Genomic DNA, 72,089 nt, shown 5'->3' on the forward strand with positions numbered 1-72,089 from the left:
TAAAAGAAAAGATAAAAATTCAAATAGGAGTCTCAATATTAACACATTAAATGCGTGTATGTGTCTTTGAAACGAAGTGTATGTACAGATGTCTATACAATTCTTTTTTTATACCCAATTCTATTTTTTTTTGCCACTTCTCATACAGTCATAATAGTTGCCACTCATGCATTTTCATGCTAAAAATTATACATATTTAAAGTTCATCTTACTTGTATCACATGGCATAAGAAGTGTAATGAAATCCATTTTACAGACTTTACCCAAACTCGTAGTTTAGTTGTGAAGATTAATCCAAATCCATGTTTTTGTTAAATCAACATGAATGATAAACCAAATATAATTATGTTCCCCATGAAAAATCTTACATCAAGGGATAAAAAAACATACACTGTATATAAACTGTACATAAACTGTATATGCAAATGAAGTAAAACAAAAATTTACGGTAATTGGTAGATAACAACTAATTACATATTAGTATATACTCGGTAAGTTTCCAGAAAAAAAAAAAAATTGAAATGTTCAATTGCATCGATAATTGTGCAAGCTACTGTGTTTTACTATTCTTATATATTTAAAAACATATGACGGGACTTTTATCATCCAGTTAACAAATTGTCAAAGTAAATAAATGATAGAGATTGTTGCCATTGAGTCGGGATACGTCATTCTGCCTAATTAAATTGATGAAAGGGTTGAGGCGCAGATATTTGTAAGTCAAGATACGTTCTTTTGGCATACTGAAGTGGCTTCGCGGGAGAATGCTTACGCGCCGTAAGTCAGGATACGTTCTTTTGCCTAATTGATATGTTGCCGCGTGAGGATTCTCGCACAACGTAAGTAAGGATACGCTCTTTTGGCAAACTAGAATTACTCATCAGCACAGTGTTGCGATTCGGTAAAGTGCTGTATCTATTCTAAACATGGCAATTACTCTAAAACGGGAAGTCCTATTTTACTGAAATTTTCCCGAGATATTCTTTATTAATGCCTAAGAAACTTCGCTGCTTCAGAAGTGTTTTACTCGTATGACGGAAAAATGGGAACCAATTGAATTTTCAAACTCGTTTTTCTCAGAACATGATATTCTGAGTTACGTTGTTTTGCCTTATTACGGAGTGCTTCCTTTATTTTTCTTTTTAACCAGTTGCTTTCAAACTTGTCGATGATACGCGCCTCATCCCATTCAATGTTGTGTCCTGTATTGTAAGCGTGCTCAGCTATCGCCGAGTGTGATGGATTGTTATAGTCTCAGTGCCCTTTTGTGTTCCTTAAGTCTCTCGTTCAAGGTTCTGCTAGTTTCTCCGATGTAGCAATCATGGCAATCAGCACAAGTGATCTTGTATACATTGCCTGACATTATTTGCCTTGGGACTTTGTCTTTAGCATGAACTAGTCTACTTCTTAGGGTATTAGAGCTCTTGAATACAATATCAACGTCCTTGTTGTGGAATGCTCTTTTCAGACGGGAGGATATTGTGTTTACGAAGGGGAGGACTACCCTATTTCTAGTCTCCTTCCTTTCCTTTGTGGGTGACTTAATTCTTGTTTTATCCTTGGCTTCATGTCTCATCCAAGCTGAGTATCCACATGCTGTAAGAGCCTTGTCAATATGGTGGAATTCACTCTGTAGTGCATCATCGTCAGAGGTTACATTTCGAGCTCTCAAATACAAAGATCTAGCAACTCCCTCTTTTGTGTTGAGTGGATGATCCGAATCGAAGTTCAAATAGGAGCTTGCCCTCTACAATTAAAGGTTTGGTTGAAGCTCAAACATTTAAATTTATCGTCATCCCCTGCCGATGAAAGTATTTAGTATCATTCATGAACTATATGGCCAAGATGGCCTCCATCTAGCGAGGGAATACGAACAAACCTATCTCACTCTCGCCAATTACCGCAACCATCTTCGGTATACACAGCGTTGTCTTGACTTGGATTTAACACCTCCCAGTTTGAAACTACGTTGTCCCATCAAGAACGCATCGTGTAAACTACTTATCAAGAACACTGAACGTAAACTTCTTCACCAGCGTATCCAGGAAATACACAACAAGATCCGTGGATTAAATCAAAGCATTGAAGTCCTTTCCTCATCACTTAAAAACACCATCACACAAGACCTCTTCAAGGAATTGGAGATCCAGTGCAAAGCAAGACAGGAGCGTACCTTTCTGAGGACCAAGGAACGCCACATCAAGAAACTACATCTTCTGGAAACAAGATCGCGGAAGTTGAAGTCGACTGCCCACGAAACTAACACCAGGGATCAGCGACTTGTCGTGAACCTATCTAAGGCACTAAGTGAAGAGCAATCCCGTGTCCTTGAAAAGGGATTGAACTTTGCTATCGCTCACCCGTCCATTTCATACGATGACATTATTGCAAGTACTGAACAGGTATGTCACAAATTACCGGTAAATCAGGCTAATGACCTTCCTTCTGAGGTTGCCAGCATTTTGAAATCTGCTAAACCCCCTAGATCTAATGTCTCTAGATCTGAAAACGCAGCACTCGACAGTTTGGCAAAAGATAAAGACCTAATTATTCTTCCAGCCGACAAAGCAAGAGCTACAATTATTTTGGACAAGACTAACTATCAAGAGAAAGTGGAACAATTACTTTCGGACACCAATATCTACTCCAGTCTCAAGAGAGACCCCACAAGTAAGTTGAAATCCTCCTTATCAAAAACTTTGAGGGAACTCGAGGAGAAAGGTCATATCGAAGAGAAAACTTATCATCGTGTCTCTCCTTCTGTTTCGTGCCCGTGTACTGTCCCTAGATTTTATGGTCCTCCTAAGATTCACAAAGTCAACGTTCCACTGCGGCCTATTGTCTCCTCTGCTGACTCAGCCACATATAACCTTGCCAAACACCTTGCTGAGATAATTCAACCAATTGTTGGCCGCACGGATAGACATATCGTGAACACAACAGATTTTGTTGAGAAGGTGAAATCATGCAAAGTTACAGCCAATGAGAAACTGGTGAGCTATGATGTCAGTTCACTTTTCACAAGTGTTCCGGTAAAACGGGCTGTGGAAATTGTGATAGAGCATCTACAAGAAGACCAAACACTTGATGATAGAACAGAATTAAGCCCTAATGAAATTGGTCAGATGTTGCGTATTTGTCTTGAAAACACCTACTTCACTTACAATGGCAAGTTATACCAACAAACTCATGGAACACCTATGGGATCACCTATCTCACCGGTCGTTTGTAACTTGTAACTTGTAACTTTTCGAATGCTCACCACCCCCCTAGAATCTGGTGGAGATACGTGGATGATACTTTTGTTATCATTGACCGAGACCATACCGACGAATTCACTGAGTACAACAATAGTATAGACCAACACATTAAATTCACTGTTGAGCAAGAAGTTCAAAGGTCACTGAATTTCCTAGACACAAAGGTCTCTGTAAACCACGACCTTTCAGTTTCTATCACTGTGTACAGAAAACCAACCCACACTCACTCCTAGTCCTTCCCTTCGTAAACACAATATCCTCCCCTCTGAGAAGAGCATTCCACAACAAGGACGTTGATATTGCATTCAAGAGCTCTAATACCCTGAGAAGTAAACTAGTTCATGCTAAAGACAAAGTCCCAAGGCAAATAAGGTCAGGCATTGTAATCAAGATCACTTGTGCTGATTGCCATGATTGTTACATCGGAGAAACTAGCAGAACCTTGAACGAGAGACTTAAGGAACACAAAAGGGCACGGAGACTAAACAATCCGTCACACTCGGCGATAGCTGAGAACGCTTACAATACAGGACACAACATTGAATGGGATGAGGCGCGTATCATTGACTTTGAAAGCAACTGGTTAAAAAGAAAAATAAAGGAAGCACTTTGGATCAGAAGGGTCAATCCAGCTCTCGAGACTCGGGCTATCTATGGTCCAGTAATCAACAAAGACAGACAACGGCAGCAAGACAACACTTCACTGCATAAGGCTTGAGAAAGTCCTCAGGAGTAGGACGAAAGCTTGCCCAGTACAATTAAAGGTTGGTTGAAGCTCGAACATTTAAAATTTAGGTTATCTATTGTTTCGAGGGAATAAGACTTAAATTTCCGTTTGGTATCTCTACATGTCTTACAGCTGTTGGAAATACATTTCTTATAGATATCGTTTATTGGCCACTGTTGCATAATGTCAGCACTATGTGTAGTATCATTCGAAGAGTTTGTTTGCAAAAAGTGATAAGTCCATTTTTGTCAAATGGAGATATTTGCGATTGAAGTTCAAGAAAAATACCGAGATCGAATAATAACATTTTTGCTTCTTTTGACCATAACTTCAAAAATGTACCTTTATATGTAGTGACCAATATATCATTTAAAAGGTATTATGTTGTACTTCATGACAGAGACCGTACTTCAAAATCTTTTAAAAAATGGACTTATCGGTTTTTGCAAACAAACTCTTCATTTCGCTCTTTGACAAACACAAATCAGAAGATATGAAGAAAGTATAGTATATGGCAGGAGAGTAGTTTTGTATAAAATATGTATTTATTATGTTCTGCAATAAGCACATTTAACCACATTATACCATGATAAAAAAAGAATCCTATCAAATTAATCATAACATGTGTAGAATATGTGAATAAAACTATTGCTGTGTATATTGATACAACCAGCGGTGATGGGACTTCGATCATTAGCTTATCCTAAACGGAAGACAAAAGTCTAAAAAGACAAAATAAAGCAGCTATTCATGATATAGTGGTTCAAGAGGAGAACACGTATTTACATTGTAACAGCACGCATTGCACGAAATACATGTATATGAGATATTGTATACCAACGTTCATTTATGAATGAAATAATTACGAAATAAAAAAGAGACATATTATTGTTGTTTATATTAGTTGACAAATCAGCAAATTCTGGCCAGTAGGAATAGATACGCTTACATTATTAATTATTCAACATACAAAATATTACAAAGGAAAACATTGCTTCAAGGGCAAAACAAGGAGAGAAACGGCAATCATAAAACTCTTTCGTTTGCACCAAATTATTACATGGCAGAAGTGTTAGGATTTCTATAAAAAAAGACTGCATATTTTATTTTTATTTTTTTCATATAATGTCAGAACACGTAAATTCGCAGCCATTCATACATCTAAAGAACAGAAACCCAAAACAAAAGCAAGAACAACACTGAAAACAAAGAAATTTACACACAAAAGCGCCATTTCAATCATTGAAAATTGCAGTGTTACCAAAGAGAAGTTGAGAAATGAACAGACAAATACAAAAGCAATACTCCTTTTCAGGCTCTATTTCTACACCACTTTTACTAAATAAGTTCACTCTAGATAATTAAAATAATGCTGTAAAAACAGTCAGATTTTTTTTTTTCATTTCATACAATCGTAATGATTTCCGATGTTTCTAGCTGTACCTGTTTCCAACGACATCAAGTCAACTCAATCTCCCATTGGTACAAATTATTAAAAAAAAAGAAGTTTGCAATTCAAAAAAAAAATGTTGTTGCATTGGATAGTGAATGAAGTGATATGTAGAAATTAATTGCTACGTAATTATTGTTGGCAATATAACGCTAAATGCTTAATAAAAAAAAACAACAATTGGAATTTGATAGAACGGAACTAGCATATTCAACTTTACAGACAGTGGTAGCAGATCAAACTAAATGTAGATTCTGATCGCAATTTTTTTTTGATCGTGAATTTGATTGTCAATTTGAGCTAATTGAAATAAAAACGAGTTAAAAAAAACAAAGAAAATAATGATAAAACAAGATCTAAGCATCACACTTTTAGGAATATTCCTCGTTACGCAACACGTGAAGTATAATTTGAAAGATTTTATTTTGCTGTATCTGATGATGAAGTAACCTTAAAATGTCTGAAAATGACGTTAAACCAGTTTTTCAGTCAAACTCTTTAATCAGAGAATTGTATCTGAACAGGATGAAAGTGACTATACAATTTGCAATGCCTTTGTATGCATTTTTTTTTCCTTTTTATCCCTCTGAGCATCTATAAACGGCTCTGAAAAAAAAATGGTTTATTTTTTCCAATGTTTAAACAATATATTATTCATTGTAGTGCTTTGGTCACGTTTTTATATTTATTTAGTCTGACAAAGCTTTTTCCCAAGCATTATAACACGACACGTAACTAATGGTTAAGTTGTGTGTATATGTGTGCGCATGTGTGAGTATGTAATTTAGAGTATCTTAGCTAAAGAGGAACAGCATACCAACAACATGATTCCTATAAGTATAAATCAGAATGAACGAACACAATACAATATCACTTAAAGCCTACATGCCGTTGTTGTCATGTTTTCTCCTATATCATACAATAAAGCAATGCAGCAATTTTTCAACATCCAACATGTCGTGAATTCATATGTGTTTCTTTCTTTCTTTGACGCATGAATGAGATTAAAAGTCATGAGAATCTCTCATCATTACAGCATCCCTCACTATATTATAACGCCAAAAAACAACAACACTGTTTTATGTTCTTAACGATGAATATATGAAGAGTTTGTTATCAAAAACCGATAAGTCCATTTTTGAAGATTTTGAAGTACGGTCTCTGTCATAAAGTACAAAATAATACCTTTTAAATGATATAGTGGTCACTACATATAAACGTACATTTTTGAAGTTATGGTCAAAAGAAGCAGAAATTTTCTAATTATTCTCTTTATTTTTCTTGACCTTTAATCGCAAATATCTCCATTTGACAAATATGGACTTATCGGTTTTTGCAAACAAACTCTTCATAGGCCTATGTCTTGGAACCGTACCCAGAGAACTGTACAAAGACAAAATGAAAATAATTATGTAATATCCATTCGGAGGAAAATCGCTTTCACAGTTCGAATTCAGTCGGTGATATTCCCCTTTTAGTTTACTGTCCAATATTGAAAAGGGCACTGGTATAATGATAAGCTATCCGTATCGTGTACACTGTATGGTTAGTTTTTCCTTCAGTAATAAGCCAGTTTGGAGTTAGCTCATGTGCACATGGGTACAAACGACCTTTCTTTTTTCTCAGTTGGTTGGTTGGGCACTTCCCTCGTTTACAAAGCAAACTAAATAAATAAATAAATAGATAAATAAATAAATAAATGCAGCTACTTGTACCTTGCCCGACATAACAATACATGGATTTCTTCAATCATGTTCAAACATAGGCTGAATTTGTGAAGACCAAGTGGCCAGAAATGTCCATGATCAACAAAGTCATGTGAAAGCATCCATTCCATTATTTTGCATTGAATATTTTCGTATTGATATTACCAAATACCACTTTTGCTGTCAGGTGGACATGATGGAAAGCACCATTTAGAAGGATACTTGAATAATCATTACATCACAGATGCTTATCTCAGTGAATTTCAAAAACCAACTTGCCCTGTTGGTACAAATGACCTTTTTCTGCTCATGCGCAAAGTGGAACTCCGAACTGGCTTATTCAGTGCTTATGGCAACTGGGGGCGCCATAGTGAGTATGTTTACGACCACTTGTAGCGTGGGGAATCGATGGCTGTCCCGAGTTATTTGCTGACCATCCGAGTACATTCGAAAAGTACGAATCGCACGGGGTCAGCGAACATATTTATGCATGAAAGTGTATAAACTCATCGTGTGTATGGTCGAGCTACAAGTGGAGATACGAATCGGTTGTTTGTACTAATACATAGAGATGGTGTGCTGCATAGTTCGTTACGGGGATTTCAGAACTTAAGGCATATATCCGAACCGGGACAGCCTTCCCGCTGCATGGATCCCCACGCTACAGGGCATATGGGAAGATGGCATTATCTGTAGGGAACTCGGGGTTTTGATAGCACAGGGGAAGAAACGGACCTTATCTGAGTTGAGATCTCTTTGGGATTTTATATAACTATAGAAATACTTAAGGCATCACCTGATGTCATGGGAATTTGAATTGCACACCTTCCAAGTACTGCATATTGATTAATAAAACCAAAAGAAATACGAGAGACGTATCATGCAGCACATCTACTGGTTTTAATGCCATTTACCAAGAAGCATTTCCCGACTGTACTTTGTCATTGTGAGGTTGAAGCCGTTGATTTCTAGATAGTGCAAGATTCCCCTATAGACTTGATATGTCACACAATGAGTTCCCGCAAGCAGTAGCTTAAATCAAACTTCTGACGCTTTTTACCGTTTGTATGAAACTTGAGACACAGCTTTGAGATACTAGGACCACATCGTGATCTGGAGGTTTAACCACACTCCAATGATGACCGTACGTAAACCTGGACCCCTGATAGTTCGATGCTAATGGTGCCAAAGGTCATTGCCCTTTCACATGCACTTCAAACACCAACCATGCCAACTGTAACTTAAAGTGGAATTTTTACAGTAATCACGTACGTTGGAAGAGACCGTTATGCTTTTGTCAAGAGTGGTATAATTATCAAGGCTCATCGGTTGACTACTATGAACCCTACCTGTTCATATACATGTATATCCAGCCAGCGTTAGACTATACCGTCTTTTCCGGACGTGTAATGACGCAATGTACAGTCCCTCAACAGCAATGTAGATTCAAGTCACTTATACAATATTCACTCTCCACTTACACGTACGGTGTACTGTCTGGTGATATCATTATGTAGTCAAAAAATGCGTTTTGGGCAGATGTTTAGGACTAGGCCTCGAATCTAGCCCGTCCTCTCCGTCCCGTTCTCTCACTGATGGCGGAGGCACCGCGGGAGGCGGGGCGACAGTATTTCGCGCGCAACATCTTCTCCTCCAATTTGTTGGCGCGTCGGCGCGTGGCCTCGCTTACGTAGGAATTTGCGTCAATTTCGGCATCCCCCTGGGTATTCATGTAGCCCATGATGATGTACGGTACGGAATCTGTGGAGAATCGAACAAAATACCAATCAAAGGTCAATCAACACAAGAATATCCAGACAGTATAAAAAGTTTCGTAGTTTTATGCGTAATTGCACAGTCGTATTCTATCAATCCATCTTTTGCCTAATATATATTTGTATCTATTTTTCTTCCCTCCGCCCCCCCCCCCCCTCTCTCTCTCTCTCTCTCCCTCTCTCTCTTTCTCTTTCTTTCTCCTTGGTCCCACTCAGAAAATACATTACTCTGAATTCCAGCTGAAAAGTTAACATCTCAAAGTTTCAGACACGAGCGGTTACATTTGTTGGCAAAGCCTTTGTGGACATCTAGTCTTCCAGAAATTAAACACAAAGATTAAAACCAGACCCAGTCTGCAGGCATTCTATGTTCGTCATTGTCTAATTTTTTTTTCATGTTTGCTTTATAGTACAAGTCTGAGTTTGTCAAATATGACTTTATATTTCTTTTTCCAAACAGACCCCAAGAGGGAAACTAATGGTGTTTTTCGTAATAGTATTGTGAAAGTTGCGCTTGGCATGCGCATTTTTGCATAATCATTTTTTTCACACATTTACCTAGATATTAAAAAAGAAAACAACTTTTTGGCTGAAAACTAACAACACATTGAATTAAACAAACTTCAACAATCAACTAAAGTGTAATTGTCTTAGTAGGCGTGTGCACCAACGTCTGTTTGCGCGTTTAATGAGTTATTTTGTACGACGTAGCCCGTTGAATGCTTGTGATTAGACTGAACTTAATAGTCTGGTGTAACAATTCCTATCACTATGGATCTGATCACATGATTTCAATGTACTCACAGATAATCTCTAGTAGGAAGTATCTGGATATTTCATGGGCCACTCGTTTTGAAGCCACCAGGCCGCCATCCTACGACGAACTTCGCCAAATCATGTATGCACAAAGCTCACGACATTACATGATCTTGGTGACAGTCGTGAGCCTGGTGTAATGGCGGCGCTGTGGCTTCACTTTTTAATAGAATCGACCAATGGGATATCCAGGTACCTCTTATACAGATCAGTGGTAGGCCTACTCACTGGGTTCCAGGGTGTGGCACTGGCAGTTCCGACCACGCTGCGACATGTCCCTGATAATCGTGACATTGTTGGACAGAGTTCTCGTTTCCCGCAGAGAGAGGGCGCCCTGTTTGAAGACGTTCTGCACCTCAATCACCAAGATGTCGCCATTCAGCGAATTATGTTTCTGCAGGACCGTGCCCTCAATGGCTGCAGGAGGGGTGAACAGAACGAAGACCCAAAAAAACAAAACAACAACAACATTTAGAGAGAAAGAAATCTCAGAGTGAGATATATGATTCTTGAAATGCTATATTTCTATTTGCCATTTTATTTGTTTTTTCCTTCTTCTGATTAAGTCTGCCTTTTTACTTAGCTGGAGATTATTGCATACTGTGCGTGTAATTTAGGTGTTTTTTTTTTAATCGCCATTTACGTCGATCCTAGTGCCGTTTAGATTGTAATACAGCTATTTCTTAAAAAAAATACAAGCTCATGCATAATAATAGAGGAATAACGAATCCCCGACTGCTACTCTCAGTCAGTTCAAAAGGTTTGTAAAACTCTATGCATGTTTCTATTTGTTTGATGGAAGTGAAGTATAATTGGAGTAAAAAAAAAAAAAAAATAAAGGTCCCACAGATGGCGCTTATAACAACTTCTAAGGGAATATGGAATTCTCGTTCCCCATCGTTTTCTCACTCTGATGCTTCTTTTTTCTTTCACTTCACTCTGCATTATCAAACAATAACTATTGTCATCGTTGTTCCTATTATTATTACCGGTATTTTCTGCAAAAATTTTGGAGGTTTGTCTCACCAAACTCCGAATCGCAGAAACAGTTTTTCAATCTCTGTCGAACGCAGCGACACTCGGCAAGCCGCGGGTTCATCTCCACGGGTGGGCTGGCTAGTTGGCTTCCTTGCCGCTGAACTAAGGGGAAAAAGGAAAGGAAGGAAGAAAGAAAGAAAGAAAGTAAGTAAGTAAGTAAGAAAGAAAATGATAAAACATTATATCATTCAGGTAACTTTCACTTCACCATCCATTACCGGTTCATAGTTTTGGACTACTTGCGACTTGCGGTTGTGGTAGAGCTCCACGATGCAACATTCATTGCAGTACTGAAGTTTTGTCACTCAATGTCTGCCAAGAGGGCGAGGGATTTTTATAATCTACGTTCGTTTGGAACTTTAAATCGAGAGCGTTGTTTGAACTTGTTAAATAATAAAATCGTATTTCCAAGGGTTTTGCCAATGATACAAATTTACTGTACGATATTTTGTCGTTAAACTTAATCGATAGAACAAATGAAGCAAATGATTTTGGTTTACAGTTCGTACTGACTTTCCTAAAAAGAGAAAAAAGACAGAAGGCTTCTCGCAGGACATTGTCATGCTGCACATGATTTTGTTTCTTTTTGTTTGGGGGCTTTTTTTTTTTTAAGCATGTATCAAGTCTACAAAGAGAAAGTGATGTTTTTCATACCAAATCGCTAATTTTGTGCGAATAACAGAACAATGGAGACTTTTCTTTTCAAGGTGCATAAAGTTGCCAGCTCATAAACGTAATTCTTCCAAAAATAATAGCAAACATATAAGAACCTAAAGATGTGTGAAATTTCCTCTTCCTTGGAATATTATTTATTCAAGCAGAGTACTCACGGACGCACTGAGCCGTACACTCGTCACGCGTGTGAAAATTATTGCCGTTCATTCTGCAGCCTCCGTACACAAAATTAACGCACTCCCCTCTCTCACTGTCGTACGCCCATCTGATGAATCTAGCTCGGCAGGGTCCCGTGAAAATCGGTTGCTCGCACGCTGGCTGAGACGTGTACGGACAGGTACGGTTGCATTCCTCGTACGAGTAGAAATTGTTGAGATTCCCGTTGCATCCACTGTATGTAAACGGCTCGCACTTTCCTTTTAGCGAATTAAAGTACCTGAACATTCAATGCAGACGGGAACAAGAAATTGCAGCATTGGTTATTGGTCATGCATAGTGGCAGCTTGTTTCATCAAAGATTCATCAAACAGTTTCCTTGATTTATGGATTATGGTTTTAATCGGAGATGGCAGCCATCGTAATCATGATCACATCATTCACGATTTAAAGGTTCACAGACACGTGCTTCTTGAGGGGGCTGTTGCAGTGAGCCATTCTTCGTAGGTCTAGTATGTTTTAAACGTTCGGAGGTAGATAAGATTCTTACAGTGGGTATGTCATACTCGAAGAGCGTCAATCTCAGCTAGTCCCTTGATTCGGCCATTGCTCCTGGCTGGTTCTGCCTAACACACACGGTTCCCTCAAAGTATGCTTGTTACGACACCCGGATATCGTGATCTAGTTGACCAATTTAGTGTGTTACCAATCGTCATGTTTAAAGTAAGCCCTCTGTGAGAAGAAAACATGATATAACTATAATGTAAATGGTTTGTCGGGATAAAGAGGGTGATGGTAATCTCGATGGCAATAGCGCCCTCTTGATGTCCGTGTTTGTGTGCCTTTAATGTAGCAGACCGTACGTCTTGTGTGATATGATCAGCTTAAGACGACCGGAAAGAGAAAGGGGGAAAAGATGGCTTAATTGCATGGGGGGATAAAATACATGAAGAATTTCATCGCAAACTTTGTTAAGCGCCATTTTTATACATTTTCAAGTAAGTCCCCCATGAGAACAAAACATTAGATTATAGTGAAGAATATTCTTGTAATAATTATTTTTTTAAAAAAAAGACTTTTTATTAAAGTGTCCAAGAGAGGGTGGAAGACGAAAGGTGAAAGAGTGGGAGAGTTTATGCCAGCTCGGTAGTGAATGTTGTCTCCATCTGGAGATTAAAGATGACGGTTGAGATTTGCAAGCTTAAATGAGAAAGCTATGCATTCCTCAAGTCATGTGATTCCATGGTGTCACCTGATACTTACCATCTGTCTTCCTCTCTGTTACATGTGCCTTTGTTTCGTGGTTGGTAGCATACTGGATTGGTCAATGGACCAGCAATCGCCGTCTCGTCATCAACAATAGGGGGCGCACTTGTGGTAGGTAGTTGATGTTGGATTGGCGACATCGTGGTGGTGATGCGTTGTGAGACGTCTGGCAGGTAGCTTGCCATCAGCTGCTGCCAGTTTTCAGACTGCGCCTCGGAGTCGCCGGTGGATTCGGCAGCTTGGGAGTCGGCCACTACAGAATCGGGAACCACCTCTGTCTGAGTCGCCCCCGGAGGTGGCATGGTTGCTGTCAACGCAACAAGTACAATACTGCAATGACTGCATGAGAATCTAAATTCGAGCTCGAAAAGAGATTATCATGCAAATTTTCATAGCTCAGGGGAGCATTTCATGAAGCATTTTGTCCGACAAAGTTGTCGGACAAATTGCTCCCAGCCAATCGGATATGAGGATTTCAGTAGCATGTAACAGTTTGTCGGAAACATATCGGACCAAACTGCTTCATGAAATGATCCAAGGTATTTTTCACGCAAATCATGGATTCAACTTTGTTAGCAAATACTATAGTTATAATTTAGAAAATGTTATGATTGCTTTACAAAAAGCCATACTGAATGCATACATACACGCCCAGAGACAAACACAAAACAAACAAACAAATGGCTAGATAAAAATTCAAACCACGGTTACCAGGCAACGTCGGATGCATGTTAGTCAGCACAAACATGTCTTACCGTTGACGTACAGCTGGTACGACTTTGTGACGTATCCTAGGAGAGACGCTGCCACGCATGCGTAGTTTGCTGTATCCTGAACCCTTGCTCCCAGCACAGTCAACCGCCTACCATCACTCGATACTAAAAAGCAAACAATTTCACTTTGTGGGTTAAAAAAAGTCTGTCATTACCGGGAGGACAAAACAAGTCGCACATTAAGTCAATGATCTTACAAAGTAAGGATTGGGAAAGGGACAATCAATCACTAACTGTTCTAATTGTCACAGTGAGTTCTCAACTAGAATCAGCTTATCTATTAATTAATTTTACAAATAAAAGTGAACGTCGACTGCCGACGTACATTGTAGGCATATTGATTGGTAGATAAACTTCTTCATTTGTTCTGAAATTTTCCATGTAATTGCCTAATCCATTTAATCAGGGAGGCGGGTTCTCATACCTGTACACAATCATGCTCATTGTGCGTTTATACATGCTGATCATAGATTCTAATTACTTTTATCTGAAAATAGAAGAGATATATTTAGGAAATTGCCCAGAGATTTTGTAATATATATACGTTTCAGCATTTTAAAAGGTGCTACTCACCCCTCTTATTTCCAATGGTAGATCCCGGAGGGAAGACGTCTATTGTAGGGAAATCCTGCGCCGGCTGCACCAAGATCCAACCATAGGACGTCGGGATTCGCGAAGAAGCGTTGCAATACAACACCGCCGTCTCACCCTCGTTTACTGTCAGCAGCTTTGATTGGCTGTCCACTTCCGAGACGACTAAAAGCAACCAATAGGAAAGGACAATACTTAGATCAGCGCAGTTAGGAGGCGTCTTGAAAACTTCCTTGACCAGTAACACCACTTCCTTGAGTGCGCTTGTGCCATCTATATATCTTTTTTTCTCTCTCTCTGAAAGTTTAAAAGGTCGTGTCCTCATAGTTCAGTATATTTTCACATTACACAGAAAATCCCCAGTTGAAGTTGCAGTCACGAAGTATCCGCCATTAGCAGAGAAATTACATTTCTAGCATTAAAGGATGCACCGGACATAATTTGTCGCAGTGAAAATCTTTGAATTCAAATGGAAAAGGACTTGAAAAGAAAGATTGGACATAGTTATATGTTTGACTCGAATTCAAAGACTCGAGTGCCATCAACTCGTATCGCAATTCATAAGATTTCTTTCTGCCTCTAAATGGCGTCATCCTTTTCTAGTCATAATATTTCTCGTTTACTTATAAAATGTGCGCGACTAATATCCTCTGTTATGTTTATGATGAAGCGCTGAACAGTTATTGGAACGTAATCATTTCCTTACCAGGAACTCTGGACAGTCAGTGTGAAAACTGCAGCACTGCACACGAAGGTTTGATAATGAGCCTCGAGGGACTTACGACCTTTTTACTGTAATCATGGTTCTCCCCCGTAGACAGACTCGAGGAACTCTTGCTATAGGTCGCTAAAAGCATATCATGGAAACTAAAAAAAAAGAAAAGATAGGCCTATATATATATATATATATATATATATATATACATACATATATATATTCTTTATAGAGAAGGTTGAGGTGCGATTTTTCTTCAATTTGTCTCCCTTTACCAATGGAAAGCAATATAGATGACAGGTTCGAGTCCCGTGGTTCCTTTTTCCGACATGTTTGTTAAATTACAGATCAGCAGGTGCGATCATACGAATTGAATGAATTTTGTATAGAGGGAGACAAATTGAAGAAAATTCACACCTCACGCTAATCATTTTCCTGTTGTATTTGTTTCATTTCAGATTTGTTGTTTTTCTTTGGTTGTTGTTGTTATTATTATTGTTGCTGTTTAATTCCTCGCGAGCATTATAACATGTAAGCAGAAAGATGAAGAACACTATACGCACCTATGTGATCTCTTGGAACATCCAGCCGCACTGTATCTGAGAATGAGGAAGGTAAGAAAAGGAGAGTCAATAAGACGCGTGACATTAATGAGAGTCGTCACAGCGAATCGAAGTGAAGCACAGCTCATGACGGGCTGTCTCTACGCTGTAAAAAAGGCTTCCACTATGCAAACCTCAACCTTCAAAGCCTTCCGCTAATGAAGTGGGCTTATAAGAGTCTACAAATGAAGAGTTTGTTTGCAAAAACCGATAAGTCCATTTTTGAAGATTTTAAAGTACGGTCTCTGTCATAAAGCACAAAATAATACCTTTTAAATGATATATCGGTCAATACATATAAAGGTAAATTTTTGAAGTTATGGTCAAAAGAAGCAAAAATTTTCTTATTATGCTCTTTGTTTTTCTTGACCTTTAATCGCAAATATCTCCATTTGGCAAATATGGACTTATCGGTTTTTGCGAACAAACTCTTCAAATCTACTGACGCGACTGAAAAATCATGCTGCATGGGTATAGAGTAATTTCGATTGCGTCGACACCGTTTCTGGAAGAGTCTGACTAGGCAGTGACTATGCATGAAGGATTACCACGGGACTGACTAAGCATTTCGCATGCGTTAACTCAGCAATTGTCTGCGCAAGGCAGAGACTTCGAACATGTCTACATTGAGTTGACACTTTTGATATATTGCAGATCCCATAGTGCAGGAACCTTGGTAATACTTCCATTTGACTATGAGTTTACAATGCGCTGACTCTTGAGACATAATGGTTTCCTCATGCATCGATTAAAACGAAAAAAAAAATGTTTCACTATGGCTTGACTATGCGTTTTGTATGCTTTGACTCTCTTGACTTAATAGTCTCACAAAGCACAAACTATGCAAATACTATAGGTACCACAGCGGCTAACCAAGCTTTATTATTGTTTTTTTTTTTTTTTTTTTTTTTTTTTACTGTACTGGCCACAAAACAAAAGTGACATTGAAACGAAGATCAAAGTGGATATAACTGTCATTATAATTATTACAATGCAGAGACTGTGTGTGAAGAGGAATTTGCGATGGAATAAAGGAAATAGAGTCCCTCAGTGCAGAGGAGTTTTTGGTAGGTTGCCGTATGCGTATAAGATACCTAACACACGCTGATTTCAAGGGTCTTTAAGGTGTCGAAATGAGTTGACTCTTTATGTGGAATCTGAAAATGCGTTGACACTCTACTTTGGAGAGCCCAACTATAGGAATACGACTCAGTGTTTAGCACTTGTATAATCAGGTAACTCTTCAAAATTCATGATATATATGTTGTTCCCATCAGCGCTGTCCCATAGTCACCAACTTCAACTTGATTGGCAACAGCACCCACTTCTCATTCCAGTGAAAGGGGAAGAAAAAAACAGAAGCATGTTCCCTCATTATTCCAAAACGGACATGTTGTTGATGTGGCATGCAAGTGTTGGACTCAATCTCTCCACAAATAAAAGCACTTGGTAAACCAAACATTCTCTGAAATGAAATACACATGAATTATGAAATATACGAAATACTTATTTTCAAAAAAAAAAAGGAAAAGATTTTTCTGATCCGGTGCTCGTATCCTATGGGTTCTTTTCTGCCCCCTGATTAGATAGTATTGCTAGAAACATTACGTTGTGTTTGACATAGAGTTGTGTCGAACGTTTACATATCGACATGATTCCGGCATAAAACAATCAGCCTGGAGCTTGTCGCCGATATGATCCTATTCTAATTAGTCCAAACGTGGGTCTGTTTCAACTCCATAATTACATGACGAATCTTTGAAAGAGAAAAGATCGACGCTACTAATATTGTCTAGTAAAATTTCAATCGTGAGTTCAGACGACTGACTGTTTGATCGCAAAGAGCAGGGTGTTTAACCCGGTGAAGTGGTCCCGCCTCACATCCAACTGGACACCATGGAAGACCAGCTTAGCATAGCTGAATATGGGCTATCCATCCATCTTCTCAGATGGAAATGAACAAACAAACAAACAAACAAACAAACCTTACCCAACGGGAAGACGCAGGATTTTCCCCCGCAGTTGTTGTAGCAGCATTTCTTGGGTCCTTCACAGTCGCTGTCCGTGTCACATAGGTTCTGGTCACACACCCTGTTGGTCAGTCGATTAACAACCTCCACTGCTGGACATCGGCCCGACTTCTCGTAGGGCAGATCTGAAATTGTTACAAAGTATATAGGATAAGAGATTACAGACCACAGACCAAGAGGGGGTGCACGTCACGAGATCGACACCCACGAGTCATAACAGCCCATGAGTCATACAGCCCACGAGTCATACAGACCATGAGTTCCACACGAAGCAAACAAGGTCCACGAGACCACCAGTCCTTTAAACCTGTATCGAACTTATTGGCTGTGTGATTCCTGGGCTGTATGGCTCATGGACATTTTTTTTTTTTAATTTCGAACTCCTGGGGTGTATGACTCGTAGGGGTCGGTCTCGTGGGATGGCCCAAAAGGACGCAGACGTTTTGCAGTTCTTTATTTTTCTTTTGTACATCTCATTATACGGAGTACATCATAACAACTGGGTCAAAGAAGAATCAAGGAATTCTCCATGTATCCTACAAAACGTGAAACTGAGGTGCCTACAAGAGGGGAACAACAAACTAAAGTAAAGGAATAGATATTTTTGCGTCCCTATATCTTCCTCAACGCTATATACTTTAAAAACTAGACCCAAAAAGTTTAATTATTCTTTCATTTCGAATGATTATGCTCCCTACGTTTTTTCTACGTCTACGTTCCCAAATTCTCTAAGAAATGTTATATATTTCTCTCTGTATTGTTGTTACTATGTATTATTTTTGTTGTAACCGTGAACATTATCACTGGAATGAATGTAAAAGTGATTCCTTTTTCTGCAGGATACTTCACTGAAAGACTTCCTGTTTGTTCATTTGTTTTAGAGACAGTTATAACAACCAAAGCCAATACAGCGCACATTGATCATAATCACAGGTATGACTGAAAATTGTGAAAGAGGATGATACATGTGCTTGAAAGTAATATTCTCTTATGTTCACAGTGTGAAACACAAGACAAGTTTTGTGACATCAACAGGAAATGCAAAAGAAAAAAAAAACATAGAAGAGAGAAGAAATGAAACGGACAATACCAGACCTTAATTTACGCATGGCAGTCTCTTGAATTACATATATCTAATTCATTTACATAGATGTTGATAAACTCAAACCATTTTTTCATTTTTTTGGTCGAAAGTACTCTTCGTGCAGAGTTTGTTAAAATTGGTAAAATGCTGTTGTTGTTTTTTCTAATTTATTTTGGGTTTCAAAAAGTCTGATTAGCCTGAACGGGAAACGAAAAGCGGACATTTAAAAAGTTTCATTTGTTGAAATGTAGTTTGCGGTCGAACGGCAGGAAATACTTTATCACTTGTCGACTTAGCTAGCTTATCCGTTTAGGATGATCTCCCCGCAGTTTTTCTTTTCAAGGTAACTTGCTTTTCACCACAACACTGACAAATTCCCGTTCCCACTGTGATAACTCAACCATTATCATGGAGCAAAAGGTAAATCAATGGAGAAGAAAACTTTGCAACATTACTGAGAAATTGCGAAATTATACATTATTATATAGCGTTGAGAGAAAATGACGAGTTTTCTGTCATCCCCAGCCCCCCCCCCCCCACCCACACACACACAAAACACACACACACACACACACACACACACACACACACACACACACCTGCAGCAGGATTACACAAACGCATCTTTCTGGCAATATTCTGGATATAGTACTTTGAACTTTGGGAAGTATAGGCATCGGAACTGCATTATCTCCGTTTCCTCTTAAGTTGTCATTAATTGACCAATGGGTGTGATTCTGTAACAAGCAACGTACACACAAACACATCTAACACACATGCATAAACACACACAAACAGACAGAAACACAAGGACAAGCACATGCACCACGTATACTTGGCTTGTGTGAATTAACCTAGAGCTCGTAGCCTTGGTTCCGCGCGAAAACGATAGTAGAAAATAAGGGTTGCGATACCTGAAGGCTGCAAATTAAACTTAGAATCTTTTAATTACAAAGAAAAAGAGCGATGAAAAATACAGGTGCTTTTGTACGGGAAATTCTGTTCCTTATGTTCACTGTAATAATGTTTCTGATGTTCTCACATACTTCGCCGTTGTGTCTTTAGTTAATTAGATACAATGGAATTTGACTTCCTTCGAAAAGCAATAAGTTTTTGTTTGCTTGTTTGTTTGTTTGTTTGTTTGTTTTCTGTGTGTGTTTGTTTCTGTGAATGTGTGTCTTTTGTGCTTAGGTTTATGGGGCATATTTGTAATGAATGTGTAAATCTACTGGCTTCTCCCTCTCTGATTTTCGATTACTATGAATGGGGGAAGTGATCGTTGAAAGGCAACTGTCTTTTTTTTTTTTTGCTATTTTTGCTCCAGTTTCCTTTTTGACAATTTCCATATATACCAGCCTTCCTTTTCCAACAATGCCAACAATATCCGTTCACTGTTTTTATCTTCCCAAAAGATGCATTGAATAATTTTCCTCAAAACTCAACCTTTATGAAAAAAAACGAACTAAATGAGACAGTTCAAATGAGACCATTCGTCCACCCACGAAAGCGAAAGAAATGCATGGGTAATTTCCCTTCGTTTGTATGTTTAAGTTATATTTGCTTTCCTACTTTTGCTAAACGAAACATTGTTTTGTTTATATTTCCCCCTTTTCAAGACATGAGAAAGCAAATTCTATTTCAGTGTCATGTAGATTCTACGCATTTTCTTCCTATTCTCTTCCTATGTGTGTATGAGTGTGTTTCTTTTCTGTTGTTTTGCCTTTTTGTTTGAAGGGAGCTTGGAATATATGACGAGAAGACCGACATTTTGCAAGCAATACATGCTTTCACAGTCTCTATTAAATAGAATAAACCTTAGCAGAAATTAATCCCTAGGCAACCATTTTGATGATATTTCCACCCCCATAACAAGGCCAAAGACAATTATTCAGAGGTATTTTACAGCACTGAATGATGGTTTGAGTTCGTTTCTTTGGATGTTCTGCGAATAGGTTGTTCTACATAGTCATTCTCTCACGATATGAATACACATTCTCACAACAATGAACGTTGTGTGCGATTGTTGCTATAGTTATGTGTCGGTGTATACGTGCAACATTATGGTTCCACTTCTCCAGTCGAAGAAAAAGAGCTAAACTCATCCTGCGGTAAAGTGATCGAAACACATCGGTTGAATGATATCAGGGATCGAATCTGTTTCCTGCTACAGTCGCCATCTCTGATGGTCTCTACAGTATGCCCCCCCCCCCAAAAAAAAGAACAAGAATATAAAGAGTTTGTTCGCAAAAACCGATGAGTCCATTTTTTAAGATTTTGAAGTACAGTCTCTGTCATAAAGGACAAAATAATACCTTTTAAATGATATATTGGTCACTACATATAAAGGTACATTTTTGAAGTTACGGTCAAAAGAAGCAAAACTTTTCTTATTATTCTCTTTATTTCTCTTGACCGTTAATCACAAATATCTCCATTTGGCAAATATGGACTTATCGGTTTTTGCGAACAAACTCTTCATATATACATATATAGATAATCAGATTTTTGCATTGATAACTTCCAATACAATTAGACTGTCTAAATGCTATTTCAGGGTCTTAAGATATAACATCGGAGCTATAATTTGCAGAAAAAAAAACACTCAATTTGGTTATGTTGTCACAGAAAGATTTTAATATTTGTAAAGCATGTCATGGGTTTGATTCTTCGAAATTTAGCCCTCATGGATGCTATTGATAGTGCATAAAGTGTGGGAAAATGCAATGAACAGAAGGAGGAAAAGGATTTCTGACTCTACAAAACTCCTCATTTCTCTTTGTCGTGATCAGATCAGATGGGGTTTTCAGTAAGAGGTGGGAAATAAGTTATAGTTTTATACCCTTATTTATTTGTTTTGTGATTGATTCACTATTTCTAAAGTTAAAATTGCGGAGGGTCCCGTTGTATTTTTTTTGGGGGGGGGGGAGCATAGGGTATAGTCAGAGCAGCATTGAAAAAAAAAAAGAATGCCGTTGGTATAAGAGCGAAACCAGAGCAAAGGAAAGATATAACTGGCCCAGGGTATGCACCACAGGTCAGAGATGAACACCTCTTTCCCTCTTTGGGATGCTGCGCTCCCGCGGGAGGGGAAATCCGGCGGATAGCAACCCGAGCGTTTCACTGCCAACTGCTACCAGCCTGTTTAAAGGTCTACTACTTCACACGCGGTGTCAATTCTCGATGGTGTCAGAAACTAATCGTTTATGCTGGAGAAACAGGAAAATCGTGGCATTTCTATGATTAAATGCAAAAACAGCTACATTCATTCCAATTAATACTTACCCTCAAGTGGAGGTTATGTTTTCATCGGTTCTGGTTTGTCTGTTTGCAAAATAACTGAAACAGCTTTAAATAGATTAGGGTGACACTTGCAGGAAGACGTGATAATGATATAAGAAATACATGATTAAATTTGGGCAGTGATCCGGGATAGAATATATATATATATATCAGTTTTTCAAGATTTTTTTCTTTAACGCTTTTGGCAGATTGTGTCAATGTAGTTGGGAGTTAAGTTGCGTGTATTTAAGATTGGCATACGCGTTAAAGCGCGTGCTCTGCTCAAGGCGCCGCGCAGCATGCTGTCAGCAGGGAAGCTGATGATGTAAAACAAAAGGCTTCTACTGGGAAATTAGGCAATTAGGTGGTGGAAATGAGCTGCTTGGCGGAGGATTGCGCTCTCCGAGTGTTTTTTTTACTATGACACATATTTGGCATTTTTTTCTGATAAAAACAGAGACAACTATTAAAATATGTGATAATTTTACAAATGTATTAAAAAAAAAATCACGTTATGTAGCAGCTGCAATATCATTAATTTTTCTCTCTATCTGATGATGACCTTAGTTGGTATTCTGAAATCCTTCCTAGGAAGATATAATTTTCTTCGTAAGTCAGGATTTTTTCCCACTAAAGTGGTATTCTGAAAATCTTCCTAAGTTTCTTCGTAAGTAAATTTAGGAAGAAACTTAGGAAGGGGGCGGGAATATGCACATTTCTGACTTAGGAAGAACTTGTTATTCTAGGGTGGTATTTTGAAATCCTTCCTAGGAAGAAATTTCTTTCTAAGTCAGGATTTTTTCCAAGTGGTTTTCTGCAAATCTTCCCAAGTTTCTTCCTAGGTAAACTTTGGAAGAAACTTAGGAAGGGGGCGGGAATATGCAAATTTCTGACTTAGGAAGAAGTTGGCATTCTAGGGTGGTATTCTGAAATCCTTCCTAGGAAGAAATTTCTTCCTATTAAAGTCAGGAGCTTTTCCTAAGTGGTATTTTGAAAATCTTCCTAAGTCTCTTCCTAAGTAAACTTAGGAAGAAACTTAGGAAGGGGGCGGGAATATGCAAATTTCTGACGTAGTCGGTATTCTAGAATGCACTTAGGAAAGAAACTTAGGAAGATATGTAGGAAAGATCCACCCCTGTCCTATAAGTACGTTGTTAAGAATAGCATTGCATAAGCAAACTGCAATTATCGTGAAAGGCGCGCTTGTCAGTCACTGCGCGCACTATGTACTTTGGTGCCCTAAATGAACGTGAGAAAGGGGACATGCCGAGCACACGAATTGTATTTGACCCTACGTCATAGTTATATGCGATTGTCATTGGTTAGTTCCTTATGATACGGCATTTCGTATTGGCTTAAGAAAGGATGTGGACGGGGATAAGGATGGCCTAATTTGCATTAAGAAGTGCCTAGGACAAAATTTCAGAATACCATTTTTTTTTCTTTCCTAATAGGCACTTCCTAAGTTTCTGACTTAGGAAGAAACTTAGGGAGAAACTTAAGAAGATTTTCGGAATACCACCCCTTATGTCCAACCCCCCCCCCCCCCCAAAAAAAAAAAAAATGAAAGAGAAATGAAAATGCCGTTTATCTGTTTCGTATTTCACCTGCTCAAATATTTGTATATCTATTAGGATAGGAAAGAAATGAAGAAATTCAAAATTAAGTGATAAAGAAGAAAGTCATGAAAATGAAAACGAGGACGTCGAGGACCCGGACCTGGGAAAAACGAAGACATAAGGAGCCATTGCAAAGGAGTAAGAGGAAAGTGAAAAGAAGAAAGTAGAAGGAAAAAATAATGCCATGCTTTTTTTTCATTATGTTATTCTGTTATGATAATAAATAATGATTAGGTCTCCTTTATCCAGTGCAGCCACTGCAGCTCTGTCAGAGGGTCCTGTTATTACTATTACCCTTGTCTTGCAATGTACCCATTTTTACACTTTGTCGAGAGGGACATGGGGGATAAACAAAATCTTGTCCGTGGACGTAGACACTCGTTGGGATTCGAACTCGGGTCTTCCGATTAGGAGTCGGGAAACTTATCCACTATGCCACAGTGTCCCCACAATAGAAGGGAAGATGGGTTTTTCTAAGGGTGATGTTGCAGTTTGTTTTTTTCCGAAGGTTTGTTAATCCGAAAATGAAATAAGATTCGTTATTCAGAATGTTCTATATTCCGAAAACGAGAGAGGGTTCGTTAGCATGGGGGTTAGTTAATCCAAAAATGAAAGGGGAGAACAGTTTGTTACTCCGAAGGTTAAAGTGCGCACTTCCTTTCCATCTTCGGATTAACGAATTTTATTTCATTTTTGGATTAATGAATCATTGCAATAATGAACCTTCGGAATACTCGTATTGCAAAAAGAAAATATTCATATTAACGATATCTATTTCATTTTCTGATTATCGAACATCAAAGTACATAGGTAATTGCCATTAGTGTGTTTCGGAACAGCGAACCTTCGGAATAAAGAACCTTATTTCATTTTCGAGTTAACGAACCTCCGGAATAACGCACATTAGCCATCCTGACAAAATGATGCTACCTTCATGAGAAACGGACGGAGGTCCAAACGTCGGAAGCACTATGAACGGAAACCTAGTTTATTTCAGTCGTATACATCGTATGCATACCCTTCATTTGTGTACTGCGGGTTTTCATGTCATCAGTCTGCTGTATTGGTCATTCTGAAACGATCCTAAAATGTGCGCTTGAATTTTTCTTTCAGATTATAGCATTAAAAAAATACATTAAAGAAATCAGCATTAATTGTACGTTCTTTTATTCGCTGGACCGCCAACGGAACAAAGTAAGAGACACATCCATGATATTAAAGTTGTCACACAACGTTCAAAAGAATTTAAGAATAGTCAGTACCACTTGAAATGTTATTTCTTCGTCTAGGAAAACAAGATCTTTGCCCCCCAAAAAACAAAAAGTTTAGATGTGAGTCGTCTTAAACGTTTAAAATTTAGCAAAGTTGCGTTGAACGAAATGAACGAAAAATTATGGTCACAGCTGTCGTTATTAAGCACGTCTCCAGGAAGAACAAGAAGTAAAAAAAAAAATGCAATGTAATATCTTAGTTCACATTATTCACATAAGGAGGCCGAACAATTAAAAAGAAAGGGTTTTTTTCTCTCTCTCTCTCTCCCTCGATCAATTTTTTTTCTCTCTCTCTCTCTCTCTCTTTCTTTCTTTCTCTGTTTGTGTGTTGGAGAAATATTTGTCAGGAAGGATACCAGAAAGCTGTTTTTGTTGATGGAAATAATAAACTGACAACAATCAGAGCACTCTTCAAAAACAAATGAAAAGTGCTGTGAATGCTGAAATACATTTCCACAAATCTCATCTTATCTAGTCATGTAACCATTATCATTGCTTTAAAGTAACAAGTGCAAATCATCAATCCAAAGTCTGCTTGTTTAGGCGGATAAATTCACATTCTAATCTATGTTTATCTATTTCTGATAGTCGCTCTTTACTCGACACACTTGGTGAACTTTCATTTTGTTTTTAATTCTTAATCTGGCTGTTCTCACTATTCTTTGTTGAATGAAGGATTCTGTGACATCATTACAAATTTAGGGATCATGCAAACAAATGTATACCATTTTATTACCCTATGGCAGACATTCCTTTTTATTTAATATGATTTGCATACACGTAAATGGATTCCAGACGTAATAATTCAGACGAATCTAAAAAGGGCCCTGTGATGTGGCTCGATTGGTGACGGATGTATACCTTGCAATTAAAGGGACATTCGAGACGATTTTCAAAATTTCACGTCATGTAGTAAATAGAGCGACAGCTCCACGTATCGATTTGTGGAATTATTGTGGTCCTTGGGCAGAGAAACCAATACTCTGAAAATTTTTAACAACTTATACTGAACAGTGTTGATGACATAGGAGCCTCACATATGTCAGAAATGTAGCAGTGTAATTCCATGACACTGCTTGCTTTATTTTACCTGTGTATAATCTATGCATGCCTTCTTCTTTTGTTCTGCCTCCTTGAGCCCCAACTCATGCATTCTTATGGTGAGGCTGCCATGTCATAATTCTTGTTCATTGCAATTTGTTATAAATATTGAAAACATTCTTCTTCCTCATCCAAATCACTGTGAATTCTGAAACTCTGTACTCAGTACAATTAATTTATAGTTGTTCAAAAAAAAATTTAAATAAATCAGCTGGAGTTCTCCTTTAAATGACCCGGGTTCGATTCGAATTGGGTCTAGCTGAGCAATGTTGTGTGTAATTTTGCTATTCCCTCTAGTGCAAGAGGCAAAAAAGCACCCTGTCCCTCGGATAGGACATTAAATCGAGATGTTAGAGTTAGCCCCGACTAAAACACGTAAAGGATACCATTTCATTCATCCACGGGAGAGAGCAGGGTGCTGAGCCGGTAAAGTGGTGCCTACTACTCGTGGTTCTCCCCTAAGTGACCAGCTATCGTCAGCAACATTATAAAATAGACAAATTGTGTCACAAATGAAGGCTATTTTTGAATGTTGCCAGGCATTATTAGGAATTTATCCATCGAACCAAGAGGGAAAATGCGAAATGGCGGTCTTTCAGTGCCTTCACATTGTACTTATCACTCGTCAAGCTGAATCGCAGGCAGAAAACCATGAGAACAATAACTAGTAGGTCTAGATACGTTCGTCTCCCATTAATGTGGAAATGTCTTTCTTATTGTTTCTGTCCCTATTATCAATTATTTCGTGAGTGAAGAGGTGGAAGGGTTATGAGTATGCAGTACTCTCTAAAAAAAATCGAGTGAAAATATTCAGGAGTGAATACAAAAAAGAATGAATTTAGAGTGAAAATGGAGTGAATTTTGAGTGAAAATGTTCATTTTCACTCATTTTGGAATGACCTCAGGGATCACTCGAAGATTTTGGAGTGATCCCTGAGGTCACTCTAAAACGAGTGAAAATGAACATTTTCACTCAAAATCCACTCTATTTTCACTCTAAATTCACTCTTTTTTTGCATTCACTAATTTAAGAGTGAATATTTTCACTCGATTTTTTTAGAGAGTAAGAGAGGAGCAACACGATAGATCTTTATCCCATTTCGTGTTCTCATTTGAAAACAGGTTTTGGATGCAAGGTGGCACAAAAGCCACGGCACAGCTATCAAGCACCCAGAACAGCCTATTCTCCATACATAACAACCAAGGGAACCACACGAACCGGATGCGCAGACCAGTAGCGCGGAAACACAACTCTTGCGTTTTCGGAAGCGCTGGTCGTTCAATGCACTCCACTGAGGTCATAGCGCATGTGCATATTCCAGAGAAGATTATAACGGTGGAAGCCTAGCTGCTGCTGCATTGTTCACATTACTATACAAATACTACGCCTGGGTTCTGCTAACAAAACAAACGTACTCGCTCATGGAGATCTAATTTAGTGAAGGCGAGCCAAGCTTATTTCCTAGATACCGAGTCAACGATATATATATATATATATATATATATATATATATATATATATATATCAGGAGAGAATTTCCTGCGGTTATAAAAAAACACAACAAACACACATGCCCATACACACGCAGACACAAACACGAACAATTTTCTGTTACAAAGGTAAAACAAAATAACTAATCTTTAAAAACCTTCAAGAGTTATTGCACAAAGGTGATTAAGGGTTGTTAAGACTATGGAGTTATTGAACAGTCGATTTAACAAAACAATGAAATACCCGCTTTTGAGTTGTTTTCCCGCAGGTCTAACGGTTTATTTCCATAGATTTGAATTATATATCCGTCAAAGCTTCAAGTAAACAATCTTAATCAATACTGTCACCTCTTCATGATCTCGTGATAAAAAAAGAGAACCCAACTAATCATATGGAAAAAAAAATACAAAGAACAATAGTTGGATCAATAAGATTGGTATGCAATAATATACGGAAGGAAATATATGATTTGCGAATTCGATTTCATTCAATAGGAAATAATATAGTTCTCTTAGAGGACGATTTTTTCTTTATAGTCAGCAGAGGTAATATGTATAAGCTTATGTCTTCTTCTTTTTTTTTTCGTGGAAAATTGAGCAAAGAAATGAGATTCCATGCCAGCCCGGTGCTCTACCGACTGAGTTATAGAAAGCCCTAGTTCAGTGTCCGTCCCAGAAACCCTAAATTCTCAATGCTCGAATGGTCAGAAGCTATAGCAGTGTGTTTGTGTGTGACACACACGTACACACTTGAACCTGGCAAAAACCCGAAGAATAATTCAACTTGGGGATATAAATGCGAGGGATCACCGAAGTGATGCAGCTTTTTGAGTATGTAACAAACGCAAACAGAAAAACTGACCAGAATGAATATTATTTATCAGTGGAAAATTGAGCAAAGAAAATGGGATTTTATCGGGATCTTTTTTTTAAATAAAACTCTATGTAAGAGAAAGAGGGGATCACGCAATGGGAAGAAACTTGTGAGGAATGACAGACAACACGCAAGTATACGACCAGCTCACAACAGGGTATCAACACCTACGCGAGTGCGTCTATACGTCCTTGATGCAAGATGAAAATGCGTGCACGTCCCTGCCGAATTCAACATGTCAGTATACAGGCTTAACTTTTTGAACCGTCCCCTGGCACCCAGTTCACGTCTGGCCGAGGGAGTGCCGATCTACGCCCTGATCAATGTTTTCACTAGGACTGTACATAGTGAAGGCACTGAAAAGTTTAAAGGGCATGTTTCACTGAAATGTGAAATTGCTAAGAACATTGCAGAAATACGAAGTTTATAATATATAACATAAAATGTGCTCAAAAAATGTGAGCTTGGTCCCAATAACATTTGAAGATTAGACGAAGCGGTGACGTCATCTAACCATACCTATTGCTGCCCCCTTGATGCCTATATCAACAAACAAACAAAAAATGTCCTAAAATCATCTCTACGCATTTTCTTGTCTTCGGCCCACCGGCTATAATCACTTCGCTACTATTCTGCTACTATATTATAGTCAAAGGAATAGTTCCATGCGCTTCTTCTTCTTCTTCTTCTTCTTTTTCTCTTTCTTTCTTTCTTTCTTCTTCTTCTTCTTCTTCTTCTTCTTCTTCACTATCATTATCATAATCATCATGGTCTAAGGAAAGGAAACTTGTATAGGAGGGAATATTTTGTGTGAAAGCAAATGATAGCGTATAATGAGACAAAATGGCGTAATTTTTATACCCAACAATATGCAAAATTTGTTATTGAATTTTCTGATCCGCTCATTCTTCGGTTTCGGTCCTGAAATAAGAAAGTCAACTAAAACACCGAGTAGATTTTAACGTTACACACTGCTACATTCATCTAGGGTGTATCTTCTTGCCTTTTTTTTTTTTTACACAAATCACATGTAGACAGAACATAACCGACACTCTGTTTGTATTTCCTTTGATGTAAAATCATTATCCTTATTATTCCATAATCATTATGATAGGTTTCCGAGAGATTTCGCCTTCTATGGACAGAGACAATTGCTACATTTCACATAAATAAGTCAATTCCATCATACTATTATTTTCTCGGATACTAGTATCCTGTTTGGTGTTATACTAGAGTTGGACATAAAAAAATGAAGCATACAATTGCGGCAGTTCCAGTATACGGTTTGAAATCTGTGAAAATAGTTCCGTTTCCCTGAGGTTCTTACCACATGTTTTTCGGAGCAAGAGGTAAACTTTCGGGGCTATTTAGGTATAACCCATTGTTAGTTTGCTTTTCATCTAAATTAATAAGTGAAATCAAACACACCCATAAGTATTTTCTGTTTGTTATTGATTTTGTTTGCATTTATTTGTGTTACCGATTTGCAACCTTCCCATTTCTAAGAAAACCAGCTTGGGATGTTGTTGGATAGATTGATCTGTATCTTACTCGGTCAATCAAAAACATGGTTCAAAATGTGTGTGTGTCTGTCTGTCTGTCTGTCTGTCTGTTTTACTTCAATAATTTATGTCTAAACTATAAGCCAAGATGACTGCTTCAATATGGTGCTTTATTGAGATTTCAAAGAAAATATAAGTTGCCATGCGATGTCTTTCACTAGACGTTACCTTGCACATGAGTTAATATAATAATGAAAAGCAAAATAGAGGAACTTTTCGACGTTGAAAAAAAAGGAGAAAAAAAGGAGAAGCATCACATTATCAGGCACGTTCCAATAGTATTTACAATATTCATTTTATTTGCGTATTTACAAAATACTTGATACCAGACAGTAACATGAAAGATATCTGAATAATCCTGTTATTCTTTCTCATTTATGGCAAAATTAACTCAATACCTATAAAGCTAAATTCTGATGACTTTCGCAGAGATTAAAGCCAATGTCATCACATTTCCTGAATTTCACCGTCATAAAAAAAAAAATATAATGATGACAATCATGATAATGATAATAATAATAATAATAATAATAATAATAATGATAATAATAATAATAATAATAATAATGATAATAATAATAATAATAATAATAATGATAATAATAATAATAAGCCCCAACCTTACTGCTGCCAAATATTGGGATGTGTATCTATACAGGCAATGATAGTGGCGGATCAAGAAATGTTGTAAAGGGGGGGGGGGGCGAATAGAATATTTGTATTGTCTCCATTATAGTCACCATGACAAAGATGTGTCACTGCACTTGCGTTTTATAGGTTTACAAGGAAAAAGAGGTGGTTTAGACAGAAGGAAAGTACGCATAAAACTCTATACAACTCTTCATATTCGACAACAGTCACCCGACAAATAGAAGTGATTAGCTGTACCCGTCTGTGGGTGTTTTTTTTTTTCTTTTAAAGGAGGTATTCCCTCAAGTCATGCTCGCAAATGTAATAAACAGGTACAATTTATGGATATGAAGAAACAAGGCGCAAGGTTATCATAAAAAACATTTTTTTTTCGAATAAGAATTTCTAAATGCGATCCAAATCGTAATATTGATTTCTGTGGAAATAAACTCAGAAAAGCGCAGTCATGACCACACAACACTGTAAACTTCACCTGTGCACTTTCTCATTTGTTTTGTACTAAATTGTTATTCATTATCACTTCCTCTCTTACCAAAACAACAAAAAGCTAAACAAAGAAAAAACAAGCAAACATTTTGCATACCTCGTGTCAAGGTCGTATGTGTTTCAGTCCTCTAATAGACTTCCGTTTCCTTTCGAACGATCAATTATAAATCGTTTAAATAAAATGCCCCATGGCAGTATCATTAACGCTGGTCAAAGCAAAATTCTATTACATGACGTCGGTTGCGTAATTAAGAAAGTAACAACGGCTTTGCTTGTATAGGGCCTACGTAACGGATTTCGGTGGGGGGTCAAATAACTGTTAAACCGTAAAGTTTACGTAGTATTGATTTTATTCAATTTCCTGCCATTCAATTTGTCTGATTATTATACAGCATTTTTTTAAGACACCGATATTTCACTGATACGAACCAACATAACATTGGTGCTTCATTCAACGCCAAATTTTACTTTAACGAGAAGTTGTTGTCATGAAGAGGTACCAGAATGGTGAAAATATCATTATCGTTGCTGTAGTCTGAAAGTCATGGTTTCACAAGTTGTCTGATTTTTGCGACGGAGGTTCTTGCCACATAGGCCTACTGAAGTGACCAAAATCGTTAATGTTAATTGATGGTACCAATAAATTCATAGGCCCTAACGCTAGACATGTCAAAGATGTCGGCATGAAAATGTCTTCTGAATTATATGGAGGGTTTTTATGCAAAATTGGATATAGCTATTTTTTCAATAGATATTTTAAAGTTCATGGTATAATCACTAAAAGGAGGATCGTTTCAATGTCGATTCCATGGGTTATTTCTAGAAAGTTGAAGTTAATGGCGGATTTGAGAGGTTAAATAATGATCGGATGCTGGAAGAGTAGACGGGTTGCATCTTCCTTCCTAATTACGTCATTTCCGACCATTTTGTATACATTGTGTGCAAATTAGCAAAACCATTGACGCGGCTTTAACATATTACATCCGGTTCAATGCCGCTTTCTCTTCCGGGTCTACCTGCATTCCACTTCCCATTTTGTTAAATCGGTTAACCGCTGATCTACCACTATCACTTCAGCGACTTCCTTTCTTTTTTTAATCACATATGACAGAGATTTTGAGGTTTCGGCCCTCAAATACCGTATAGCCTTCTTCAATAAACCTCTTGCTAATGTCAGAGGGGAGAAATCCGTTTCCGGGTAATTACCCCAAGAGGGTAATAATTACCCCCACCCCCAACCCCACCACCACCCACCCCGGCTAAATACTGATGAGATTAAGGATATTTGTGAGGAAATCGATAAGAAATTAATGGTTGAGGGGTTAGAGAAAATGGTAACTGTTAATCATGTTAGAGAGGGTATAGCAAAATTGAAAAGTGGTAAAAGTGGGGGCGATGAGGGTATGTATTCTGATCATGTCATAAATGGAACAAACTTTCTGATTGTTTGGTTGACATGTTTATTTAATTGTATGGTAGTTCATGGAGACTGCCCTACCAGCATGTCATGGAAGGACCGAAGGATACCGAAGGATAAAAGGATACCGAAGGATAAAAGAAAATCTTTGGTTTGTTCAGATAATTATAGAGCCATTACTCTCAGCAGTATTATTGGAAAGGTATTTGATTGGGTGATTTTATTTTTGGAAAAAGATCATTTGAGTACTTCTGATATGCAATTTGGATTTAAAGGGCACTCATCAACAACTCAGTGCACATTTGTTATGTCTGAGGTTATTTCTTATTATAATTACAACAGAAGTGATGTATATGTCATGTTATTAGATGCATCTAAGGCATTTGATAGGGTGAATTATTCAGTACTTTTTAGAAAGCTGTTGCAAAGGAATATATCTCCGGCAATTTTGAGGGTGTTGGTGAGTTTATATATTAATCAAATGTTACATGTAAGATGGGGTTTAAAATGTTCAGATAGATTTTCTGTGCAGAATGGAGTAAAACAGGGTGGGGTACTATCCCCTGTATTGTTTTTGGTATATGTTGATGATTTGTTTTTAAGACTTCAGGAGAGTGGAATTGGATGTACAATGGGTGACAGTTATGCAGGCTGTCTGGGCTATGCAGATGATTTGTCACTATTAGCTCCAACAAAAAGGGGTTTACAAAAGTTGATAGATATATGTGAAAATTATGCTCAAGAACATAATACATTATTTAATGGTAAGAAGAGTCAGTTTTTGATTTTTAAGGGAAGAGGCAACCCATCCATAGATTGCCAAGTTATAGTTAATGGTACTTCTGTCTCAAATATTCAAAAGGCTACTCATTTGGGACATTGTTTGAGTACTGTTGATCAGGAAAGTTGTGTACATGAAGCCATTGCTCAGTTTTGGAGAAGTTTTAAAATTTTCAGATCTGATTTTGGACATATTTACTCATCTTTACAGTGTCAGATTTTTAAGCAATACTGCTGTAGCTTTTATGGTTCACCTATTTGGTCTGTCTTGAGTAAGGGATTTAGTGATATTTGTATTGCATGGAGAAAGGCTCTGAGAAAGATATGGAAGATAAGTAATAGAACTCATTGTGATTTTGTGGCTGAATTATCTAATAGTGTTCCCCTTGAGCAAAAGCTCGTACAGATTTTCATGAGATTTCATAGCAAAGCACTTCACTTTGGTTCCAATCTGCTGAAATCTACCATTAGGGTTGCATGCCTAAATCCGAATTCTATTTTTTGTAGTAATGTGAAGGAGGCTGAGCGCCTTAATGTTGGGTATAATAATACTAGTTTAAATATAGACAGTGAGTTACAGTGTAAAGCCCAGTCAGTGAGGGATTTAGTAGACATTAGGGATGGGGTCAAACATTGTGATCTTTTTAATCGAACTGAATTATGTGAAATTATTGATTCTTTGTGTTTTGACTTGAAATGTGATTTTTAAATCTGTCAACATTTTTTTTGTCATGTTTATTTATTGTATATGTGATTTCTATGTTATTAATTGATTGCCTTTAATTGTGCGAATAAAAGATATATATATATATATATATATATATATATATATATATATATATCTGATCAGTGGTAAGGTTAGAGTAAAGGGTTAGGGGTTTGCGTTAGGGTTAGGATTAGGTTCAGGATTAGGATTAGGATTAGGGCCAGAGGAAGGGTCCGGGGTAATTGCACATGGGGTAATTGCCCTAGACCCGAAAAATCAAGTATGAAACGTTAGCAAGCCAGCGGATTATGTTTGCTGAGTGTAACAAGACGGCTAACTAGTATAACCCGTGCTCGCTCAGCTCGTTTTCACAGCAGGCGGCTGTGAGAAAGACTACAAGCGCTGCTCGTCAAGGATATAGCAGGAAAGGGAGTTGCTTGTTGCAATCCATAACGTTTCTACTTTACACCATTTCTGAGTATGACAATTTTGCAATGGAGAATGGAATATACAAAGTATCCAGGAAACGGGATATTGACTTGAAGAGTTTTATTGCAAAATGGGCTAAGCGCCATTTTTAAACATTTCAAAGTAAGTTTAGCATCAGATAGAGCAAAATTAAACATTTCACCCTTAACAACTTAACATTATACAAAGAATATTCTAGAAGTTTAATGACTAAAATATCCTGTCTTTTCTCATTATTTTCTTTGTTTGTAGCACCTATAATCACAAATATCTCAACTTAATAACAATGGACTTAGCTCGTTTTGCGATAAAACGCTTCACTTTATCTTTATCCCCCCCCCCCAAAAAAAAAGGAAAGAAGAAGAATCGATAAATACCTCGTAAACAAAAAAATAGGGGGAAAGGTTGAGGATACAACAAATGAGTTTTCCACAGCAGACAGATGCCGACGATTACTAGTAATTCATTTCACTTATCACGTGGTTAGGATTCTACTAAATACAAATGGCAATGAAGGTACGGGCTGTTAGGAGATGGTCTACTCTCAGCACTATGAATGTTCATAACGCCTTGAGCAGGTTATGTCTCTGACGAGTGGAAACATTGAGAAAGAATGGGGAAGGAGATGTGTTCTACAGGAATAGTGAGATTAAAGCTAAAATGAAACTTTCTTCCTACTATTTTGTTTTGATTGTTTTTTCTTTTTCTTTCGTATAACGGCAGCCAAATGAAATGATAGAGTATTTTACAAGGGTTCCAGAGAATTTAATTCAATTCAATTCACTGTATTGATCATCATAAACACAGAAGTATATCAGTATGTACCGTGTCAAATGTGATCCCCTTTATAGAGTTGAATCTATGCAGGCCTACAACGCGGAGATTCAGGGTCAAATTCAGTATACTCAAAGTAAAGCATCAGATTAAATACACAAATGCAATGAAACTTGGAAACATTCTATACATACAGCCTAACTATAATGAAGCACACCAACATGATGTGTGTCAATGTTTCTATAGCTAAAAGGAAATCTATTTTCAGATAAACACTAATTCTGTGTAGTTTAACCAATCAAATTTTCCCTGTTTCACTGTACATTTTTTTTACTTCACTGATTTCTTTTTTGATATGTAGAATATGAAACATTGGCTAAGGACAGCAAAGGAATAAGACAGAAAAGGGGAAAACACCAAGGATTTTAAAGACTGATGATACCAAATTGTCGTATGATGAACTTTTGTCTAAAGAGTAAATGCATTTCCCCGCAAAATTTTCGTAATTTAAAGAGAATATGAAAATATGGTTAACAGAATGGTTGAAAAATGCAAACGACTTAATATTCAACCTGTTTTATTTAAATATAGTGTAGAAGAATGTATAACGTGAATTGCGCATGCGTAAAGTGCCACGCTTTCGACAGCGCATGTTGATGGCAAAAACCTGTCAGCTGAGACGGTTTCGCGCGCTACACTCCTGACACTCTACATTGGAGTAAAGAAGAAAACACACACACACAAACACACACACACACACACACACACACACACACACACATGTTATTTGAAACATTCGGTGTGTTTTCCTGTCCCTATTCTCGGGCTACTTCTCTCCTTTTCTTGAGGAAAGTTTTGACAGACAAATCGGTGTCAGTGGCTGGATTTCCTGTCTATAGAATGATTTGGAAACCAGACCGACACTCTCTTCATATGATGTAGGTATAATCATAGGATTAGACTTTACAACGCATGTGTATGTGTATGTGTGTGTGTGTGTTTGTGTGTGTATATGTGTGTGATATGTGCTGTGTGTGTGTGTGTGTGTGTGTGTGTGTGTGTGTGTGTGTAAAGGAAAGAAATATATATCCATTCCTATCAACTCGAGGTATTTGATATTGAAGTTGCTGAAAAACAAATAATATCATTGATATATATGACGATTTTGTTTTGTAACGAATGCCGGCCGTATCATTAAAAAGATTTTATTGTTCTCTATTTTATAAAGGCCTTACTTGAAACTATCTGTAATGTGTTTTTTTTTTCTTTTTGGTTTCAAACTCTTCATTTGTAAAATTCCATATGTAAAGTCATTTATCTTTGTAGACATATCAGCTCTAAAGGCTGCGATTTTTATGAGATTATATCTATGTATATACATAATAATATATGTCATTAAAAAGTTTTACGAGATATATGAAAAATTTGGATTTGAATTTGAATTTGAACTTCTGACTTTGATATACTGTACTAAAACCCTATGTTATATTTTTGGAACCCACATCCTACAAGCTCTGCTTTTTAGTGGGTTCCTCATATTACACGTTGATTATATGTCCTTATACATTTGTGCATTATTGGTTCAAACTGACCATTGTGTGAAAAACATTTCTGCTTCAAATCAAATGGAATATAAAACTTGTACGAAATGTGGAATATGGAACGTGAATAAAAAAAAAAAAATCCATTTTTTTGGTGATTTCCAGACAATTTTCTCTTAAAGGCATATATATATATATATATATATGCTCATGTAACGATGTGTTTTTTTATTTTTATTGTCAAATTGTTTTAGTTATTGTTGGCGTTAGGTGAGTCCACACGTTTGATTAAAAAGCTACAGGAAATTTGGCCATTTCAGAAAGAGCTGCAATGTCCGAGCTTTCTCCGTCCGTCCGACAATGTCCGAGGGGGATTCAGACCTGTGGCGACTATAGAGCTACCAGTGAACGAAAACAAAACACCTCCTTCCTTCCACTTCCCGATCGCTCCACCACCCTTCTTCACAAAGGAGCGGAAAGACCCGAATGGAACCTTGAGAATCACTAAAATAGGCGTTGCAGCTTCCGCTTTTGCCCCGAGATTCTTATCATCTGTCATATACCAAGTATCCCAGCCAAGCTGCAGCAGCCGAGGGGAGGTATACTAACCGAAGTATACCCGGTATCTCCAGTTGAAGAGTTCAATGTGTAGCTGTCTGTTTGTCAGTAGAATAATGTCGGTTTATAAACTTTATTAACTTTTTTACACACACATACACACAAACAATCAATGGCTTTGAGTGCGACAGAGTCAGACAAAAAAAAAGCTACTATTTGGAAACTTAATAATTAGTCATTAAACTTTCTTCACAATTCGTCCGTCAACTTTTCTGTGACGTTGAATCAAACTGTGTTCATTGACACAGAGCTCTTCAATTATCACGTACAAAGCACGAACGATGAATGGTCATGAGATCAACACGCCGTAATGTAAATTACGGTTTAATGTTCATTTCACTTCATAATGTTCATTTCACTTCATTTCATTTCATTTCATTTCATTTCATTTTAGACATTCCTAGCTTTCATCACTCAACTATTATGATTAGAATTAGGTGATCCGAGTATCCTCTCGGATCACCTTCTGTATCTGTACTGATTCTTTATTCTTCTTTCTTTGTTTCTTTCTTTATTTCTCCTCAAAAGTTGTGCAGAGGTTAGCTCAGAAAGTGCTATGCCTATCAAGTTCAAACTTATACCATGTATGTATCGTGTCCCAAAGACGACAGATCAAGTAAAATCATTGTGATCAGTTGACCGTGACGTCACTATGACGTCATTATATGAAAACACATTCTCAATCATATCTCATTAATGGGATGGAATTTTTAAATGAAATTTACGTCACATATATTTCAAGTCAAGCGAATTCTATTCATATTGTCAAAATTTATATTTTCTCTTAAAACGTGCGCGTACGCGCGCGTTGAAATATTTGTATGCTCCAATCAAGCCCAAAATTTTTTTGCACACGTTTCAGACCATTTAGAGCATTTTTTGAAAAAATGAAAAAATCGGACGGACGCGTACGCGCGCGCGCATATACGCACGCACAGCTCATATGCAATCGAAATTTCCCATTTTTTTCACTGTGATCAGATGTCTGAAATGTGAAGGAATATTTCTACCAAGTTTCAAGTCAATCCGACTCAATATGACGTCATACGGGCCCGTCAAAGTTGAAATTCCGCGCGCGCGTCAATGGCGATAGACAGTGCAACTATGCCAAAAAACCGCAAATCTTAAATCCGATTTTACTCGTCAGGATGGACGGTGACCCCCCATTTCCTTTACATATTCTGAAAGCTGATGAGTTGTATATGTCATTTCATGGGTTGGCGATGCTGAAAAAATGATTAAAAGATATCAAATTTCTTAATAAAGTAAAAAAAGTAAATTTTCAAAATGACGTCATCAAATTTCAAGTTTACTCGAGCGTATCTCACTTATCCTTTGCCAATTTTCACCCAAATTTCAATATGTTGTAGCTTATGAAATGCTCTTTCATAAATTAAATACACAATTTTCATTAGATGACGACATCACCTCGAAAAAATGGATTGAAGGTAACCTTGTCAAATTTGACCAGTTTACGTGTAATCTCTATGGGAGTGCAATTTTTATGGAAATGAAAATTGACATGACTATCTTTATCGAGCACTAGCTCACTTATGCTTTAGTGAATTTCTCTAAGGTTTTAATATGTTGTAGCTGAGACGTAGGGCTATCGTAAGTGTGCCCTTTGTTTTTTCATACGTTGTCGGGATCACGTGAAAAAACTTGGTTGAAATTAAAGTTTATCTTCGATGTATTGAGATATTCCTTTCTTTTTGCAACTTTATGTGCAATAACTCAAGAAAAACATACCCTATCACCACCATATTTTGCACATGTTTAGTTCATGTCACGAACATTATTTCATAAAATAACAACTACTTGATCAGACGCCATCTTGGGTATGTAAATTAGGGTCAAAGGTCATAAATGTTTCATCCTGTATCTTGGTGAATACATGACCTATCTTTCCCATATTTTGCACACGTAAAATCCATGTTACAGGGATCATTTCATAAAATAACCACTTTTTGCTCAGATGCCATCTTGTCTGTGCAAAGTGGGGTCAAAGGTCATATGTACTTCTTTTTCTATGTTCGCTATGACGTGTTATCTCTATGGGAGGGAATTTTTTAGATGTGAAAATTGACATGACTCTCTTTATCGAGCACTATCTTACTTATGCTTCGGTGAATTTCTCTCAGATTTTGATATGTTGTAGCTGAGACTTTGCAGTATCAGGACTCGAATCATTGATAAAAAAAATCGGATCACCTTAATTTGTCAGTGATGACAAATTACAATCTCTAGTTTCGACTTGAGTTTACCTCGTAACCCCGCCATCCCCTCTTCCATAGTGTGTGTAGTGTATATTTGATTTACTCTGTCCCACCCAAGATCTTTGAGCGCCTTTGTCATTGCACGGACAAGAGTTATCACTGGCACTGAAGGAGTTAATCACTATGGTCAATGTTGGGACGAGTAGGCCTATAAGAAAGTAAGGGAAACATTCACTGCACATGTCACATTCCAGCTGCCAGAGATTCTCACAATTCTGTCTAGTTTACAGAGAGTTTCAGGAAAATTTCAGACATGCATTCAAACGTTTATTCATCTTTTTTTTCACAGAAAATAGTAGGCAAAAACAATGACAAAAAATGGATTGCTTGAAAAAGAGGTTGTCTCCTGTGATAATTCATTCACCACTTATTCTAATAGAAAACTTTTTTTAATGTAAAGATATAATGATGTCGCCCTTGTGTTCTTGGATAGTTGGTAGAGATAAGATACCTTATTTTTGTTTGTTTCTGGGTTTTGTTGTTGTTGTTGTTGATAGGCCTACAATAACTTGTTGAATATGAATTACGTACCAGTATTCACTGTAATTCGATGTGAATGAGGCAGCTTGAATTAAGCCCATAATTATTTCCGCAATGCCAAGAAAGAAAGAAAAAAGTGGCAATTTCGTTGCAATTCAAAGTAAATTGAATACTACTGCTGATATTAGGGAGGGGAAATTACCCATTGTAAGCCGAGCTTGACTTACATTGTATATGTCATTGCAGGTGTTGTTGAAAGGAAAGAAAATTGATACTTGCGGAAATAAACATAACGTACAGGAAAATGAGCAACAGGTAATATTCTTTATTCACGTGCACGAGGTGTTCATATAATGTCCTTTCGATGGTACGTGACCTGTCTAGAGTGTTCGAGTTCGTGTGCGTGTGATCCTAAGCGTAATTTGTTTCCGTTGTCTGATTATTAATCATGCCTGTCTGAAGTCCGCCCTCACTCGTTAAAAAAAGAACAAGAACAAAAACAAGGATGTGTTAAGGTAGCCGTGTGTGTAAAATATCTGTGCTACCATCAAATGCATTTTATGATGCGCACCATTGGAAAGTATCCCTCATGATGCGATTTTTGGCGGCTTCGTAAATATGCGGGATTGCATTGATGCAAGTACGTATAACACGAGCCTCCGCTTGTCGTACCCTCACACCCAAACATCTATCCATCGATCTAGCCTTTCTTTCTCTCTTTCTCTCTCTCTCTGTCTATTTCCACCGAGATTGATTACAAGTCTCTTTCTTGTTTTCTTTTCCATTAATTTTTGTTTTCCACTTTAGCTTCTTTTCCTTTCCCGGTTTAGTCTTTCTAGTTTTGATCTTCTTTTGTTCCTCTTTCTCTTTCTTTTTTTCCGTTTCTCTTTTACTACATCATCTCTGTATTCTTCATTTTTTTTTTGTTCTCTATCATTAGGTTGTCTTATTTCTTTTCATATAAAGCCACACTTTGCAACGCTGGTACCTGTTTTTTTAACTGATGAGCATTCAAACAAAAGTTCATAGAAATCATTCATAAGAATAGCTGTTGAAATTAAAAGATTTGTCTGTTCAGTAGAATATGCCATCAAAAAGGTTTGAAACAAATCACGCTTATTTCATAGCGGATACTCACGTGACTCGTCGATGCGACCACGTGACCTCGCCCCTTCCAGTACCGGTGGACTTAAGAAGACGATGAGGCAGGACAGAAACGTGACGTCACAACAAAGGTTACGCAGTGCCATTCTAATGAGGCGCTCCTTACTGACTGATGCCGTAGATAATTCCCAAGACAGTAAAGGTGTAGTGTTCCTGATGAAATGCGTCCCGATATCTCACAAATCTGAAAATTTATTCAGAACCCTAAATACTCTCCCTCTCTAACAAATATTGATATGAATCTCAAGACTCGTGTTGTACTCCTTTAAGATGACTACATAAACATCCGGAGACGGGCGTTGGAATATTGTGTTTTTGCTTTCGTCGATATGGCTGTCCTTTTTTCTGTTAAGGGGGGAAACTTCGAAGTTCAAAGTCCTTTCGAATTTCACCTTAGAAAGTATTCGCAACCCACGGCCCCTTTCTCCACGGGAGATGGGTTTCACAATATGCCAGGAGCAATCAGACGAGAGACTGTGTACAGTCAACCATCCACTAGCCTCTCAACAAACCTAAGACTCCTTCCAGCTGCATATACATACGCACCAACTGACATACATCAATATAGACTCACACACACGATGACTATCATAAACTCGTCTCGTGGTGTGATAAGACCAGCCGTTATTAAATCGAGCGTCGTTCACGCGGTTTTAGTGTTCTCTCTGATCAGATCCGCCAAACACACTTACAGAAATCTTTCTTCTTTCTTTCTCCTTGTCTGTTGTTGTTGTCTCTCATGGAGTTCAGATAAGAGATCTGAGAAATTAAATCTTTGTCAGAATGGTGATATTTTAAGGAGAAAATGACATTCAATCCAAGCTATCCAAAGTCGTCTGACAGAAACACTGGCAGGGCTGACACAAACATACAGCCAACGGTGGACTTAAGCAGGTGGAATAAATGCTGACAGTTTCGGAGCGAAGAAAAGACCAAATATACCGTAGAAGTTAATCGGCAGCGTCCACTTTATCTTTGTCTGAACAAGCGGGCTTGTACAGGAACAGAACGTATGTCTACCACTCCGGAGAACACCATTAGCGTCCCGTGCACCATTTGACAAAACTTTGCAATCGATGCTGCGAACGTTGAACGATGTTGAGATAGCCAATCAGTAAGGAAGGCAATACTCCATTAAGATTGCTGAATCTCCAAGACTGCCTCTCAAGTTGGAGAAATTCCCAAGAAGTCCACAGATGTTCAATTTCTGTTGATGATACCGCGAATTCATAGATTTTCGTCATTCGCCACGGCCAATGTACATGTCTGTAGTTACGCCACACCGCGCTATGGTCATAAGGCACAAAAAAAAAGAAAAAAGAGACGAAAATATTACGCGTTAGTCGCTAAGATATCCTTTGAAACGAACGCGATATTTCTTCCAGTTCACTCATTGAAACTGAGGAAACCGGGATGACAAATTCTTATTCCACCGATTTTCCAAAGATGGCGAAATTGGCCTCCCTTAAGCCAAGCCTCCAAAATGCAACAAGCAGAACGAACAGAATAACGTGGCTGGTTACACACACCTTAGCTACCAGTATAGGTCCAGTCATAGTTGTGCTAAACAATGCCATTTGTTCTCCACTTGGATATACCTCGCTTAGGGGATAGGTCTACCTCTATCGGATGTAAGTTTCCCGTATCCTCTGGTAGCTTCCGATAGCGAGCGGTAGCCCACTCGCAATTATACCATTAGACTGTCACCCTACGTTGACGTGTCCAACAGTTCGCTTTTGACACACGTCAAAAGGTTAACCCTTGGACTTTCTCACCCAAGATAGATCACACATCGTCCTGTTAATGCCAAACGGCGTACGCGCGTCAGTTCTGATGGTATCCTTTCCTGTGGGATTCGATTGGTTAATCAAGTATGCAAATTTGTCACACAGTATTAACCTTCGATGACTCCCACAATAGGACTGCCTATATCTTTAATATCTCTCTTTTAATACTCAGAAGCACACATAGATATATCAATTATCCATGAATACTCATAACGATTACATAATATAGTCCTGTGTATTAGATATAGGTATAGATATACTATATGCATAACAAACATAGTAGTATGTATGTACGTATCTATGTGTTAGGATATAGAACATGTGATTACAGCCATGTAGAATATTGTACATGCCAATCCATCCACTCATTTTGTACACAACCATCTGTAATATCCGTGAAGGCATTCTACGATATGACTTCCTAGTTATGTAGATGTTGGAGATTATTTGGGGGTTACAAGATACACATTTATAATATGTTCAAAACATCACTTATGTACAAAAAGAAAGTAGACATACCGACTTCTTGAGTTGTCACTGACATATTATGTTAAGGGTAATATTATTCCCCTTGCCTTCTGAAAGAGGCAAGTCCAGCGTTCTTTTACAATGCGAGAAAATGGAAATAAGTTTAATTTTCTTTATATTTCTTTCCACCGTTCTACACATGTTACATCACAATCTGTAGTAATCTTCTCAGCAGCAGCAGGAACTAAGTACATGTATAAACTTCAGAAATTCATAACTTTTGAACGGAATATCCGCATTTCCTCAAACTCTCACTGATGTGTTCTGCTAGTATTGCTGCATTCACTCATTCCGCATGTCCATAAAAGGTAGACTTGCCCTTTAATGCGGCACATTTGCAGCGCACCGTTTTCTTTTGTTCTTAGTTTTATTTTTGTCTTTGTTTTTTATAAGAAGAAAGTGTTGATTACTTTGTTTTTAGGACTTTTTTTACTTTTGGGGGATGCAACATGCAAAATAAGATTTTAAACAGTCCTCTTCACTTCCAACGGCCTATATACATCGTTTAATACAACTTGAATTTATTCTATAGTTACGGCTTTGTTTAAAGTTTACTTACTTATTTCATAACAATATAAGCGCATATCTAAACATTTCAAAAGCTTTGTATTTCAGGGGCGGATCCAGCGGGAGAGCACCGGGCATACGCCCCTTCTTTATTTTTTGTTAAAACAAAAGAAACAAAAAGAAAAATAGAGGAGGCACTGCGCCCCCCCCCCCTTTAATTTTGTAAAGGCGCCTCCCCTTTACCGAATTCCTGGGTCCGCCCCATGCCTGCAATTTAAAACCCTGTGTCTGTGATTTCGCATAATTATAGTTCTAAATGGAAAAATGAGTCATGAAATGAAAATGTAAAAGAAAGATGAACAAAAAATATTTTAAAAAATGATTCAGAATCGGAAAAAACCCGACAAACCCGACCACTTGTCTTAAAAGGAGGTGCGACCAATACTCACAGCACAGAAATAATTTCAAAGAAGTGATGTTTGATTGTCTAGGAAATATGATTATATTTTCTCATCATTATCAACATTTTACTTGACCTCTTTATAACAAAAAGAACAAAAGGATATTTACAGCAAGCAGTCACATATTGAATCAAAATTAATCAATTTCAATTTCTGAATCTTAAATACTTAGTACTGGATTTAGACGTATCATGTTACTTTTTTTTTTAATTGGTATACATCACAATCGATTTTGCCTTGATTTCAGATTTCTCGTGCAAGGATACAAGGGTGAAAATAATGACCGAAATCAATAAGTCATTTCGATTTCTGTGCAAATTTGCATTATACTTATGGCATTCAAAGTTAACAGCAGTGGGTTTAAAGCAATTAAAGTGTGTGAGAGAGAGAGAGAGAGAGAGAGAGAGAGAAAGAAAGAAAGAAAGAAAGAAAGGGAGAGATTGGCTTCACTCAGAGTAATTCATAGTCTGGATTCCAGACCCTCTGCTTGTACTATTTTGCAATACAGGACATTGACGCCCTCAACGTCGAAAACTGGAGCAGGTTTACGTGGATTTGTCGTTTCCTTCGGCAAAGGCGGTGAATTTTATAACAGGAGTCCAGGTGGCAAACCTAGGGTCTGGCAACCGGACTAAGTAATTCAAGGTAATGGTAAGGCCTAGGAACTAATACAAGACGTCTCTTCCCTTACAAAATTCAGGCACTTAGCCCATTCTGCCCTACTTTGGCAAAATGAAGCTTTTTATGGATATTGACTTTTTTATTGATTTGGTATATTAAGGCATGCTCTATTTAAAGTAACAATTTTGGCCCATTTCTGGGATATTCGGGTGGGAAAAGGAAGCAAGTGCACAAAATTGCATGAAAAAATGGCAAAAGGAAGCAAGTTACAACCTTATGATATAATTGTCACCTGCTTCCCTTTGCCAAATCATTTATATTTACACACAATCTAAAATACTTTGGCAAAAGGGAGCAAGTAACATCCTAATGATATGATTGTCCCTTGCTTCCTTTTCCCGATTTTTTTTTATGTTTGCTACAAATCTATAATACTTTGACAAAAAGGAATTAAACAAATTTATCATGATATGATTGTCACTTGCTTCCTTTTGCCAGATTTTTCATGTTTGCTAAAAATCTGAAATACTTTCGCAAAAGGAAGTAAGTTACAACCTCATGATATGATTGTCAATTGCTTCTTTTTGCCAAATTATTTATATTTGCCCACAATCTAAAATACTTCGGCAAAAGGAAGCAAGTGACATCCTTATGATATAACAGTCACTTGCTTCCTTTTGCCAATTTTTTATGTTTGCTACAAATCTGTAATGTTTTGGCAAAAGGAAGCAAGTAACATACTCATGATATGATTGTCACATGCTTCCTTTTGCCAGATTTTTCATGTTTGCTACAAATCTATAATACTTTGGCAAAAGGAAGCAAGTTACATAATAATGAGTTTCTATGGGAATATCAAAATTCTTCTAATTGTCATAAATGCATCACTATATGACTTACACGAATACCGACATTATTTCTCATCACAAATTTCCATGTTGAAGGGCCTACCCCCCCCCCCCAAAAAAAAAAACATATTTCTTTCATTTGTAGCATGTGTATTCGATGTCACTTGCTTCCTTGTGCCAAAGTAGGGCAGCATTGTCTATAGTGTTATCGTGACAAAGTCACTGATAAATTCTTTAAAACCTCAGAGAATTCCATAATTTGCACATATTTTTTTAATGATCGTAACCAATTTCCCAGCATTGAGGAAGCATCTCACCAAACTTGAGTTACATTCCTTCAGTTTATTATTCCTTTCCTAATTACTCTTCCAGTTGGAGTTATCCTGGGGCACGTTTCATAAAACTTGTCATCAGTGACAACCGCCACATTTCTACGACAAATTTGCTCTCAGCCAATTAGATGCAAGGATTTCAGTAGCTTGTCACATCTATGACAACTTGTCACTGATGACAAGTTTTATGAAACGGGCCCCTGGACATTATAAGGTAGACTTTCCTTGACGTCTGCAGTCAGTCGTCACGGCGTGCGAATCTCGCACAGAGCGGGGAGGACTTATGCACGCTCGGAGCGGTCATGAATGCATAATTAGCTGTGCAGTGTTCTTTTTAAACTATCGTTGTGCAGACCCAGCACAACATTTACAGCTCATTTTTACATTAAATAAAAGTAGAAAGCTCAAGGTCTAATTTAATGACAATGATTTGATAATACTGGAAAGGGAATTAGGGTAAAAATACGAGTACTTTCACGCGTTGAAAATATAAAATTTAAACCCGAAAGAAGTGGGTCAAATACGTTCTTAACCACCTTGCATCTCTTTCAAACTAAATAAGTAGGATACTTGATTATCTTATTTTCAAAATATGGAAAAATCAAGTCACTCTATCCTTTATATCTCATGGGATCCAGCAAATTACAACAGTATGTCACATCGCCCTACGATGCTGGATCGTGATTGGTCAGAAACGACGGTCGCATGACGTCATCACATCGTCTGCTACTGTGGTTTTTTGACTTCCTGTGTCGGGTCTTGCAAACTGAAACTCGGCTTAAACGTGTATATATAATAGGTTTATTCTGTCATATTCTGTCAAAATTTCGTAGATAATTATTTAAGGATTCGTTATCACCACTTTGTATTCGTATGGATTTGTCATTTATTTGACTACTTGCAGATACGAGCACGTCAGCAATTTCACACGTTGTAAAAAAATAACAACAACACTTGGGTTAAGTCCCGTATACTAATATTTGTGTTACGATGTTTCTCATGCCTTTTCTATTCTGAAATGTTCCATTGTGATTTTCTTTTTATGTTTAGTTTTACATCAAGTTGTCTTGCAAGTTACGGTTTAATAAATAAAATAACCTTGTGTCTGTTTTTTTTTTCCTTGGACATTCTCACTCCTTCAAATTATATTTCTGGTTTTGATGATTTTGTCCGCTAGATTATGATTTATCCATTTTTAATTGTTATCTTTTTTTTTACTGGAACTTGGAAGCTGCAGCTGGGGACTAGTGGTGATTTGCATGAATGTTAATCTTAAATAATCTGATGAACTATTTATCATGTTTTTATTATTATTATTATTATTATATTATTATTATTATTATTATTATTATTATTATTATTATTATTATATATTTATTATTATTATTATTATTACATTATTATTATTATTATTATTATTATTATTATTATTATTATCATCATCATTCTAGAGCCCGATGGCCTGGATTCATGAAGCAAGCAGTTTCGTTTTCTTTTCAGGGTGATTATTTAACATGTTAATTTCCCCCTTTTTCTTTTTTTTTTTTTTTTTGGAGGGGGGGGGGGGGGGACTCCCGATTCCACAGAAGACTCTCTGGAAATGAACAATTATGAACCAGCATAGAATCAGAAGCATGTCATTGAACAATCTCCCTGATAATTGCTTTTCAATGTTGGCAGCTCTATGTTATGAATGCAAACAAAATACTTTCAAGGACACGCCAAGCTTCGCGCCATACCTGGTATGTAGGAAAAATCTTGACTTCTGCGATCGCAACTTCCGGTGCAAGTCTCTTTTTAGTCAGTTTTTGAACGAATTTTTAAGTAACTTACAGATATTGCATCTTTTCGACTTTTAAAACAAGCATTGGTACATGCTTCCTCTGCCGAATTAAAAAAAAAAAAAAAATAGAGTATGAAAAGTTTTATACCAGCCAGGATCCAGCAAAATAGAGGTTTATGTTTCGAATACATCAAAACTACGAGCAAAATATAAGGTAAATTTAACGAGAGATTAAACAGTGAAAATATTCTTAAGTATGGACAAATTTTATATCAAAATGAAGAGTACGAAACAGGTAATTGGACTCACCCCACCATGTCGAAATCGTATACACTAGCGCTAAGTGCATGGCAACTGTTGGAGCTTGTACAGAGTCTCGCAAAATCACGTGAAACCTCAAATTCGCGAGACGGTCATGCGCATCGAGCAAACACTGGCACACGGAACCTCATTATGTCTAATTTGCATACGACGTGACGACTGACTGTCTGTCATCACACAATGTTTTGTGAGAGCTGTTATACACAAAATTATCTCCTTTTTGAAGGATCGCTTTTCTATGCAAAATATGGCTCACAGTCTGTGGCTTCCATTAGTGACACATTAAAACTATTAACACTTTCTGTTCTAGGGACTTTGGACAGTGTGCACAATGCTATGGGGTTCTCTGTGCCGATCGGCACTCAAGGCACAACGGCCCGAATTCACCAAGGTGGTACAATAATAATGAAACCATGGTTTATACCATGGACAAAGACCGTAGATCTGTATGGGGCGCCAAGTATCGCATGGCCTATTTCGTTAAGAAATCAGTAATTTCTTTACGACATGTTGACATTACGCCGACGAAATGGTCATTTTGTGGACGAAATGACTGATTTCGTAATGAAATGGCACCCCATAAAAAAATACGGTCTCTGTCCAAGGTTTAGACCATGGTTTCAAGTGTACCACCTTCGTGAATTCGGGCCAAATGGTTAAACTCATGGATGTGGGTTGTAAACCTCGCATGAGTTATGAGAAAAGAGCAAAGTGCATGTGCTTTCGTTGTGTGATTTACAGATTGCGTTTTCCTTTTCACATTCTTAAAAATGCTTAGTGAGCAATGGACTTTTATTTCAATATTCAACAAATCTGCAGTCATCATGGGCTTATAGCAATAAACAACAAACAAGACGCATACACTGTTCATGTTATCATTTTCAATGTAGTCGAAGCCCGAGTTCAAGTTTTAGAAAGAACCGGTGGACCTATACTGCAAAATAAAAATAAATCTCAATAATTATATTCACAGCTAAATAAAAAAAGACGGACATATGGCCCCAAACTAACTAAATTCAGGACTTCTTTTAAATTGAATGCAGTTATTTGGAACTTGATTGCCTATTTACGAATTTGAATGGCCGTCGAGATTCCGTCGCCAGCTTGATATGAATTTGAATGTTCATTGCTGAAATGCGTGCTCCTCTCTTAAATTTGAATGCTCCGATAGTGAATTTGAATGCTCCAGCAGTAAATTTTAATGCTCCAACAGTGAATTTGAATGCTCCGATAGTGAATTTGAATGCTCCGACAGTGAATTTGAATGCTCCGACAGTGAATTTGAATGCTCCGACAGTGAATTTGAATGCTCCGACACTGAATTCGAATGACCTGATTTTGAACTTGATTGCTGATTTAGTGATGCGAGCGTGGAATGCGTGAAATTTAATGCTCTGAATGGTTTGCTGTGGTTTGATTTATTTCTGCATTTTCTTTCTCCAAATATGATAACAAATGAAAACAAAGTGATACAGAGTAGGCAAAAGAGAATATAACATACAAATCAATATAAGAAATGTCAATTTCATAACAACATCAGTCTGTAATAACTTATTATGAATCAGAGCAACATAATGCATACTGTATATAAAATGAGCAAAGGAAAAATTAACACAGAGGACCGTCATCATAAGCAGAGCTTGACATGAATGAGGCCCTTGACGTGGATGAGTGCTTAAGGAATAGGAACTTGAATGACAAAGGCATGAAATTGACCGGGAAAATCTATATCATCTGATGTTTTCAGCTTTGAATACTCGGGGAATTTATCTTACCGTTCGTGGCTGTAGTGTGTATGCAATGAGCTTCAAACACACCAATTGATGCATGCTTACGGCTTAGTGTTTTCTAGCCACGGAACGCCTAATACGTCTTTGAACAAGTGCAACCAATAAAACATCTGAAAACGTCAAAGAAAAATATATTTACTTATAGAGTACATGAGGGCCTGGTCTTATAAGAAAGAGCTAGAGTCACCGTAACCATGGTAACGGTGGGAATTTAAATCAAAGCCTATTCACGTCTATTAACGGTCAGAACTATTGTAATGAAGATTAGTATACGCGGAAATGAGCTGGCAATGAAACCAACATAACTACCATGTTATTAAAGTTGTGCTTCTTTTGCAGGGGCGGATCCAGAAATTCCGTAAAGGGGGAGAGGGATGTGTACAATTATAAAATCCTGTACCTCATTAAAAACGCAAAAAAAAATGGACGTCGTCAAAACTGGCGTAAATATTACGCCATAGATAGGCCTACGTCGTTAATATGACGTGCTAAATACGTAACAAAACTGACGGGAAATTTACATCATAACTACATAAAAAAATATGACGTGATGAACAAGTCACAAGACTGACGTGAATTGTACGTAATAAATACGTAGATAATATGACGTCATCCTAAATAGTCGTGAAACTGACGTGAATTTTACGTTGTGAACATGACATGATAAATGTGTCGCAAAAATAACGTGAAATTTACGTCGTCGTAAATACGTCGCTAATGTGACGTGATGAACATGACACAAAACTGACGTGAAATTTCGTCATAAATACGTCGCTAGTATAACGTCAGGAACACGTCACAAAACTGATATAAAATTAACGTCATAAATACGTCAACAACATGAGGTGATAAATACGTCGCAAAACTGACGTGAAATTTACGTCTTAAATGCGTCGATAATATGACGTGATGAACACGTCTAAAAATTGACGTAAATTATTCGTCATAAATGCGTCACTAATATGACGTGATAGATATTAGTCTTAAGACTGACGTGAAATTTACGTCATAAATACGTGCCTAGAATGACGCGATAAATACGTCACAAAACTGACGTAATGTTTACGTCATTTGATGGTCTCAATATGACGTGCGACCAATTTTACCAGTTGCGACAAATGTAGGACGTCTTATTGACGTCAGTCTGCTATCGGGGACATCCATAAACAATGTAAATAATTATATTCTCAAAAGCGGCCTTTTGACCATATACATGTATATTCAACTATTCTGCATTTAATTTCACCAAATATCAGGCAGTTGAGCATTGTGTGTTGTTTGTGAATAGAGAGAAGGGGGATAGAGACACTGAGTAAGTTTGTGCGCGCATATGTGTGTGTGTGTGTGTGTGTGTGTGTGTGTGTGAGAGCAACGCGCGCGCCTTTGTGTTCCATTGTATTAATGTATTCGGCGGTGTATCGCGAAAGGAAAGAAGTAAGTATAGGTGGAGAAAGTGAACAGGTGGTCTCACCGGATAGTGGTGCGTCTTTTGAGTGTTTCTTTGGACGTTACTTCTCGATCTCTTATTGATACGGAGGAGACGCTTTGATTCCGCTTCCAGACAAATTGACAACCTGCAACCCTGAGAGAATCCAGCATCAATGCATAGGATGGTAAGTCGTTCATATTTCATACGTAGTTTTTATAGTGTTACACAGCATGTAAGAAACACATTATTTTCTCTATTTTCTATGAGTGCGGATGTAATTGTCATATTCATTGTACTTTTATATGGACTATGTGGGTCTTGTCTCACAGTTCGCGATGCTGCCTAGTACTGTTATATCCTTTATGGCAGTAAAGCAATTAATAAATTATTCAAATATAAGAAAATAGCTCCGAACATATTATTCGAATTTACGATTTGTTTTTGAGATTCGCCAACGAAAGTTTCGTCTAAACTTTATTCTTCTGCCGTCGTGATGTATGACAGCAGACTCAAGATTATTACATCACTGGAAATCTAAAATGCTAGAGTTATTGTTTTGTATCATGTCATTTCCTCGAAATAAATAGAGAAGTTCGATAGACCAAACAAAATAAGCAAGCAAAGAAGTTCAAATAATCAGTTTGGAAGGTAAATTTTAAAATAAAGGGATGGTAAAGTAATGGTGGAGGTGAGGGTAGGGCTTTTAACTTTTTACGAGATACCAAGAAACCACATTTAAAATAGTGCAGAGCACACCAGTCCATTCTAAGACAAGCTCAAAGTTCATTTTGATGAGAATCGGTTTTGGAATGGCTGAGACATCTCAAAACAAAGTAAAATAAAGCGATAGTAATAAAAGCTGGGTCCAACGTTTTATCAGGATTACTCTGTTTTGGGTATTTCAGCCATTTCAAAACCAATTTTCATCAACTAAACGTTGAATGCCTCTTGGAATTATAATTATGATCTTTCAGATTTCATAGGAGGTTTCTTATCATCTTACCCAAAACTATCAGAAACCTGAAATTAGGTCTCACCAAAACTATACGATCCTTTTAAGCTGTATAAAAATGCAACATCAGCAAATGATTTTGGGTTCTGTTTGAGAGAAAAGAAATGACTTTGAAAAAAATGACTTTGTAATGCATGTTCTTTGATTTGATAAAGCGTTATCTCATTATAAGAATTTAAAGGGCATACAACACGATAATGATTTCAGTTTTACCCTTTCAGTGTCACAAATTTTGAACAATGTTGTACAGTCCTTCTAGAATTTGGCACCAATCAGCACTCAAAACTGGCAAAGGGCTGATGAAGAAAAAAAATCCAATCTGTCACGTCTACTGAAGATTGTGCCACTGTTTTATTGTGATAACGAATTTATGACAACTTTCCCCATGAAAAAGTCTTAGTTGTTCCATCTGAAAAAAAAGGACGGTACCACTGACATATCTTATAAGATGAATCTTTGACAACATACCGCAACAAGTCTTAATTATTCATAATTATGTAAGAAAACAGACAGTAAAGAACCAAAACAAAAAAAAGGAATGAATGAAACGAACAACAGGAAGAAGTTAAAGAGAGCAGGAGAAATTACGTTTGATTAAGAAACAAAAAGATATAGGAGATGCCAAAATTTGTTCTCTGCTACTATTAGAATGCTTATGAAGGGATAGAATTACTCTTTTAACAGTATATGATTTCACTTTCGAATAGATTGTTCACGGAAAAGTAAGGACAGAATATTTGAAAATCCAGAACGTATTTTTTCAACAGTTTTGATTCGGTGTTTTCATGTAAAGTCACAATGTTTTAATTGCATTACAGTTCACAGTATGTCCCTTTGTTATATTTTCTGATAATATTGTGCAATATGCATATATAGAAATATTACTGTTAATTACTGTATTTTTATTGTTGTTGTTGTTGTTGTTTGAAGTGAAATGGAATAGATAATTTCATTGATACTGAAAAGCAAGGCTGGAAAGAATGACGGGTCAATTAAGTTCCTTTACATTAGTCATGTTAGTACGGTAATTGTTATCGTGCGATGACACATTAAAGGGATGGTACAGTATTGGTGGAGATGAAAATTGGGCTTTTAACTTTTTGTAAGATACCAAGAAAACACTTATTATATAGGAATTCAAAGTATATTTGATGAAAATTGGGTTTGGAATGACTGAAACTTCCAAGAACAAAGCACTTTATTAGAATCGCTCTTTTTTTGATATCTCAGCATTTCAAAACCAATTTTCATCAAATAAATGTTGAATTCCTCATAGAATTACATGCTCTTTCATATTTCATAAGAGGTTTCTTATTATCTCACCAAAAAAAAAAAAAAAATGTTAGAAACCTGAAATTAGGTCTCAACCAAAACTATACCACCCCTTTAAGTTTTGGCCAGAAACACGACAGGTACGAATATTCATCTTTCCCAATGAAACAGATTAGAGTATTATATGGATCAAAATGCAACCTTTACGGAAATAATAATGCATTTTTATCATTTCTATTTATTTGGAATTAATCACGAAGTTAAGTTATGGATGTAAAAAGTGAGGTGATTCTAGGTGCAAACTGCTGGTTGTCAGAGCAGGAAAATGCAAACTTAATCACCGAGGCTTCTGGTCTTCCTTCTTATATAGTAATACCTGTTGAATCGGTATAAATTCAAATTCTTCTATTTTCTTATATATGAACTGATAAAATGTAAAGTGACTTTGTAAACAGCAACCAAGAGATGATCGACGTCATTGCTTAACATCACACGTCACACTGTAAAAACATCGGTGTTAGATTTAACACCACGGGTGTTAAATCTAACACCGATCAAACTTCAATAAAGGACCACACCCACAGGTGTTGAAAATGCACTGTGATGGTGTAGAAAAGTGTTCACCTGACACTTCGTGGTGTTAATTTGACACTGTACCTGGTGTTATTTTGACACTGTACTGGTGTTAATTCAAAAATGACACCACATGGTGTTGATTTGATATTTGTTGGTGTTAATATCAATGGTTTAACACCCGTCCAGCTTCAATAAGAGACCATACCAGCTGGTGTTACTTTGGTGTAAATTCATTTTCACATTTTTTCAAAAATCTTGTATTTTAATGTAAAATTCTTGATCGTCTTGTTTAGATTAAAAATCAACAAGAAGTGCAGTTACTAAGAAACTCTTCAAAAAACAGTTTAAAATTTGGAAATGACACCCGGAGGTGTTAATTTAACACCAGAAATGAGCACCGAAAATTTAACACCAGCTCGGTGTTCACTATTTAACACCGGACTTTTTGCAGTGCATTAAGTCTGATTCTATGGTGGATTCTACTTACACAACAACAAATAGAAATATATTTACATCATGAATTTTGGAATCGTTTGGTGAACATTATGCAGGAAATGTATTTTGACAATAACAATAAGGACTGTACATTTTCTGCACCTCACTGTGCTCAGTGTCGGATTTGTAAGTCTATTACATTCATAGAATGAATAAAAAGATGAATAACGTATTCCGATATGTAAAAATCTTTAGGACTCTTTCACAAGCACAACTTTAATACGAAATGCAATAGCTCCTGTTTCCTATTGTTTCCATATGTACACTAGCGCCCCACCCCCCCCCCAAAAAAAAATATTAAAAAAATAAAATAAATAACAATGTTGGGGTATATGGATATGTTCTATTAAGCGCGTTTAAAGCACGATCTGATATATCAATTTTTATAAAAATCTGTGATGTTTAAAGGGATGGTATACTTTTGGTTGAAACGGGGCCCCGTTTCATAAAACTTGTTAGCAGTGAAAAGTTGTCATAGTTATCATAAGCTACTGAAATCCTTGCATCTGATCGGCTAAGAACAAATTTGTCACATAAATGTGGCAGTTGTCACTATTGTAATAACAAGTTTTATGAAACGGGACCCTGCCTTCAGGATTCTAACGTTCTTTGGTAAGAGATAAGACACCTCTTACTTAATGACCATGAAATATCATATTGTAGTTCCAAGAGGAATACAACGTTTATTTAATGAAAATTGGTTATGAAATGGCTGAGATATCCAGAATAAACAATACTAATAAAAGGTTGGAATCATCTTTCATTAGGATTGCCTCAATTGACTATGTGTTTGGATATCTCAGCCATTTCAAAACCATTTTTCATCAAATAAACTTTGGATTCCTTATAGAGTGGTATGCTCTGTAACATTTTACGAGTACTTTTTCAATATCTTTTAAAAACTTAAAAGCCCAATTTAAAAGCTTTAGAAATGGCGCTTCTTTCAACAGCTCCCCATAAATGTACACATAAATGGTTGCTGTTCGTTATTCCGAAGGTTTGTTATTCCGAAGGACCGTTATTCCGAAGGTTCGTTAATCCGAAACACGCAAATTCCCTATACCTAGAGGTTCGTTAATCCGAAATGAAAAAAGGGTTCGTTAATCCGAACATTTTGTGGCGTTATTCCGAAGGTTCGTTATTCGGAAGGTTCGTGGATTCGAAAATGAAATAGGTTTCGTTATTCCGAAGGTTCGTTGATCCGAAAATGAAATAGGATGCGTTAGAAACCTTCGGAATAACGAACCTTATTTCATTTTCGGATTAACGAACCTTCGGAATAACGAACCTTTGGAATAACGAAACTTCGGAATAAAGAACCTTCAGAATAGCGAACTGTATCGCACATAAATACTATATGCATGTAAGTGTAAAAGGATATGTGAGTAGACATCGGGTATAAAGCATCGTTTCGAGTAAATCATACATTTTGGCTTGACAGACAAGTTACACAATTGATCTCACATATCCTAGTCTCACAGGTAGAATGATAAATAATGCAATGCATCACATACTTTATGAAGAAGGAGAAGAATAGGAAGGTGAAGGAAAATCTACTCTTAAAAAAAATCAAAGGTAAATCAACACTTTAGATGTTGTCCCTTCTTCACCTTTTGTAAAATGTTAAATCTTACCCCCAAAATGTTAAATTTAGCATTCAAAATAGTGAATTAATATTTCAGGAATGATAAATCTAACATTATTAGTGTTAGATTATAACATTTGAATTTTATGAAAGGATTGGGGATCGGAGTGACATCATTAGAAAATATTGATTTACCGTTTCATTTTTTTAGAGCGAGAAAAGGAAGAGAAAACGAAAATAATTTACATGAATATTCAGAGTGAGAAGACACAAAAATGTAACCCAAAGCACCACTGATCGTCTCTTCTCTGTCTTTATAGGTTATTTTCTTTTCACAAATACCATACTTTTTTGTCATGTGACCATTAGCCCCACCCCCGCTTTTTAAATTTGTTCTTCCATCTCATCCTGACGGATTAATAGCGTTTCTTTATCAATATTTTTACTGTGATCATTATCACCTCGGCCTATATACATGATTATAATTATACTTGTCAAAACATTAGGCTTGAATCTACACGTGGTCGTGTAAACAATACATTTTTCGTCAATTGTGATTTTTTTGTTGCTGGAAAATGGACAAATTGTTCTATCGTTACTTCCGTATATCACATCTAACAGACAGTTACCTGCAAGCTTTATCCAAGGAAGAAATGAAAAAGCAAACAAAATGAGTTTGAAAAAAAGAAGAAAGATACAGGTATTTAAAGGATCATGTTTATGTAATGACATAAGTACAGACACAAGGCAATGCACCACCATATCAAACTCCTTTTTACTGCCAAATTCAAGCCCTACAAAGGAATCGTATATCAAGAATTTGGGCAATTAAAGGCCGAAAGTGAACAAATTTGCAACATCCCGATACCTCTTCCTTTAGTCGCTATTGTCAAGGAAATGTCTGTTATATTAAGTAACCCTTTCGGCGCTTTTACTTCCGATTTGCACGAGAAACCCATAGTGTTGTACACAATGCTCCTGGGACTTGAAAGGTTAAGCCTGGTTACTCAAGTCAAGAGATATAACCCAATAGGCAGGATAACTGCATGAATGTTTAATGGTTTCTACATTTAAACTCTACAGCGGAAGGAAACGAGACCGGGTACTTTGCTTGAAAATTTAATGTGTTGAGGGAGGAGAAAACTTACATCTTATTTTATGCATCCGCAATCTCTTATAAAGCCGATTATAAGTGCAACCTGTATGAAATTAAAAGCACACCGTTTCCCGAATCCCGTAGGCAATGGTCTCTCAATAGTTATTCGATTTTCTTTCGGAGTTAATCTTGCTTTCATATTTGGAGTTGACGTTATTGTCATCATGTTGTTTAAGTGACGTGCAAACAGCTTGAGTACCAATTGATATATCCACCATCGATTGTCGCGAATAGTTAGTAAGTCTGATCTTCGAAATCCAGTGCAAATGAACTCTTTGTGTGTGTGTGTGTGTGTGTGTGTGTGTGTGTGTGTGTGTGTGTAGCAATGCAGTGACATCAAAAGTGTCTCTAGTTATTCTATTTTCTCTAAATATATACGTTTTGTTTTGCTTTTCTTTAAAATAGAATGAGAGATGTATTAGATTCGTTTCCTATGCTAAAACCAGATGGTATACTTTAAGGCAGATGCCTTTTTATCCAAACGAGATGAATGAAAATGTAGTTCATATAAGAGAATACGTTTTAAAAGTAAATACGTAATTGCAATACAAAATGTGAGTGAAATCTGGAACTGCGTCTCAGTTGAACACAATAGTCTCAATAGGGCTGCATCAAAACTTATAGAGAAAATTCTGGAAGGATACATACGTCTAAAAAGAGCCGTTTTAATATTAAGCTGATATTGAATTGCTGTAGTTTTTCTTTGAACATGAATCTTTCGAGGGTTAAAAAGAAAAAAGTCAGAAACGGGAATGACCTTAAAGAAGGTGGCCCTACGGAAACAGCTGTTATGCCAAAGTACCTTAACCCTTCATAGTACAGTAGTCAGTAGAAGACAAACTTTGCCCCCGTTTTTGCTCCACAAGTTGTTATGACGTCATAATGCGTACAAACAAACCCACGCCCAAAGATTATCCCGCCATTTACCTGCGCTCAGTGGCCGAATGCCGCACTGCCATCATGTGACTGCAGCGAATGTAAAACTTCCCCCGCAATGATTGCCATTTCACTTCATTTCGTGATAGACGAATTTGTTTTATTCTGTCGCTTCTCATGCACTGCCGTGTAGAGATTGTTATCAATGAACTAAAGACGTAGAAGAAACTACACACGCCACACATCGAGGGGAAATTTAAACAACTTCAATGCAACACATGACACGTAAAGATACAAAAAAAAACCTGTAATAGTGAATTTGAAAGCTTTTTAGTCCCATACCTGTCTTCTTCCACCAATGTAACAACAATATAAGCATGATAATGAAAGATCATGTCCCTATTATAATAAAATCGCAATGTTCATTTTAAACGTTTCCAAACGCCAGGCGATTTAGCTTGTTCTGGAGATTTCTAGAAAGGGGGAAGGGGAGAGGGCAGCATGTTTGTCATACTAGTATCGTGTGAACGACATTATTCTATCATTGTTCGTGTTATTTTTCATTCATTTTCACTCTGCATGCCTCTTTATTGTTTTGTTTTGTTCTAATTTGTTTCCTTACAGAATCTGCGAAGGACCTGCTTGGTTTCTTTTCTCATTTCTTTGTATTTCGCCTCCTGCGATTTCCAAGTTACACGCACCGCCGAAGAGGGCGCTCGACATAATGGAGGGCATCCTCTGTTAACGGAGACATCTGGTTGGATGGCGAGCTATCCTCGCAGCTATCCTCCTATAGGTGCTACAACCGACGTTACAGATGTAATGACCACTATCGTTGTAGGAAGCTCGGAAGTGTTTCCGCCGCCTTCGACAATCACTTCCGGTTGTTGCAACCTGGCGGAAATTGGCGACGTCACAACGACAGAGCGGACACGTGTTGCTGAGCTGCCGAAAAGAATGTGGACAGTGCACGCACTGCACTGGGAGTGGTGGACCATCATTCAGGCCATATCGGCCGGGTCGGGTATTGTGGGTAACCTGCTAGTCATAGCGGTAATCTTCCGCATTAAGTTCATAGGGAGTTCCAGTTCAACAGACACACTGATAGGAGCGCTTGCAGTGGCAGATTTTCTGACCTCCGTCTTCTTAATTCCTATCCCTACCATCAGTAACATCCCGTCCACGTTTCTGGGAGAGGTCTACTGCAAAGTGGTTTACACTGCCCGCTGCATGTGGACCTCTGTGTCTGCGTCAATCTTCACCCTCACCGCGATATCAGTCGAGCGATTCGTTGCTGTCACCTTCCCGATCAAGTTCCGGGTCCTCTTTAACCAGAAACGCACAAACTTGGCTATCATTCTTATCTGGTCCTTAGCTTGCCTGCTTAACAGCTTCGCATTTTTCATTTTTCACGTCGATTCCGACACTGCCTCGTGCGTCATCCGATTTCCTACGAAGAACGGTTCGGAGATCCTCGGCATATCTTCGTACATCTTCGTACTGATTCTGCCCATAATCGTCATGCTGGTGGCGCAGTGTCTCACCGTCCACGCCTTGCATCTCGAGTCCCTGCACTTCGTAGGCAACACTGGCCTACCTAAGCCGAGGGTGCGGCTGCTGCAAGCCAAACGACGCGTCATCAGACTCATCCTCATCATTAACGTCACTTTCATCGTTTGCTGGACGCCGAACCAGACGATGTACCTCGCTTTCAATCTGGGTCTCTTGCCAGAGTCCTATCTCTACGGCGCCCTCGATCGCGGGTTGGTTGTCCTGGCGTTCGCCAATAGCTGCGCTAACCCCATTATCTACGGGTTGCAGAATCCAAGATTCCGTTCAGCCGTCGGCAAGTTTTGGACGTCGGCGCCAAGGGAGCGAATGCCAGTGTTTGGATAGGCCTTTCTGCGGCGGACTCAGAGCGGGTTGATAGAATATCAATCAACCCGCTCTGGGCAGACTGGGACAGCTCCCTCTTCGAATGTCAAATCATTCCCAGCCAGGAATGGTGTCATGTGACGTGTCATGTGACAATCACTCTGTTAGCCCACAACCGTGTGACCATACAGACACTTACCTTTCTGAACTGAGTGAAATGCAAAGACATAGGCCTACCCAATCTGTTTTGTTTTGGGTTTTTTTTTCCTGGCATCAGTCAATCTGTTGTCTCTAATAATGTCTATCGGTGCCTATATAAACGAGTCAGATTTGTGCCTACACTGCCAGTTGTACACTCTAAAAAGATCCGGGTCAGAACTGACCGGGAAAGGGTCCGTTGGGGTAACACCCGATTCCGGGTCAAAAAAAAAAAAATGACTTGGAATCTGGTCATGGAGACCCGGACTGGGGGTCACCCTGACCCAATTCATGACTCTGAATGGGGTCACATCTGACCCCATTCCTTGTCATTTCTGACCCGGAACGGAGTGTGACCCCAAAGGACCCTTTCCTGGTCAGTTCTGACCCGGATGTTTTTAGAGTGATACCATCCAGAGAATTCATTTAAAATATTGTAGAGTGTCGACAGCATCGGCCTGTCTTTGACATTATCATGAAAATAATGGAGAAAAATGGTATCAAGCGGTAGATTGCATATTCTTAAACATGTGTTTTCATAATGTTTTCAAAAGCGAGCTAAAAACGTCGTTATATCCCAATATTTTCCTCCACATAAATTAACCCATGTCATAGGTTTCCATTAATTTGTACAATGAATTTATAAGACCATGACGATTATTCTCACAGACAAACACAATTACTATACTTACTACAGGTCACATCATCACAGCACATTTTTGTATAAACGCACTCCTTAACACCTGCACCGTTCAGCACCCTTCGCACCCCTTCGCACCCCTTCGCACCCCAAATCTCAGAACCCAGTGAGTGGCGATATTCGTGACGTACACATTATAGTTTACCTTCTGTTGTAATTAACTTCACCAGGGGCTATCTTCCTATGAAGTCACTAGCTTTTGATCTAGGAAGATGGTCTCCTTCAGTACCAGTCATTTTCCCCCTAACTGTATCAAAAATGTTTATAGTTTGCTTGTGTGACTTCAATTTGGCAATATCAAACGCTGTTTTTTTTTTCCTCTCTCTCTTTACAGACTTTGGCCTAAAAAATACGCTTGTAGGCCTACTATGATTACTAATGCATGAAATAATTCATATGATTATCCTGACACTTTTATTGTGTGATATTGTACTTAAAGAGGATTGCAGAAACAGCCGTGTCTGAACTGAAGTGAACAGGACCAGAAAAACATCAGGGCAAGTAAAAAGAAATGACTGAAGTTTTGGGGAAATATTTTCTATAATGAAACAACCTAATTTTAAGTTAAGATAATATAATTGCAATTTACGTGCGATATGTTTTGTTGTTGTTGTTGTTGTTGTTGTTGTTATTTTTGTTTCCTTCGACTCAATGTTCTTTCCCTTTACACAAACAGCGGTATAAAGAATGTTTATGCTGGTTGAAGATGGCATAGAAACCGGAGATAGTTTAGTGTCGTGATGTCTATATCATTTCATTGTATAGTCTTTTTAGATTTGTGCTCGAAAATGATTTTTCCTTTTGGATTCAATTTAGACCAGTGTTTTAGTTAGATTTGCAGTATAAAGTGTAGCTCCAATGGAGGCATGAAAACACTTGGATGAAAACATCACTGTTATTGTCGGTTGTTTTTGTTTTTGTTTTTGTTTGTTTGTTTGTTTGTTTGTTTTTACATGTTGTAGAGGAAACGGCGCTTTGATAATCTGAATACAGTCAAACCTCACCTGAGTCGAATACAAAAATATTCAGGACGGGAGAAAATAATTCTGATTCAGGGCCTATACGTGATAAATTCGCTATACATGTTTATATCCACCTGGGTATAATTATTTACCTTCGACTTTAGCCATATTTTTTCCTTCTTGTCCGAGGTCGACTCCATCTGAGGCGAGGCTGACTGAAGTTTGAAGTTTGAAGTTTATTTGAACAATTTCTAGCGATCCCTTTCGGGGTATGAGAAATTTACAATGTCTTTGTAACAGTAAAATACAACAAACATGATGTTAACATATACATACATGTATGAACAAATATAATAATCATAAAGTACATTGAAAACACGATGCAAAGGGATGCCTGACACAAAAAGGACATCAAGGTACCCATGTACACCCATATGTGTGTATATACTGTACTTTAGCATACAAAAAGCATGTATTCATATAATTATGCATGTACACACATACAAAATTTCCAGGTCCAGAAGATCTCGCTGTAACAGGCTACCACTGTAGTTCTTAACAGTTGTGTAAAAAGAAAAGGTGGTGAGTTCTATAGGGTTGTAGTAATTAGGCTTTAGATCTGTTACCAGTTTTGAAAATTCAGCTAATCATTTGACAGCTACAAAGATATCATTCCATTTTCAAAATACATGTTGGGCATATAATATACAGTATATAGTAAGTGGAAAATAAGATCATAAATTTTCAGATGAATACCAAAAGTGAGAAGTTGAATAGTTAATGCACCATTCCAAAATAGTTACAATGTAAAGACGTGCCATAGAGATAGGAGAAGTACCACTTCCCCACTACAAAAATGAGCATGTTCCAATTAGACTTAGTTACCTAACTTGAGCAGGAAAATTTTAACAAACTTGGCAAGCTTGGACAATAATTTTACCTTTTTTGTATTGAGCAAAAGTGACATTTTTAAGGTGTTTGGACGGATTCGATACTTGAGGGAATATAAGCTTCCCTTTCCAAGTCAAAATATGTACATTGAAACAAAAATGAAATTCATCTCCAACTAGGTCCAAGTTGCAGAGAGAGCACAGCCTTTAGAACTGCTCTTGGAATATCTGTGTAACGGCCTTTAACACAAGGGAGGCGGTTATTTCCACAACGATATTTACAGAGATTCCCCCATTTTACATAATCAAGTCGAAACAGATATAGGGCTCCAAATGCATATGGTTCTTAAAAATCCTATAATTTGTACATTTACCATTTGTATTGACTGTGACTGACGTAGACAAATAACCTGTCCGACTTGTTATTTGAATGTTTATGCCAACTACTACGAGGTTTCGCTGAAAAGATTGCAACTTCGTTCTGTCAGTGAATAAGACTGAATGTAAGAAGTCGTATTAAAGCGTGTATTATGGAAGTGGTTAAATCTGTCTGTCCTTTCGGACTTGTCTCAGGCTGATTATTGGAGTACTGTTAATTTGTATTTTGTGGAATTTGGCAGTCCATACTGTCATGCTCTGGGGTTTTGCCACGTTTTAACAGTGTTTGGGTATGTGTGGGAGCTTGTGTGAGGACATTTGAGTATCTGAATATAAGAACGACCCAAGTCCATGGAAGACAATTTCGAGTAAACTTAAAAAAAACTTCATATCTTTTTAATTTATCCAAGAATATTCCATTTAACTGTGATGGGAAGACAACATTGTGTATACAAATTAAAACATGTATTATTATGACAATTAACATTTACATTAATTGTGGAGAGGCCATTTTGTGTGATGGACTTGGGTCGTTCTTTGATTCATATACATGATATTCTGCTATAGAGATGAGAGAAGGACGAGAGAGGGCGCTATAATATGAATGTAAGAATGACCCAAGTCCTTCATTCTTACATTCATTAAGATTTAACTCATCTATTTCAGGCACTTCCGGGGGTAAGTAGGATTTATCATTTATACACAAGATGAGTCCATGCATAAGCTACAATTTCCCATGTCAAACTGAATTTGGCCAAAAATTGGACTTGGGTCGTTCTTATATTCAGGTCTTCATTTGCTCCTGTGACAATTGCTCCCATGAAATATCTTCACTCTAATCCAAACATTGATAATCAACCCACAAAACTAAACCCAATCCTAATCCTAATCCTAATCCTCATATCGAACGAAACATAAACCCCCCGGGATGTGATCATCACGACTCTAACCCTATAACCCCAAATCATTGGAGAAAACAAGACCCGAAACGCAATTTTCGCTGTAGCTGCAAATGTCGTGTCACCGTTACGGTTAGTGGATTTGGGGGGGGGGGGGGGGGGGGGACATGTCCCGCTCCAGCCCCAAAGTTTCCCCTACCACCTGTCGTGGACTTTCCTACCCCTAATTAATATGACTTCGAACAATCATTATTAGAAAAGGGCTAGACATGGAGCAGACTTGGATAAAAGCGGGGATATTTTTGTTCCGTAGGTGTAAATTACATTCGATTCATTCATTCATTCATTCATTCATTCATTCATTCATTCATTCATTCATTCATTCATTCATTCATTCATTTTTTCATCTCCAACAGAACTTGTAAACACATTTTTTTCTCACATAAAATATAAGTAGGCCTACAACGTGTGAACAATTACAAAATATGAAAAATGATATTTATGGATAAACAAATGATAGGGTTAAAAAAAAACCCACAACAAACATTTTGAAGTTTAAAAAATGCATGGAGATGGGGAGGAATGCTGAAGAAGCAATGCTTGTAGGGTGCATTCCACCCAAACATATAGTACAACAAAATTACATAAGATGCCATGATCTTTTACTTTTGCACACAAAATTCAATTTACAAAATGAATTACACCGTTATATGCGATATATTACGATATCGCTATTTCTAACTGACTAAAAATGCAGTGTCTTCTTTTTAATAGCAATGAAGTACCATTGAAAGTTGGAAGTTCCTTGGCATTATTCCGCTCTCTACTTTTGTATTACGGAGGCAGTGGTGCTTTATTTTCATTAATCATCCTATCCTATTTTTCACTTGAAGCAAAGTTATAGTCAACGTTGTGAGACCTGCAGAATTGTAATCGGCGTGAAAAGTCCAAACAATGATTTCAAGTACCTTTTGCGTTGTATGATGTTTACGTATTTCTCTGTTCATTCATTTTATCTGTTTTTATTTTTATCGTTCACTTCACACGACGGACACATCTCGTTACCCATGTGAAAAAGTACTTCAAGTACTGCAGGAAATACTGCAGTATTATTGCAGTACTACTGCAGTACTCGTAGTACTTTTGAAGTACTTGCAGTAATCATAGTATATTTGCAGTACTTTTGAGGTAGTACTGCAGTACTTCTATGGTAGTACGGCAGAACTACTGCAGTACTCGTAGTACTTTTGAGGTACTTGCAGTAATCATAGTATATTTGCAGTACTTATGAGGTAGTACTGCAGTACTTCTATGGTAGTACGGCAGTAATTGCAGTACCTTCGAGGTACTTGCAGTACTCACGCTATTCTCATTGTAATTTTGCAGTACTTTTGAGGTAGTACTGCAGTACTTCTATGGTAGTACGGCAGTAATTGCAGTACCTTCGAGGTACTTGCAGTACTCACGCTATTCTCATTGTAATTTTGCAGTACTTTTGAGGTAGTACTGCAGTACTTCTATGGTAGTATACGGCAGTACTTCTATGGTAGTACGGCAGTAATCGCAGTACCTTCGAGGTACTTGCAGTACTCACGCCATTCTCGTTATTTTGCAGTACTTTTGAGGTAGTATTGTAGTACAGTACTTCTATGGTAGTACATATACGGCAGTAAATCGCAGCACCTTACATCGAAATACTTGCAGTGCTCATGCCATTCTCATTTAAATTTTGTAGTACTTTTTTTGAGGCAGCACAGTACATTGTAGTAGTATTGCAGTACTTGAGAGGTAGTTTTATTGATGATTGTTCTGCAGTTTATAAGTTGGAGTACTGCAGTACTTTTGATTTTTTTTTTTGAAGTGGCTTATTGTCGGTACTACTATTATAAGTAGATCTGCATTACTGTTTAAGTATATCTATTGCAATAATAATTATGTAGAAGCTAAGTGATGCTCATGCATGTATTTATTTCTGCTATAAAAAAAAAAATCATACAATGGACTAAAACTCAAACCTCTTGGTAGTACCTGTTGTTAACGCTACTTTAACCTCAGACCAGATCTTTACTGACGGGGGCAATTTAACTTTCATATTAGAAAAAAAAAAGAATTCGCTATCTATCTTTAAATATTCCAATTTATGCAAGAAATCATATTTTGACTGAAACAGAGCTGCCAACCTCTGGATGCATGATTTATTAATTTTTCCAGATTTAGTAATTTTTCAAGAAGTGCCCATTTCAATGTCTTAAACCTATAATCAATGACTTAATGCAGCACAAAATCACACCGTAAGGTAAATATTCCAGCTCAAATAGGTTTTTACTGTTCTTACATTGTCACAAAATAAATCACACATTGACATAATTATACTAGTGTGAGGTTCCTGCCCTTAAGAGACTTTATTCTTGCCAATGTTTGACTTCATTAACATAGCAGCAGTGAAATACTCAACATTCTACAATAGCACTGTAATTTGTGCATGACATTATTGGCCCCCACCCAAAGAAAAATAGAATTACACATGCTTATAAAACTATACTGTATAGCACTTTGTATGAAAACAAACATGCTCTGTTATGTTCTATTGTATTCTAACCTCGCTTTTGATTATAACATCGTCAATAAACTGACATCAGAAAATTACTTTCAGGGTTACTGTGTTTCCTTGTAAGACATCTTGCACCATCCACTTGATGGTAATTTACGTGATACATGACATTAACCTTTGGATCAAAATCTAACCTTTCACATGCATGGCTCATACATGAGTTATTACACAAATACCATACCGTAGGTTAACCATAGACATTTCAAATACTTAGAACAATTCATCAACATGCCAAACCTTATTATACCGCATAGGAAATTAACTTGTAATGTACAGTATTTTTAACCAAGCCCCATTCATATTTACCTAAATCTCAAATAGCAGAGTGGCTGTCTAAATAGTTCCATTATTCAGGGATGTAATGGATACCCTAAGTCTTAAGATCACAATTTGGACATCCTCAAACATTTGGACATCCTCAATTCATACATTGGTGTGTTCCTTGACTTAATACCATTATTTAATATCTAAATTCTCTTGTTCACCCTTAAAAAAATACTTTGAATTAATCATGTCATGTTAAATAAAACAATGGACAATACACTTGAAAATTCTATATAGGCGACTATAAAATCATGAGTTGTAAGTCAAGATACATAATGTTCATCTAAATACATTGCTATCATTGACTCCATACGGCCTTAAAGTCTTTGCTTCAAAAACAAAATCACCTTTCTATTCAATATACCATAATCATGTATTGGTCTCAATCAAGGATTCACACCCTATGGGTGACACTGATAAGTCAACCCATTGTTGTTGTGAATGGCTGAAACAGCAAAGTACTATACATGTATAGAAAAAAAGACAGTATAAAACAACCCAATATTCACACACTATCAGAAATTTATGTTGTAAATGGCAGAAACAGCACATTACCTAAACCAACATTCTTCATTGAAATATTGATACAATGAAACCCCGCTGTAACGAGGTCCGTGGGACCGGCGATATTACCTCGTTACAGCCGGTACCTCGTTATAACCGTACGCATCAAAAACAAAGAAAAACATAAGCACGACGTCATAATATACCCATCGATGAAAGTTTAGAACATCCTTTGCATTGTTATCACACAATATGGGTAATTATTATCGAGAGAATAAAGGTAAATTATTTGTGAATAAGGCGAAAAAAGTCGGGGTTGAAATGGATATTTTTCTTCCAAAATCTCTTCGAATATAATAGAGCACGTTACATTCTTGAGAAACATAGGCTTATATTATTATTATCAAAATCATATTGCATAAAATGTGTTTAAGTTTTTCTAAACACCAGCGCAAATAAAGTAACATACATGCGTTGTTTACCGGACCTTGCGAGGCATTTTTACGCTGATTTCGAGCGGGAATGGGATAATTTCATGAATCACATCGGCTGTAAATCTTATACAATTTATGATTGTAGCGCCCGAAAGGATTAAAATGCGTTATTTTCTTTCGAAAATCTCTTCGCGTTTTGTACATCCGTTCTTGAAAAATAAGCGACAGGAATGAATCTAGAAGGTTGTGATTCTTTTTACACATCAGATCTGTTCCTAATAGACCATTCTGAAAGAAAGAAAATGTTCATTGTGAAATGCGTTGTTAAAAATTGTGGTTATGAACAAACCCAGATCTATTCAAATTGTTAAATGCGTTAATTTCTTTTTCTGAACACCGACTAGGTAGCTTAACATGCGTTATTCAACTATTTTTACGCTACTGTCCACCGGCGAGATCGCGATGATTAGAGTAACATAACATTATGTGTCGTTTATCGTAACTTGTGGGATTTCTTCTTTTTTTTTACGCTGTTGGTGCCCAGCGGGAATGTGATAATTTCATAAATTATTTCGGCTGTCATCTCATACAATGTATCATCGTTGCACCCGAAGGGATTGAAGATGCGTTGTTCATTTTCTTCTGAAAATCCCTTCGCGTTTTGTACATCCCTTCTTGAAAAATATGCGACATGATTGAATTCAGAAAGTTGTGATCCATTTTACGCAAATCTGTTCTTCGTAGACCATTCTGAAGGAAAGAAATATCTGCATTGTAAACTGCGTTGTTAAAATTGTGATAATAAACAAACCCAGATCTATTCAAATAGTTAAATGCGTTTGTTTCTTCTTCTGAACACCTATTACGTAGCTTAACATGCGTTATTCAACTATTTTACGCTACTGTCATCCGGCGAGATCGCGATGATTTCAGAGTATACGTGCGACGTTAGGTTATAGGTTACGTTGTTGGTGCCCATGCAGCGGGAATGCGATGATTTCATGAAACATTTTGGCTGTATAATCTCACACATATCGTTGCGCCCAGGATCAAAGATGCTTCTTTATCTTTTCCCGAAAATCCCTTCGCGTTGTATACATCCATTAAATTAAATAGAAATGCGACAGGATTGCGTTATTTAACATTTTTTACGCTACTGTCAACCGGAGAGATCGCAGTTGTATTAATTATTTCAGCTATAATCATATATTCGTACAATATTTTTGCTAACCAGCAAAAGAACTGGAAGTCGGGACTACAAATGTTACCTCCATTTTCTTATTTGGCACCATGACATAATCTGGTCTTGACTTCTATCCGTTCTCCGTTTCTTTTTCGCAAACACTGATTACTCGGGGCTTACAGCCAAACAAGATATAGGTCCCGTCATACTTCTCTTTAATCAACCCCATTTCGATTTCGATTTTGACCAGTTATCACTACATGTAATTATTGTGTTAACACCATGTATTTTGTGTTCCACACATTGTAAAAAAAAAAAAGTCTAAAGAACTGGTTTGATTTCTGTTTACAATGCTCATGAGAAGTATGGAAAAATAAATGAATTTAATTGAATTGAAATGGAAAGGTTAATGTTGAGTTTTACACGCATTCCAATTTTCATATTAGCCACGAGTGTCGCCTAATAAAAAGTTGGGGGTGCTTTTTTTGCTTGTTGCATTGTGGGCTGACCTAAAAAAATACGCACACGAAATGATTATGTTTGATAATTAATAGTAGGAAGATCTGATGGTATCTTATTGCATTTTTTTTTTCAAAGAAACATGGAAGGAACCGCGGTCTCTGCAAAATGGGAAAAACATGGGTGGTGTAAATTCGAAATTCCGTGTTTGAAAAGCGGCAAGTCTACAAAATGGTACCTCGTTCACCTTGCCTACTAGCTATTATGCTCATCCTAACAGAATTTTGTAAGCATGACTACCTCCGTGTCTCAGAATAACGTGGCACACAGGGGATTTCCACCATGGCACATAAGGAGTTGAAATCCGATCAAATTTCTTATGTTTTATTCTATCATGATGCGCCGAAAATGTACTAACCGGATCTCCGATAGCCCCCCCCCCCCCCCCCCCCCCCCCCCCATTCGTGTCTACTAGTATTTTGTGGCGCCAATCGAGTGCACGTGTGATCGCCAGCCCGCGCGCACGCACATATTGCTTCTATGACCACTGAGTGGGGTTATACGCGCGCGTGCGTGCGCGCACACTCGCGATGCGAGTACAGTGCATGTATTACGCAACGAGTCGAGTACCGCCGTTGAGTTGCATTTTCAAATTCTGTAAAACGTTACGCGTACAAAGCAAAATGGCAGCGCAGAGAATGAAGAAATTTTATGCCTTGTGACTGTGATGACAGCGTTGGAAAAGGTCCTGTGGTGGACTGGATAAAGGACAATGCCCAATATTCACGTTGTTGTTCCCATGAGGAAGTGACTGTAGTATAATGGGGCAGCGGAAAATCTGCATCAACACATCAAGCAAAGCTGCTTGCAGCTACAAATGGTAAGTTACGTTCAACTGTATACCCTACATGTTGATTGTGTGTATGATTGAGGGTACCACCTATCGTCACCCTATTGGATTTGTAGCTTGTTTATTCCAAAAATATATTACAAATTCGCCTAAATCTTACCTCAAATATGCCATAAATACTACAGTTTCGAATGTCGTGACCGTCTTGTTGGTTTTAAATCTCCGTTTTAAAAATAGCGCAATTTTAGTGCACGCAATCCGTTTTCTTCGCGCAACGTTAGTTCTAGCGATCGGCAACCCTCCCTCCATACACTGTAGGTATACACGTCAATTTCACAGCCATGCGTCGTTACTGAGCGCATGTGTAATGTGTAGAGCATCTAATTGAAACATGTCTAGGGCTACTACTAGTTTGGTTTGTTAGTTTGTTTGTGAGTTTGATTTGCGTTTCTTCGTTTTATTGTTTTCAAAGCTAATGACACTTACTGTAATCCCGCGCATACTTTTTCGTTCGTACGCAAACACATGTATGTTAAGTTCAGCCGGGGGAGTTTTCAGCCGCCTCTAGACTCTACAATCAACTTTGCATCATACCTTTGCCCAGATATCCTGAATAGTAACCACCTAAAAACCTATGTCACATCCATAGCCACAACTACTGACTGGGAACCTGGCTGTACTATTAGATCGTTCAGACCTAAGTTGACCTTTTCCTCATTTTACTTTCAAAAATGAGAATTTGGACACAGAGGCTCAGAATTTAATTTTGCACTTCCTTACGCGTGCAGCTAACTGTAAGGAGACATACGTTTAGATTTAAGACATTCCTTGTCAAATTCCTTATGATCGTGACAAAAGTTCTTGTCAACTAAAGGCTAAAGCTCAGTCTAACCGTTAGGATACACCTCTTCACTCCATCACAAGCATTTTGCAAGTAACTTTCTGTGAAATTTGTGGGTTTAACCACTTGGCTGCGGACCACGTAATATCCTTGGCAACATTCCATTGTGTGCTGAGCATGTAATATAATATTACGTCTTCATATAATGTGCAATTTGAAGCCTCAGCGCTGTGCTACCCCTACCCCTATGACATGATTGAATGTACGGGCAACAGCTGCCCCCCAAAATCAGTGATTTAGCTGTGATTTGTGAGGGTTTTGATTGGTCTCCAAGGTGAAAGTTTCTACAGAGTCTCAATTCAAATTGGCGACCTACAGTG

General features: G+C 37.5%; 2 protein-coding genes across 3 annotated transcripts; one reads left to right on the forward strand and one right to left on the reverse strand.

Moving 5' to 3' along the window:
• Positions 1-4,565: 4,565 nt before the first annotated feature.
• On the reverse strand, positions 4,566-42,819 carry LOC139723436 (WAP, Kazal, immunoglobulin, Kunitz and NTR domain-containing protein 1-like). 2 transcript variants are annotated; one of them, XM_071634691.1, is made up of 10 exons: positions 41,197-42,819; positions 17,541-17,705; positions 15,512-15,541; positions 14,216-14,398; positions 13,625-13,747; positions 12,867-13,176; positions 11,603-11,883; positions 10,761-10,874; positions 9,963-10,151; positions 4,566-8,904 (listed from the first exon to the last, which is right to left on the reverse strand). In XM_071634691.1, exons 1-10 carry the CDS (start codon positions 41,306-41,308, stop codon positions 8,693-8,695), a joined length of 1,719 nt encoding a protein of 572 aa, XP_071490792.1. In that variant the 5' UTR covers positions 41,309-42,819; the 3' UTR covers positions 4,566-8,692. The 2 variants fall into 2 exon arrangements, with proteins under 2 accessions (XP_071490792.1, XP_071490784.1); XM_071634683.1 differs by having other exon boundaries at positions 15,512-15,547.
• Positions 42,820-59,363: 16,544 nt separating this feature from the next.
• On the forward strand, positions 59,364-60,497 carry LOC139722414 (galanin receptor 2a-like). Its single transcript, XM_071633710.1, has one exon. It carries the CDS (start codon positions 59,364-59,366, stop codon positions 60,495-60,497), a length of 1,134 nt encoding a protein of 377 aa, XP_071489811.1.
• Positions 60,498-72,089: the final 11,592 nt, after the last annotated feature.

This window comes from Diadema antillarum, unplaced genomic scaffold (assembly GCF_040938485.1).
Source record: "Diadema antillarum isolate AM-2024a unplaced genomic scaffold, OU_Dant_1.0 scf00000014, whole genome shotgun sequence".
NCBI lineage: Eukaryota > Metazoa > Echinodermata > Echinoidea > Diadematoida > Diadematidae > Diadema > Diadema antillarum.

Bases quoted from the DNA above. Each gene is read 5' to 3' on its own strand.
- LOC139722414 (XM_071633710.1), top strand. From the start codon at position 59,364: ATGGCGAGCTATCCTCGCAGCTATCCTCCTATAGGTGCTACAACCGAC.
- LOC139723436 (XM_071634683.1), bottom strand. From the start codon at position 41,308: ATGGCACTGCGTAACCTTTGTTGTGACGTCACGTTTCTGTCCTGCCTC. The intron at 17,706-41,196 runs GTGAGTATCCGC...TAACAATTTCAG, and splicing joins TGGTCGCATCGACGAGTCAC to ATCTGCCCTACGAGAAGTCG. The intron at 13,748-14,215 runs GTGAGTAGCACC...TTTGCTTTTTAG, and splicing joins TACCATTGGAAATAAGAGGG to TATCGAGTGATGGTAGGCGG.